The sequence below is a fragment of the Dicentrarchus labrax genome, unplaced genomic scaffold (genome assembly GCF_905237075.1).
Source record: "Dicentrarchus labrax unplaced genomic scaffold, dlabrax2021, whole genome shotgun sequence".
NCBI classification, from domain to species: domain Eukaryota; kingdom Metazoa; phylum Chordata; class Actinopteri; family Moronidae; genus Dicentrarchus; species Dicentrarchus labrax.
The window spans coordinates 7,192,763-7,264,851 of NW_026136720.1; the positions used below are offsets into that span (position 1 = coordinate 7,192,763).

General features: G+C 41.0%; 2 protein-coding genes and 1 long non-coding RNA gene across 15 annotated transcripts; 2 read left to right on the plus strand and 1 right to left on the minus strand.

Annotated features, from left to right (window-relative positions):
- The first annotated feature begins 274 nt into the window (after positions 1-274).
- osbpl5 (oxysterol binding protein-like 5) lies at positions 275-47,811 on the plus strand. Of its 13 annotated transcripts, none has more exons than XM_051381768.1 (24): positions 275-501; positions 910-1,063; positions 13,809-13,875; positions 31,805-31,960; positions 32,213-32,286; positions 33,779-33,859; positions 34,216-34,317; positions 34,522-34,725; positions 35,212-35,296; positions 35,386-35,548; positions 39,349-39,562; positions 39,794-39,978; positions 40,071-40,152; positions 41,360-41,458; positions 41,662-41,758; positions 41,928-42,026; positions 43,223-43,320; positions 43,460-43,549; positions 43,891-44,027; positions 44,374-44,553; positions 44,909-45,038; positions 45,339-45,453; positions 45,545-45,647; positions 45,998-47,811. In XM_051381768.1, exons 4-24 carry the CDS (start codon positions 31,825-31,827, stop codon positions 46,131-46,133), a joined length of 2,610 nt encoding a protein of 869 aa, XP_051237728.1. In that variant the 5' UTR covers positions 275-501; positions 910-1,063; positions 13,809-13,875; positions 31,805-31,824; the 3' UTR covers positions 46,134-47,811. The 13 variants fall into 13 exon arrangements, with proteins under 13 accessions (XP_051237728.1, XP_051237725.1, XP_051237734.1 ...); XM_051381765.1 differs by having other exon boundaries at positions 13,809-13,870; XM_051381774.1 differs by lacking the exon at positions 32,213-32,286 and having other exon boundaries at positions 13,809-13,870.
- Positions 47,812-65,068: 17,257 nt separating this feature from the next.
- phlda2 (pleckstrin homology-like domain, family A, member 2) lies at positions 65,069-66,352 on the minus strand. Its single transcript, XM_051382533.1, has 2 exons — positions 65,554-66,352; positions 65,069-65,420 (listed from the first exon to the last, which is right to left on the minus strand). Exon 1 carries the CDS (start codon positions 66,008-66,010, stop codon positions 65,594-65,596), a length of 417 nt encoding a protein of 138 aa, XP_051238493.1. The 5' UTR covers positions 66,011-66,352; the 3' UTR covers positions 65,069-65,420; positions 65,554-65,593.
- A 1,839-nt stretch (positions 66,353-68,191) lies between these two features.
- On the plus strand, positions 68,192-69,338 carry LOC127353359 (uncharacterized). Its single transcript, XR_007881276.1, has 2 exons — positions 68,192-68,280; positions 68,691-69,338. It is a non-coding gene; the product is annotated as an uncharacterized LOC127353359 (long non-coding RNA).
- Positions 69,339-72,089: the final 2,751 nt, after the last annotated feature.

Here is a 72,089-nt window from a genome sequence, read left to right on the forward strand (position 1 = left end):
AGTTGAGGTGATAACATTTTCGCTTTTAATACTGATAAAACTTCTGCACTTTTTACTTGATTTCAAATAACAAACTTCATCTCCACGGTGTGTTTTATCTGCATTGGAGCCATGCAGCAGGTGTTGTACGCCGCTGCGGCCACAGGGGTCGCCAGGCCTCCCTCGTGTGTGTGTGTGTGTGTGTGTGTGTGTGTGTGTAAGCAGCAGCCAGATGAACCGCAGCAGCAGCGGGAGGAGGAGGAGGAGGAGGAGGAGGAGGATGTGGATGTGGTCCACTCCTGACTCTCCATGTTGAAAACGGAGCAACTTCTCCTCCAGCCGACTCCAAGCGTCCGCCACAGCCCGCCCGCCCGCCTGCTCTCTCGTCTCTCTCCCTCCCTCCCCCCCTCTCTCTCCCCCTCACCTCCCTTACAACCCCAGCTGTCTCTCTCAGCCCCCCCGTGCTATGACGCTGGACGGCTCGGTAACAACTGTATGAGCGCCACGCTTGGTCGACACAGAGTAAGTTTACGTTTAACTGCTTTCTTTATGTGGCTTATCCGACGCGACGGGAACACGGCGGCGAAAGATAACTGGATTTATTATTATTATTATTATTATTATTATTATTTATTTATTTTTTTTTAACAGCGTGTTGCTCCAACTCACAAGCGGCAACGTCTCCTAACGGGCTAACTTGCGCTAGCTAGCGGAGCTCAGATAGCATTAACTAACTGGCAACTAGAAATTCCAAACGGCTGTTTTAAAGCTAACGGTTACAAACCGTCGCAATATTTTGGAGGAATGTGGTCAGTGTAACGTTATCTCTCTCTCTCTCTCTCTTTCTCCCCCTCTCTCCCCCCCTCTCTCTCCCTCTCTCTCTCTGTCTGTGTGTGTGTGTGTGTTTGGTGGTGTCGTCCGACTGGGTAGTGGCTAACGGTACAAGCTACCAACAGAAAGTAAAGCCCTCATCACCACGTTAGCAGACCCGTGTCACGTAACGGCTGCTGTGGCTGTCACCTGTTTGCATGGCAACCGTGAACCGAGCCGATGTCTTAAGGTGGCGGTGACAAGCCAAGGGCAAGTACGTACGTGTGATTTCCCCACTCAATAACTGCTCGTATTCGTTTGCTGGAGTGGTGAATTGCCCTCCACCCTCCTCTCCCCGAGTCTAAAATGGATAAGCTACCCTCAAGTCATGGGAGGAAAATAACCATAGCGATTTAATGGCATTTTCACACACAGACACACAACCTCCATTGCACAGAGGAGTCACAGGCATGGATACATGACGTGTTGCATGCAGCATGTACCGTGGAGACATAATGCAGTGTGGCATTGTGGAGGATTCAAAGGAGAGCTGGTGAGAGGCTGGTACACATTTTAAATGTCAGATATATGTGCATTGCAGCCAGGCCGAGACATCTTCAGGATGCTTCAGCTCCAGTGTTTCTGGGTGTAATAATGCTATAGCTGTAACCTGTGCTATTGTGTAAACAGCACATTATGATTGTCAACAACATTTTCTGCAGAGACCTCTCTCGATTAATTCCTTATAGATTACTTGGTAATGTTGATTGATGCTTTGTAAAACAGGATAACGCGGACTTAATGATCCCAAACTTATATTTGCTTGTTACAGCAACTCAAGATACAACACAATGAATAAAAATAACATTTAAAAATATATATTAGAAATAGAAAATTATGTTATGTACACTTTATACACCTTTTTATGTACATATATGATTTATGGCACACTGCACAGAGATAATTGCAAAGATTATTGAATACACACATGGTAAAATATTATCTTAAAAGATGTAATTTAAAGGATATATAGGCTATATAGAGCCAGATAATTGCACAGTACAGGTATAATATAATCTTAACATGTATTTTAAGAAAATTATATATGTATAGTATAATAAAAACACATGTATATAGTATGTATATTTAATATTATGTAATGTATAAAGCATACGTAAATAGGGATAAAATGTGCATATATAATATGTATAAGTATGAATAAGTAGGATGTAAAACATGAGGTTGATATAAGATAAATAATATATGTAAGTAAGAAAGTAATTGATAAACATTTTTATTTTTATGACACAGCCTTTGTAACACTACTTTTTTGACTAGAAATTCAGTGTTCTCATGAAAAGAACTAGACCAATAAATCTGCCAAACATAGTCTTATTGCAGACACAAATGCCAAATAAAACGAGCGTATTCCATAAAATAGTCGGGATGTAATGATGAACTTGACTCGATACTAGGTTTACGATCCGATTTGCTCATAATTTATTTAACAAAATGACTCAAGTTATGACTGAAAAAAGATTCTTTTTTGTCTCAGACAAAAAGCTACAAGCTGTATTTTCTTTATCAGATTATACAATCCTTTTTTATTTACCTCAGTGAAACTGATGTCTTTTCGCCACGAAACCACGATTCATTTTTCATCTCACTGATTTGAATCTTCACATATTAGTATCACAATTTAACCATCTCAGGATATATGTTTGCACTGAGGAGTTATTTTTCAAAGGCAAAATGTCTTGCTCGGTGTATATCTAGGTCACATCTGAAAAAAACTAATTTAAGATGTTTCTCTAATGATCAATATATCATCATCAGATCAATTCTCCCATTGGCATCACCTCAGAAACCCACTGTACGTCGTGCTATACCTGTGATGTTTGATTGCGATGAGATAATGAGTAAAATGTGGAGCTTGTACGGTGCCACCTCGCCTCATCCATCTCTGTCTATTCCTAGTGTAGACAAAGATAGAAGAGCTCATCATCTTTAATCGTGTGGTATTATGTGGAGTTAGGCTTTTGCTAGAGAAGTGAATAGCACAGAAGTGCACTTTAGTTAATAGTTAAAAGGGTTACTGAATGTGTCGCTCAAAATACTGGAAAAAAAATAATAATAATCTTATGAGGGCAATCTAAGCACAAGAGGGAGTGATTACCAGACTGCTAGAAGTGAAATGTTGGGTGGTGTTTTGGGAAATTGCAGCTAAGTGAGAAAAGACAGTTATTTGCTCAGTCTTTCTTTGACTTTCTGTTTGCTCTTTCTGTTGACTCCATCTTTTCACAGTGGGTTAAACAGAATAATAAAGGCCTGATGTCCAGTATTAGGATTCTCTGTCAGACTGGCAAAGAACAAAACATTGATCTCTTATTGAATGACCGCAAAATGTCAGACTGCAAGTGGTGTCAGTAGCAGGGATGGTAACATTTAGGCATTTGAAGGTCATTAATACTGTGTGCCAATTGGAAATAGGTCATGTGATCAATAACGCTATTTTTTATACCTAGTTTTGATCAAGTCTGTGTTCCTTATAATGGCTACGTTCACACTCTGGGGCAAAAGGGGCCCAGATCAGATTTTTTTGTGCTCATACATGACTTAAATCTGGGTTTTTTATGATAGTTTGAACAGCACAAATCACTCCAATTCTGATTCGGGACACTCTCATATGCGGTCCAAATCAGATACAGGTCTGATTTTTTTTTTCCAGTGCGACCTCAGTGTGAGAGTGACATTGCGACTGTCAGAATTCATGTGACCTTTATGTTATTCTAGATCAACATTCATCAAAATTCTGCGCTGGCGGGAGTCGCTCGGTGAATACAAACATGGACGACAGCTGCGATGGAGGTAGTCTGTGGAGGGACAGTGAGGTGCTGGACCTAATAAATATTTACGGTCACACTCGAGGGGTCAAATTGTAACCGGCCTGTGTTTGTACGTCCGTACAGAAGTAGCAGACATTGCTCTACAAAAAAGCCGTACTAAGAAAAAACTCCTCATCCTCGTCCCTGTTATCATCTGCTCACTGAATTTTCTGTTGTCTTCATTGGCCTGAGTGTTTACGTCCGTACAACAATGAGTTGTTTTACGTCACTCTAGATCAAGGTTGGGCATGCGGGTCAGTTCCTGTTCACACTGAAATCTGATGTGGGCCACATTAAAAAAAAAAAAAAAAAAAAAACATGTGATCAAAGCAATGAATCAGAGCTGAGCGCTGAGGCTTTCAGTGTGAACACAGCCAAGCCTGTCCTTCATTAGACTGAGATTTAATCCTCTATAACCAAACAAATCAACTAACTTAGCTTTTATAATGATGGGGAGGTTTTCTGTGCTGATCTGTTAACACCAGAAGTCTAGTCATGCCATGTGACAGTCTACCTTGCACTAATCAGGTGGGGACATTTAATGGTGTTTGTCCCTAAGTCTGTCAACTAGAACTGTGGCTTTGCTCTGCCATGAATGACAAATGGGGAGAGAGTAGTCGTGAAACAAGGAAAGAGAAAAGGGTGGTGAGAATGTGAAGAGCTGTTTCTGTGGGTGGTTAGTGCTGCTTTTTTTTTTTTTTTTTATCACTGCTTTATCTAGCAGGAAGACACAGCAACAGATGTCCCAACTTCCATGCTGTGCTGTGAGGAATACTCATGTCCAACCACATACTGTAGATCTGAGTCTATAGGAGAATGTACCCAAGGGCGTCCTGGTGGCCTAGGGGATTAAGACGCTGACTGTGTAATTGCAGCGTCCCTGGTTTAAGTCCATCTGGGGACCTTTTGTTACACGTCATCTGTCCTCTCTCTCCCTTAATTTCCAGTCTAATCTCTAATATCCACTGTAGGAATACAGGCACCCTGTGTCTGGGTGTCGGAATTGTGGAATTTCTAATCTTTATTTGGAATTTAAGTCGAGCACTGCCAGGATTGTTCATTGTTTTAAACAGCCAATTGGGTTCTTACTGTTTTTCCTTGTGTTTATTTGGAAGTATTACAAAATAGAGAGACAGGGAGCGCACAGGGAGAGAGAGAGGGGATGATGATTTGTGACAAAGGAGACCTTCCTGGACAGAATCAATAGGGAACGTTAAGGTAGACTCCTTAAACCACTTTACCACCTGTACACCCAACCAATCGGATCTTCGGGTTTATCTGCAGCGACTGTGAAAGCTACTGTTTCCTTTATATTACTATTATTTTACTGGGCTTCCTATTCATTCAACAGGTGGGGGATCACTGCTGTTAAGCTCTGATGTTTGCTCCAATATATTTGTATATACATTAAAAATATATAAAAGTATAATGAAGAGAGGTGTCTCAGGAAGACACAGATGAGCAGCCGTGTGTCTTGGTGAACAGAAGCTAGAACCAGAGTGAGACCTGTCAGCGCTGTCAACGTCAGCTGTGTGGAGTTATCTTTATCTCAAGTGAGAAAAAAAACAAAACAGCCAAGTGATTTTGATGTTGAATGTTTGAATGGCGCTGACCAATCAAATATCCTCTGAACGTTTAAAGAAAAAGTACTGCAGTAAAGCATTATTGAGTCATGTTGTGGGTATTTCTCCCTTTTAATATGTGTTTAACAGTTTGAGCATGATCTTTTTTAGATGGCTGGGTGAAGCAAAGTGCATTAATACAAAAGTATTCTTAACAGCGTAGTTGTTTAAGAGAGGGGAAAAAGAGTGTATCGGATTGGTATCGGCAGATACTAAGGTTGCAGTATCCATTTCGGTCATGAAAAGGTGTTATCGAGCCATGCCTTGTACAAGGTGGAAAGAATGTACTGAATTAGTCTTTCTTGGTAGGCTATATTGTCAAAAAGATAGTGTGACTTCACACTATTAAAAAAAAAAATGTGGTTACACTTGATTGTCAGTATGTGACAAGTGTGAAAATTCAACCTAGTAATTTTCCAAAATATGTGGCGCCCTATCAGTTATTAGTTTCTGTTTGACTGCTCTTAACAATGGAAGTTTCCTACTCCCAGCATTTGATAAGTGGTTCAGCGCCGTTCCAGTTCCCCTGAGATGTATATGCTTTTTCCCCGACATCCAGTGGGGGTATCTAGGCTAATACTGCTCCATATTGAATCCGTCTCTCTGCCCCTAGAGAGCAAATGCACTTTTAGCAGCTTCTATTGTGCCAAGATTCCCTTCTCCTCCCATGGTCTTGTCCCAAGTTATTTTACAGCTGTAAATTGGCCTTTCTGTCTAAAAACAGGTCCCGTTCTAAAAGACTGTCACTTGTTTCCCTGGGAAAACTCATCTGTGCGAATACAATACGGCATTTTCATGATTGTGATATAGCTGCATCATTAAATTGGCCCAAAAAAGAGCACACAAGCCGAAATATACTGCATGCTTTATGAATAGAAAGATGTTGTATCAAACTATAAAAGCCATATTTATATTGTGACGTTTGTTACGTTCCTCTGTGAGACGCATATCCTTTCTGGCCCAATTTGAACTGATATAACATTAGCTGTTCTTTATGATGACACCAGCACTGTAACACCCTGTAATGTCTGTAGACAGCAGTCTTTTGTGTCAGTACCACATTAATCTGGGGAAGCAACGTTTCCTTTTCTCCTTACAAAAGTGAGACAAAGAAAAACACTTCTGACGTCTAAAACCATATTTATGACTCAGACGCAACATTTGACTGGATTTTTCCATTATGAGATTTTCAAACAGATTACAGAGTGCTGCTATTCTTATTTGCATAGTGTGTCATGTACCGTTATACTTGAGAACTAATAATCTGTGGGTTTATTATTACAGTTTCTTTTTTACTTAAACCCCCAAATTGCAGTCTATTTTTAACAGCATACTTTGAGCTTGACAGTATATCCCCTGTGTTGATTTGGGCCAATATTATCTCCTACTTGTACACTCTTGAACACTTGTTCAAGTGGGTCACCTGTGATAACCCGTGCTAGTTTCTTTATTGCAATATTGCAAGAAATATTCAGGAGACTGCAGTTGAAAATGCAAACATTATTTTTTCCCCATCTGCATGATGCATATCTTCACAGAACAACCTGTCATCCTTTTTTGTGTCTCAATTGCTTTTCTGTTTAAAGAATAACGTACCTCATGGTTCATCATTCTTTGACTTTTGCTTACTATTTCCATCGCGCACGCACACACACACAAATTTAGGGTTTGGGACTAACCTAACTGACCCCTTGATGTTTGTTCCAAGGCTGCTGGGTAGCTGGTGTGTGTATTTATAGAGCAGGTTTAACATCATAGATCCACTGCTCTTCTTTTTACAGAGGCAGTGCCGACTGTAGTGTTCTCACGGTAGCTAGCGCCTCTGCAATCGATATCCACCTTTAACTCATCTCTAGATTAATGTATGGAACTGCTGCTTGTGGAAATGCTGTCGGCTTTACTCGGGACCCAGTGGTTTTACTTTGTGGAAATTGTAGGTTGCGGTTGAAAAACTTTGCACGAAAATCACACAAATACAAATACAACAAAACTATACAATGGGAAGAAAATGTTATTTAAGTCTTGTGTGTGTATAATACATGCTCACATGCTTTGTGTGGATGCAACACATACATTATTGTGTTATTAGATAATAAGAGTGTATTCAGACTGACTGGCTTTGCTTACTTATAATGTATTTATTTAGTTTTCCCATGTACTCCTGTGCAGTAATCAACAATTCTACCCACAATACAAGTACCAAATAAGGCAGTGACACATACAGTCTGTCTTTAACATGATCTACTTTTGTTTCAAAGCTGTTTTTGAGTGGCAGGCTCTGCACAGAGACTTCGTCCAGTCCCTGAAAATGATTGGCACTGTGTATACTCCATGTCAAATGCTGATAATCTGCAGTTTCAAGGGATAAGCTGCAGCGTCTGTGTTGAGTTTACGGCAGGGTTGTTGTAGGTTTTTTTTTTTTTTGTATATCCTTTTATTACATTGAGCTTTTATTATGAAAGATGTGTTGCTGAGAGGCTTGATTACGTCATGGTTTTAACGTCCGCCTGTTAAAGCCCTCTTTGGACGGTCATCATGGCGCTCTGTGCAGACTAATGTTTGGCATTTGCCTGCTGATGTTTACATGTCATGGCATTTCATTGGCTACAGACAAGGCTGTTAATAATTATTAATATAATGCCATTGTCAAAATGTGTTGTTTGCTTTAAAAAAATGAATACCCAAACATCAGCATTGTATTTATGAGGCTGTCTAGCACATGTAGTATCTGTTTTCCTGATGGAGTAGTCAGGTGAGGGGAGAAAGTGACACTGTGTTAGATTACACCAAAAGGAAACTCTTTGCCAAGCAGCTCCAAGAAAGCAGGCATCACTTTAACCTTTAAGAAAGACCTCAGGTTTCAGAACATGGACAGTTTCCATGACATGGGATGTCAGCCTTAAAGTGATAGTCTACCCCAATTCTATCTTTTAGGTATTTATACTCATCCCCTGTATATGAAAGGTGGCTGTAAAATGGTTCTAGCTTTGACTTTAACCAATAATAGCAACCATGGACAGAATTATGGTTTGTAACAGTGACCAGGTGTGTAGGAAACAAATCAAAAAGAATCTGATCTGAATTCACAGAGATGAAATTGACATTGATGTTTTTATTTAACTCCCAGTATGGGAGCAAACAAATAACAAGCAAACAATTCCTTTAATGCTAGATTCTGATTTTCTCTGTTGATGCAGCACTGCTTACACGTTGCTGATGGATTTTACTAGGGCTGAAACAATTTCGATTACTTGAAAACTTAAAGTCATTGATGCCATACAACCGTGTCTTGCACAGGTGATTTATACTGTCGCACAACGAGCCAATGAGGAATTGTTATTTGTTGTTTTGTCAAATTTCTTAAAGGGAACTTGGCGTAAAGAGTTTCTCTTTAATTCAAACTGCCAATATGTATAGTTTGTAACATTTTGTTACCACTATAGGTAACTACTGATAAGGTTACGGCACAATAAAACACAACAAAATCACAGATAAAAGAAAAGGAGCAAATTGTGCAGGTGAGATTTAAAAACCCCTAGAGGATTGTGAAAGATAATCTCACCTCGGTAAGCATTACCAGCAGATACAAAAAAAACATGTTATCCACAAAAGCAAACAAAATGTACAAAAACTTAAACTGCTGCAAGTCATTAGTTTGATTAATCCTTAAATGATGCATGCTTGTTTTAAAGTACTTTCCAGTACTTTTATGGTCCTTTTCTGTCCTGGTTTTGACATTAATATCAATTTAGGTATTGATCACTCTCTCACAATCTTCCAATCATGCTTATAATTTCTACACACAGCCAATGTAGCCAACACAGCTGGCTATGGTCAAATGGCTGCTCCACTAACCTTTGTGTAAACTGCAGACATAAGTGATTGTGTTTCTCGTTTGACATTCAAATATAAAGAACTTCCACTAATGTGAAGAAAAATACCCACATGCTTTGCATTTGTTTGTTTGTGGCCACCATATATATATTCCTGTGGTGACCACATGTAAATTGTTAAGCAGTGGGGTTTTGCAACATTGCAGCGGAAAACAGAAACCTTATCTACCCCATCCAGATTGACCCAGTGAGGCAGATTGGAAGTTGATCTGATTGGGTCCACAGCTTTTCTCTCCGGGTTGAATGCAGGTCAGACACTGCCAGGCTTTGGCAAAAAGGCTTCTCTGTTAGAGTTGGAAACTTTAGTAATATTGATGTTAAAATGTTATTTAACCAACTCCCGGGAAAGAGAGAGAGAGAAGCAATGAGTGGGTGAGCATGATAGAGCAAGTGAATGGAACTGATACTAAAATGTTTTTGGTACTTTCCTGGTACTTTTCCTATGTTTCCTGTATTAGGGTAGTAAGACAATGTGTCCTTTCTTTGCACCATAACTCTTAGCAGGCTGCTTTGGAACTGTGCTTCAAGTCTAACATTTAATGAACAACCTGGTAATCACAGCCTAATTTAAAAAGATGGCCGCCCACAGCCACAGTTCACTTATGAAGATGAATTGCCATCCATGGTTAATATTTAGGTAATTATTATTATGCAGAATGGTGGACTCAAGACTAATGTTAGTGGACTTTATGTTTACAGCAAAATCCTTTCAGTAATTGGGCGAGAGCAAAAATAGGCTCACATAGTACGTTAAGTGTTAACAGTAGTGCATAAGCTATAATAATAAACATACACCTTCAGAAGTTTATTTCCAAAGCAAACAGCTTTACCAGTGTGACACAATACAGACATTGTACATTTACTAGAAGTGAGTGAAGTATCTTAAGCTGCAGTTAAGATCCAGTTAAATGTAAAAGTCACTCTTCTATAGATGTGTGCTTTACAACAGTTTTTCTGTCTACAGCTTTGCAACGTGAGCTACAGAAATATCAAGTTAATATTATATAATGTTTTGTATTGGGATATAGGGTCCCGTTTAGATAGTTGCTGTTGACTGTTGGTCTGATTGTTGCTGGATCCCATAGCATCCCATCAGTTGGTTACCAGTTTTATTGTGTCAACCCAGAGTTAAACCGATTGGCACAGACAACTGGCCCCAGGGTAGGAGGCCATGTGATGAGCAATAATTATTCTGTAAGGCATTTGAGTGCACTTAATGATAAGTGCCCTTAGACCCAGTGCCATTCCTGTAAAGTCTAATCTGCTGTCATTATGAGCAGTGAGTGCTCACTTTGTGTCCCTGTGTCTCATGCTCCTGATTTTTCTGCCTTCATGTCGGGAGAATGATTAAGTTTATGGTCTGTTTGTGTGTGTGCCCTGGCTTAGCTGGACAAACAATCCCTGTGTACCTAGGGACACTTGTAAATATCAGCCTCCATTATCCACTTGGATTAGGATCTCAGTTAATAGGAGCAGATGAAGGACTTTGTATAATAATCAGTTAATTGAAAATACTTACTCCCTGAACAGACACTGACTTCATTTTTGGCTCTTGACAACTGTCTACCTTCACAGGAGAGCCATCTTGACTTTAATGGGGTGTTTGATGTAAAAAAAAACCCAAACATTTCTATTGCACAAACTCTATTTATTGTTCAAACCTTCATTTTATGAGACCTATTGTGTTTGAGCATCAGAGATTATCAGTGCAAATGTAAAGGTACAAGTGAGGAGGAGTGATAACTATTTATTCCTATCTATTCCTTTAGGATGTGCAGGCACAATCTGTGAATTTCAAACTCTGTAGATGGACAGATGTGGATGTGCAAGGATTTTGTAAGTCTTTGGTATATCTTGATGTAGTTCAATGAAATCTCATGTCAGTTAGAATATCAGCCACACATCACTTACCAGTTCTGCCTCAGTTTCTATCCTCTACATTTTTAATTTTTAATCTTTATTTGCCAAGGCAAGCATGTAATCATTGTAATGTTAATGCTTTGTCATACGGTCTACATCGTGGCTTGAGATGTGGCAGATGTAGGTCGTGCAGGCCTCCGGAGACCTTGTGGCTGACAACCACTTGCTTGTTCCAAAGGGTGGAAGTCGCTATGGTGATTTGCACATAGCATGCTCCATTATTAAGGGATATCTGGGTGTATTCTTTATGTACCTTCATGATGGTTTGCATTTCATGCATTTAAGTGAAACTATTGAGTTTAACCTCTACTATATTCTTAGTTGGAGCACCTACTCCTAGCCTCAAGTTATTATTCACACCCTTCCTATTGTTTCCCTTAATTGAGCCAGAGACACAACTATAAATCAGTGGGCAGGAACTGGCCTGAACCCCTCCTATGAGTCAGTGTTGGCTCTCTGCTGGGAAATCTGGCAAGCTCACAGTGTTCTTATGTAAATGTTTCTTAGTTGTATGCTTGCAAAGAAGCATGCAGAGCGCTGGTTATGCAATATTCATGTGGCATTGTCTCACCCATCCATAACCATATAGTTTTAAGTTGCAGAGCTAGTGTGGCTAATTGTTCCCTTCCTGTATTTTGGCCCATTTACTTTGGCAGACCCACAAGCCACTACAGTAAGCACTGTCCATCGGCTGTCACAGTGACAAGTAGTTTCTGCATGTCTGGCTCTAGGTGTTATCAAAACCATTTGAGAGTGATATATCAAGGTAAATCTAACACTAAAGGGTTTTAAATACTATTTTGTGGGTGCTTGATGTGTTGTTGGACAGCATACTTGAAGTAGAAAAGCCATGTGGTGAATGCAACCTCATAATCGTGCAGCAACACTTCTTCGTGGCATATATTTTATTTTATTGCACTGTGAATTTGTCTTGTTAACAGATACTTAAACGTATGGTCTGAATGATAAAATGTAGGACAGCTAGGAGTTTGTATTAGAAGGTAGCGTAGTTCTGGAGACCTTCCATCCAAACCATGCCACTTTCTGGGTCACAGTGTCTTCCTTCGCTTCTCACTCTGTGTACATGCACACTTAGTACATTTTATCATTCTTGTGCCATTTGTTTTGCTTGTCATACAAATCCTTATTTTGTGTAGGACAAAATGAAGACGTACATGAATGGAAATTAGTTCTGTTTGGCTATTTTGAGTGTACCATGGCCCTGTTGTCTACATGTTTCTGTTTTTCTCTTGTAGCTCTCTGCATTTGGCTCCAATCTCCTCTGCAATGCCTCCTCTTCTTTGTCTTTGTCCCTTAAGCGCTGTCAGCCCAGGGATTCTCTCTCAGTTCACTTCTTATTTAGGTTAGACGTACTCGAGTGTTATGGCTTCCTCCTTTGCTCAGTGATAGCATTTAAAGGCATATATTCTATCTTTGCTGCCCAACCCATTTTACACTTGTTGGTTTGATCATTAGCTGAAGTGTTATCTTTAGAGATCAATGCCAAGGTTGTTGTTTTTTTTTGAACAGCTGACTTTGTTTTTAATTTCTTTCATGTTTTATACAGTTACTGAAAACCTTAATAATGCCAGGGGATTTATCTTCCTCTACCTGTGAAATGGTAATTATCCAAAAAATAAAATCCATGTTATATGATCCTGGTGAAAATATAGTTAACATTTTAGAGAGACAAAACTCTGTGGTGCAAATGTTTATTTAGGCATGTATTAAGGCACATATTTACTAGTCCTACCATTTAATAACTTTGTTTAAAAAAACTTGTGTTTCTATGCTGCAAGATTTGTGTGTTATTGAATAATTTGGGGTTGAGTTACTACAATATTGCATTTGTGGATGTGACTCTGTATCTGTTAGGAATCATATTAATTTGTTGTATATTAGGGGTATGTGTGTGTGCATGCTTGCTGCTATGTGGATTGATGTGTGTGTATGTGTTGTTTTGGTTTTTGGATTTGTGGCTTATCACACATCCCAGCTGTTCGAGAATGCATTGTTCTTTGCACAGGCGGGATTAAGAGGCATTTCAATGAAAAACAAAAGTCAGATCAAAATGGGGTGTTGAAAACAGCATTTTTAGCTGTAAACAATACAATATAGGTCAAGTGCAACCAATAAGAATGAGAGTAAAATTTTAAATTTAATGACACTATACTGCACTGTCTGCAGGAGTGAGACTCCTCCAGGCCTCTGTGATTCATATCCTACTAAGGTGTGTATTTGTCTAGTCTAAGTGTGGTAATCCTCCGTGAATATGATAGTGTGTTAGTGTCTATGTGTGTTTGACTATGGTCAGCTGAGTTTCTGTTGACTTAGTAAACGCACACACTGAACAGAATCCTGTTTCTTTCCATGAGAAATATTTTAGAGTGCTATCAGTTATACTGTTACCTTCAATTGCCTTTTTTTATTGGATTGGATCCCTGATAGACTGCTTAAGTACTTCCCAAATATCATTACAGCAGAGTAGCTGTAACTGCCTGACAGCGGCAGTGGCAAACAGACGTTAGCAGCTCCCTCAGGAGTAGGACTGGGTGGGGTGGGACTCCGCCTTCCTTAGCACAGTGGCGTGAACAGGAGGAGCATGGGAAGACTACTGAGACACTGGGGGGGAGCCAGTTTGTCTGTTTGTACAATGTGAGTTAAAGTGAAACCTTACTCGAACCTTTGTATGTCTGCAGGTGAGACAGGCTGCTCCAACAGAGGCTTCTGGATGCAGTGTCTCCTGTGGCTCAGGTGAAAGGTAAGGTGAGCTCTCACCTGCTGACCCACTCTTCAATGTCTTAATAATGCATAAAGCTAGGTTAAATTGGCTAGCTGTTTGTTTTCAGCTTCAGTAAATCAAATGGTTTCTGTGTGTGAAATTCACATGATACAGTCCAAGGTTGAGGTTTAATTTGTGGACCTGTTTTTCAGTCAGTCTACTTTCAAAATTTGACACAAATGCAAGTACATTTTTACTCAGTGTTGCCAGGAGGGATAACTTACTTTTTGAGCAGAACACAGAATTAGGGCATGTCTCTTAAGGTGCTAAGTACATGTACTTTCTGTTTATGTCAGTTTTTATTTATTTATTACATTTTAAGTCTAATTGCTTTCTGCAGTTATTGATCACGATGTCAGCTAGTGCTGTAAAGCATTTGTGCTGTTTTGGTGACTTCTGCATTTCCATGTCAGCAATTATGTGTCAGTGTTGCAAAGCTGGAGCACTGAAGGAGAAACAGTTTGACGGAACTGAGATCAGCGGCTTACAGGGTGTGTCGGATCCATTTGGGTTAGAAGGGAGTAAATGTTTGGGTTTGCTCAAGGACAGTTGGCTACAGAATGATACTTCAGAGAGATAAGCAAAGCCCTAAAACCGGCAGTTTGCCTGGAGTACATGTTTATCTTTCAGACAGTGGCAGAAGAGGTATAATGACTAGTTTCTATTTCTTTTTTCAGCCTGCCAGCCTTAGTATAGTGTGTATTTTGGTCACTCTTGGAAGGATAAGTGTACCAGTGTCGTTATGCATGTTGGTTAGTTGTATAAACAGCTCTGGGGACAGTAGACAGATGGAAACCAGGTGTTCTTATTACACCTAATTTAGCCCTAAAAAAGTTCCTTTAGGTTTGGTGGAAACATTGTATCTAACTGTCCTCTGCTTTTGGTGTCCTGAAACTGTGTTGGTCTCACTTAGTATCACTTAGCAATTTTGCTTTACTATTTCAGTGTTTCCCCTATGTTGATTTTGGAGCGGCGGCCCGCTGCTGTTAAATTTCTGCTGCCACGGTATAAGAAATGGGGCAGAAGCACAATGTAGTCACGGTTGCCTTTTAAATGATCCTGCTGACATAATGCACCCCCGTTGGCTGCCGCTCACATTGCAATTTAACAACAAGTAGAACTATTAAGAGGTTATTGGGGCTGTCCAGTTTAACTCTACATACTGTTGTGTTGATGTAGCTTATTGTCAAAACGTTGCTTTCTTCCAAGTCGACTATTAAACTAACAGCTCCACCAAAAACGTCACTGCGGTGGGTCCGTTTTAATTGGACAACGCTCAACTTGTCAGTTCTCAGCTCAACGTCCCGTTGTGTCGCAGCGAAGTGTCAGTTCTGGTTCATACGTAAAACGTTTGCCGACGGGGGGGTGTGTTCGGACGGGCCTGCCCCCATGGCTAAAAAAAATCCTAGAGGAAACACTGTATTTCATACAGCCCTAAGATGGTAGCAGACTGTGCTGTCAACACCACTTCCCTGCTCATATCAGTCAGGAGGCGTTTGGATTCAGCCTTTCCCAAGCTGTTTATCTTGGCATGTGTTTGCAGCGGGAAGACGTCTGAGATTAAACGACAAATTACACATTAACCAGGAAGCCCATACCCAGGACACTCTGGGCTCATTCTTTCATTTGCATAAAGGTCTACCTGATTTACTACGATGTTAAGATAATGGTTATAAATATTTTATAGTTTATGCTACTGTCAACTGACTGACGTGGTGGTTACATAGTTCCCTTATCTGCTCTGCATTCCATTAATAAGGTTTAGTGTTGTACACCCTGTGTAGTCTCCATCACCCTGGCTTTGTTAGTTTTATTCACCCTATACCAACAGTTTGAAGTTAGTGCTGTGATCACAATTCTGTTTACACAGGTGTAGTCTCGTGATATCAGATGGTTGGAGATATCTCCGCCTACCAATCGTCTGGAGGTGGTTGCACGAACAGCAGAGTGAGAACAGCCAATGACAAACGTCCCTTACGTCTTAAGGACACACCTTCCCTGAAACAATTCTCTCCCCCGTTCTCTTCCATACAGAAACAAAAGCTGAATTACTTTGTAACACGAAGAGATCTTTTAAAACAATGGAAACAAAAATGGATGTCCTGAGGAATGTTAGATTATTTTATTTTGTATTATTGTCCATAACATCTCAAAACCATGCAACGACTCCCACACACACTTTGAGTACTTCGTCTACCAGCATAAACTCACCCCGTAATGTCCTCAGAAGCAGATGTGTTGGCCGGCCGGACAGATGAATCATGTCCTATTAAAAATAAAAATATTCTTCTTGTTTTTAACCAATGAATATGTTTTGCCACAAACATTAACAAACATTGAAGGAGTTGTTACTGCAGCTGAGCCATCCACAATGCACTTGTTGCTGGTTGTGAGGGTTTACAAGCACAAGACTTCTGCATACCACCGCCATGTCACCGTCCTAAGGGCCGCCATAAAGACTGATTGGATCTAATGCAAGTTGAAAGTGCCAAAGTGGAAAATTGTCACAATTCATCTCTACCAACTCAACTTTTAATTTCACTTCTGTGTTTAATTGAATGAAAGTGGTACTGATACCAAAATGTCACCTTTATGTCTCTCTCTTCTCTCTTTTATCTGTTCGACTTGCGTTTTGCTTGTACACTAAAGTCATATTTAGTCTTTTCCTAAAGGTCTGGTAGTTATCATTTAAACAACAAATTAATTGATGAAGCATAGTATAACATCTATGATTTAGGAGCCAGTGACAGTAATAGGATGGGCCAATTAGATGTATGGCTCGAAACCTATATTTTAGCTAATGTTAGTCTAAAGCCAGTTCATGAAAGACAAGACCATGCATTCAGGGCTTGACCTTGTAATAATGAAAAAGTAAGCCCAAATTGGTTGGTTGTCCGGCAGAATAAATTAAGAGGAGTGGTAGTAATGCTAAATAACATCTGCACTAGGTATTGTAGAACTCCATTCACAGAAAATTGAGTACCCAGCAGTCTCTTTTGATCAGCAAAGCAACTGAGGGAGCCAGTGTGAGATTTATGTTTTTTTTGGGGGTTGGGGGGGTACTACCGTTTGTCTGAAACAGCATAATGACTCCAAAAAAGACCCAAAAAATAAAATTTCTTTTTTAAGGGGGAAGGAAAAAAAGTATATGTTGTAGACAACAAAAAAAAAAAAAAAAAAAATGCATGGAAAAACGCCACAAGGGAAAAAGGAAAAAAACATTTAGGTTATAAAAAATAATGGTATATAAAAAATGGGAAAAAATAACCTTCCCGAGAAGGGAAAAAAAGGAAAAAGTTATAAAAAAACAATAAAAAAAAAAAAAAAAAAGGAAAAAAATTAAAAAGAAAAAAAATAAAAAAAAAAAAATTAAATCAGTAAACTGTTTTCTAATTAGTTTATGGTCTCAATTGCTAGTTTCAAGTCTTCTTCCATACAGGATGACGTTCATTTAGTAAATTATGGTCACATTTAGAGTAAAATACATGATAAAGCAGGATATGCTTTAGGGAAGTGTGTCCCAAACTTCTGGAAATAAATGCTTTAAGGTATGGCTACCTTGTGATTGACAACTCATTCTCAGTGAGTTCGTCCAACACACTGCACAGAACTGAGATCAACCTGTCCATGAATCAAGATATAATTGCATTGCTTGTGTCTTGCTTAAAATGTTTTCAGAAATATATTTTAGTGTACTGTTTATTTGTAATACAAGGACTTGTGTGACCAGGCAAGCCGCCATTGTTTCCTGCTATGGACGAGTCGAAACTGCGAATGACTCAACTCGCAGTACGCAGTCCGCTGCTGGCTCCAAAAAAACAATATGCCATTGGTGACAGCCATAATGTCAAACTCGAGGCTTCAAAACCGTACTCCACAAACCACTGGATGACCTCACGATAGGTACACACTTGGTTCAAACCTGCTGACCAACTGGGGCCTTTCTGTGAGGAGTTTGCATGTCCTCCTCCTGCGTGGGTTTCACCAGGTTTTCTCGGGGTTCTCAGAGCCGTCTCGATGACTCCAAATTGCTCGTAGGTGTGAATGTGACTGTGAATGGTTTTCTGTGTCAGCGCTATGATCGACTGGTGACCTGTCTAGAGTGTACCCTGCCTCTCACCCAATGTCAGCTGGGATCAGCTCCAACCACCTACCCTCCGCAATCCTTAAAAGGATAAGCAGGTATAGCTAATGATCCTTGGCTATAAGTGGCATCATTTCTATGTACTCCACTGACTTGAGTATATGATTAGCACTCTGGCTAGAATAAGCCTGTGTATCTGCCAGTGAAAAGCCTGGGAGCTGCTGCCAGCTTCTATTAAAGTGTCTGTCAGTGTGGGATTGATGAAGGGACAGAAAGAGGGCAGGTGGAAGACAAATAAGGGGGGGGGAGAACAGGCTGTGGGAAGTGTTGATCTGTTGACCAAAACATTAATTATCATTGCCTGATCAGTACAGGTGCACAGGAAGCGAATTAAGTGAGTGTGGAACAGTTAGATGTTCACAAAGTTCACAGTACCAAACAGACACAGACGCAGAGTCACCGTGGAATCGACTTTAACTTACACTCATAACACATAAAATAAATCCTGTGCTAGTCCTTGCTAGTGTTTTGTTATATCCTTAATTATGATATGTGGTAATAATATATAAATAGCTTGAGGAAAAAACATATAAAGCATGGAAACAAAAAGGAGCATTAACTTTGTTTCACAGCAGCCACACTGACAAGGCTCCCTGCAGATGTACCTCATGAGGGCAGGCATCGACCAATGCTGGTTATCTCTAAATGCCAGATAATCAGTCGGATTATTCAGTCATGTGGTACTATAGAGGCTCTATGAAACGGAATAGTTTATTTAAAAAAAAAAAAAAAACTATTATAATAATCAGCTTGGCAGACTACTGAAGTCAGTCTGTACATTCGATCATTTGTATATAATACAACTTCTTGTCTACTCTTTTGCATTTCTTGATATGTCACATGTTTACTCCCACAAGAGAAAGAACTGATGCGCATAGCTTTGACAACCTGCCCCTCTTTGGAGTGTTTAACAAATACTAAGCAGAGCATGAGCTGATTTCACCTACAGTCAACACAAGTTTAAGGAGAGGTCAGTGGCTGTTCTGCCATTAGATCTATCATAAAAAGTCTAGCCTCATAACATTACATTAATTTAGCTCCTGAACTGGCTTGTGACACGACTATCAAGTGACTGCTTGAACAAAGGGTAGGATTTGCACTCAGGTTCAACCAATTACTTCCCATTCAATGTTTTACAAATCATGAGCAAGTCTTGTTGTGGCAGTATCCATTCATCTCTGGTGTGAGAGCACCCAGCCATCCAATACAGAGTGGTCAGCCAATTTTTTGTAAGAGTTTCTTTTTTTTTCCCAGATATGAGAGGCTTAAGGGTTTGGGGAGAAGTGGTGTGAAGTTGGCTTGTTCCCTCTCCCACCGTCCCTTGCTGGGAAGGAGACTTGGACGAGTCCTGTGCTGAGCTCAGAGGTGGGAGAGGAGGGAAGCTGGCAGCTCATGGATCTCATCTAGTATCTCAGTTTTTGAGGATGGTGGCTGCTAATTTAATTACAAGTGTGGTTTAATTTGAAATGTTTAAAATATATGCTGTGTGGCATACTGCTAGGGGCTCTGATGTCTGAAAGCTGGATTCTCAAAAGCATTATGCTGCCTTTTTGTTGGAAGATGACAGGATTATGCACAAAAATGAACATTGTGAGGAGGAGAATTAATAGATAAGTGTTTTGTTGTTTTTATTTGTAAGAATACCAGCTGGTAACGTTAATGAATCAGACAGAGGTTAGGTAGGTTCAAAGTGGGTTGGGCGATTGTACGAATATATTGACTATCGGCGATCACTGTCATCATTTTATTTTGCTAATTTATTGGTCTCACCCCAAAGAATGAAATAGAGGAACAGCCAGTGTATTTTCACATCTAACTGGGGTGAATTAAGGGTTTATTTCAACTAGTTTGACAACAGGGAATACAGTTACAAGGGGATCTGCAGAGGCTCCAAACAAGACTCTAACTCAGGGGCAGATGGGGACACAGGAGGCACAGTCCGTGACTTGAGAGTGACAGGCCAGTAGAGTAGAGGCATGAAGTGGATAGAGGAGTGAAGGAGGTCAGAGAGGCAGCAACAGCGTGTAGAGCCAGAATATTTTAAGGTCTAACTCTGTTAGATGGTTAAACACCAGAGTTGGTGATTGTTGGAATAGTGTCAAGACTAACAAGGTTTTAGGTTTTATTTTTTTTCTGTTGGGTTTGAATAAAGTCAAGTTCAGTTCTATAAACTGACAGTGCACTTAAAATACAGACATTAGCTGTATCTAACTAGAAACAGTCACCAACCTTGTGTGTGCTAAATGTGCCTGTGTAGGTGTGTGATGGCTCAGACTCTGACTCATTTCAAAGCTTACCAGGAACTCTAGTCTTTTGCTTATTTTTCCCTCGATCTGCTGCTTTTTTCTCCAGTTTGTTCATTCATGAAGTTCTGTAGCTTCAGTATAGGCCAAAGTTTTTGCTTAAGTTTAATACTTCTTGTAGATTTTTCACCCGTTTAGCTGGCACAGCAGTTTTATGTTTATAGCCACAGTATTTTTATTCAGTTTTTAAATTATGCTGTTGCAGAACTCATGCTAAACAGACAAATTTGACGGTTAAAATTCCCAAATAAAATGTTATTTCAGAAAATATAGTAGCTATAATTTATTCATCTTTGGCGTTTAGTCGTTGTTTAAATGGTATATTACAGTCTAAGCAGTCTTGCTTAATGACCCTCCTTCTCTCCAGTCAAGATAGACAGCCTCAAGGTCTCTGCTGGCAGACATCTTCTTCCCAGCCCCTCACACCTCTTGTCTCTCCAGCAGACAGACAGAAGAGCACCTGCCCTTAGCACACTCACTCCTCTAGGGACGACGCTTCGCCCAGGCTGTAGCCTCCACTGGCTTAATCCGACACAGGCTCATTTACTGCTCCTTTTCTCTTTCTGTGCAACCTCCACAGCTCATTATTTCCTTTTCTGCCACAGAGGTTTTTAGCTCTATAAAAAGGCATGATGTAACAGGGCATTTAAATCGCTGCTGCGACTTCAAGTAGAGCGAGAAAGGATCTAATTTGCATAGCCCTAATGTATAATTCAAGGTGCGATGTGATAAGTAAAGTTCGCTGATACATTGCCTTGACTTTTTCAGCTTTGGAAGTGGAAATGTAGGAGTGACATTTAGAGCTGAAGGGAAAGTAGATATGGCACTGTCTTAGCATGAAATTTGTTGATACTGTCAGACTCTCAGATGGGCATTTTTATAAATAAACTACTCTTTTAGCAAGTGAGCACAGTCTTGTGATACCAAGGCATATATTCTACTTTCATGTTAATGTAACCATGGAAAGTTTTCTCATAGCACCTCTTATCTTACAGCAACATCCTGATATGCTCTCAAACAGGTACACATTGGAAACTGAGGGTGGGCTTGTGAATACAAAGTAAATTGCCGTTAAGCCCTGCTTCTTCCCTCATGCAAATTGGGTTGAAGTGCCTTGCTGAAGGGCACTTTGTCAGAAAATTAATTGGATGGAGAGAAGGTTACCTTTGTACCTCTCCCTCTCACTTTTATCATATATTCCCTGCCAGGCAAGGGATTCTGATCATCAGCTTTGATGTTACCAGCCCACTTTCTTTAGTTAATAATGTTACTTTAAGCTATAATTTTCAGTGTCCCTTCCCTTCTCCACTATTGTCACGGTTCACTACTTTTTTGTTCTAACTCAATAGTGATAGGAAGAGGAATTTCAGATGGTTGAGCCAGTCCTACAGACTGTGTGTAATAGAGATTGATACAGCAATATCTGTAAGCATATGCCACAGAAAGAACACTAAAATATGTATAAATAAGCCAATTCAGACATGATGTTTACAGAAATAAATCTAAAACTATCTATGTATTTAAGGAGTGAAAACTTGCAAAAAAAACACTGGTACTGTCTTTTAAGAAGGCTTAAAGTAAATATTTGTAATATAGGTTCTTTTATAATGCTGTTTTTATTACTTTTTCTTCACTGTTTACTGTTATTCTAAATAAAACATAATTAAATAATATTGTGGCATATGTTTTTGTATAACCATCATTTTCATTTTCTAAGGATCAGACCTACTGATTTCCTTTCATATTTACTTTTACTCCGTATGATTACTTAATTAATATGGATGTGCAATTTACGTGATGTCTATATTCGAGTAGTGGCCTTGAATTATTATGGAGTACTTGCAAAAAGAACATAAGAATAGTGTCCAAAATGAACACTTTGCGCTGCACAGACTGTAGAGGTTACCTGACATGAAGAAAAACAATATCCACAAACATCAAAAATAAAATAGCTAAACCAGGGCTCCAGACTAACATTTTGCATTGGTTGCATTGCGTCGCCTTTGACGCCATAAGGTCACCTTATTATCGCTTTCCATAACTTTCATATAATGTGCATGATTTTTAAACAAGAATAAGGTGTAGAGAAATGCTTGTCTTTATTTGAAGCACAATTATATATAAAAAGAAAAACAAAGTGTTTAAAGTGCTTCACTGAGCTGAAGTTGAACATTTCAAACTAAAACACTAGGCAAAATAAAACATTTCCACTACTACCTGCCGCTGAAGTGCAGCTGGAAGAGGGGCCACTTTCTCTACACACTTGTCACGGCATATCGTGTGTTTTTTAGACATGTTATGTTTTTTCGTAACGAAATGTTGTTGACCCGCTCACAAATGCACTATTTCCGGCCATATTCTGACTGCACTCCTGACAGTACACGCAGTGCATTGTGTTACGTCCTTTGTTGTACCTCAGCCAGGGAAATTGTTTCAGCCAGTCCTGTCTGAAGAAATATATTTTGGCCTTTTTAATTTGGGTCTCGGAGCCGGGCTCTATCCCAGACTCGGTTGTCTCCTCCTCTGGTTCCGAGTCTGATGCTGTCGCCGAAGGACCGGGGCTTTGTATCTCACCAGGGACCAAGGGCTCCGTGTCTTGACGGGATGGACTCTCAGTAGTGGGGATGGATGGGATTATAGTAGTAGGTCTGGTTGTAGGCTTGGTTTTCTTAATGAAAAAACTTTAAATATTTCTGCCTCTCTTCATTTTCCCTCGTTTTGTCGCGTTTATTTTATTTTTCTGTTTCAGTTAGTCAGCTATTCTGGCGCTCAGGTCGCACGCAATTTTTAAACACACACAACTTAGCGCGGTGAACAGGACCACAGCCAATCAGAGGCAAAGACCCGCCTGAGCTCTGTCTCTTCTTGGTTTAGAACACGATATAATCCTACCATGAGTGTGTGAGTTCGGTCACAGGAGAACACAGAGAGATGATGCGCTTGCGAAATAAATGTATCTTTATTCCTCTGTCATGGCTTTGTTGCCTCATCTGGCTCCCGGCTGTAGTTACTGGAAGTCTGTGTCAGTTCGTGTTTGTGTACATGTGGGTGCATGTACTGCATGTGGGAATCAGTGTGCAGATGCTGATTTTCATGCAGCCAATACTGTCAGATGTTCTTCTGTGCCAGGTGCATTGCACTGACACTATGATGATCTTTCATTAAAGTGTCATTGTGCAATTAGCGTCCTTGATGTTCCAAGAGAAGGAACACAATGAAAATGAAAGCAAGAGGAGGATGTGTCAGTGCAAGTCAGAGTCGTGGATTCAGCCTCTCAGTACCTTATTGAAGTCTTCTGATCCTTTAAATATTGTCAGGTACTGTCTGTGTGTGTGTATACTGTACATGTTCATGTGTGTTTGTGTCTGCATGGTGATGCAGTTGTATGTAAATAAAGGTGCCATGCTTGGCACCACTGCATTCGCCAGCTCAGCTCAGCTAGGCCTGCCTAAGGCACAGCCATCCCTGGCCTGGATCCAACCGTATAGACGGCCAGCTGGCTTGGTCTGTCTGCCAGGTCAAACATGGTTCCAGTGTGTGGAACCATAAATTGTTGAATCTTAGAGTTTTCGGATTTATTAAGTAATGGGAAAATGACAGCATCATAATACACCTTGAAAGTGGTTGTTGGTCAGATAACTCGGCTTGACTTTTCACCAGGGGTGTTTGCTTCCAGATACATGATATGGACACATTTGTACATAAAAGGATTCTAAAGTCAGTAGTGAGGTTGTTGGTACCTCTGGCTCTGATTTCACCTACATTGGCTAATCTTTGCACCCCTACTCCTCAGCCTGAACCAGAAACTAATTTCCCACCCCCTTGTAGGGAATCTTAGATCTCAATTTCAGGCTGTGTTTACCTTGCTCTATCCCTTCTCCCTGACAGAAGCCTCTGTTCTCAGAAACTGCTTGTGTGTACAAAGGGAGGTTGTGTCTCCTGCAAGTCTAACCTGAAGCACAGGGAACAGTGGAGGTACTCTGCCCAAACTGACAAACCCTTAGCCCCTCTTCTACCCCCTAAATGCTCAGCTCATACAACTACATGCAAGCTGAAATGCTCCATCAGATGATTAATATGTGGCCAATTGTTTGTATTACTGCAGCATCAGGGAGGGGGTTGCCGGGTAGAACAGGGCGGAGATTGTGGTTGCAGTGATGTAGTGAAGGTTTACCATGGGCATGGACCACCGCAGTTCCCAGACTCCCCACACAACAAAGGGGGTTTCCTATTTTAAGTAAGATCAAATGGGAAGTCTGACTGGAAGGCATGTTCTCCATGTAAGTTCCTTAAATATACCTGCAACCCCCACAAGACTCAGAATAGCACAACTAAACCACACATCCTCCCACCGAGTGTCATAAAATTAGCCTCCTGTGAGCCTCTTGTCTAACAGTAGACCTAGTTCTGTCTTCTTCGTGTCCTCTTAGACACAGTAGTTACAGTTTTTGATTTTAGGCAAGGTAGATATTTTTAGATGTCTTAAATGTTAAAAATTTCAGTGACAGTCAGTGTGTTACAAGGATACTTCTCCCGTTTCCTTGTCCTAGACAACAGTTGTAACAGCTTGGTGGAGCTGTGACCATCACATTTTCCCTCCTATTTGTTGTTGATGATAATGACCGTGGTTGGAAAGAACATAATTATCATCTGCTGCTTTTTCATTTTTTAAGGGTGTTTCTTAGAAATAGTTCTAGTAGCGTTTTACAAGATGTTGTGACAGTAGATGAGAAACTACATGGTGTTTCTTTTACAGGAATAATAAAGGCATTTGAAAAGATGGATGTTGTTCTGCAGTAGAGGAGGCAGTGGTTGAAATGCACTGCACATAAGCAAATCGAACAAATGTCTGCACATCTTGCTTGTGTGTGCGTATCCCCACTCTCCCCATTGTACCATTTACAGTACATTGCAGTATGCATTGGTTACACACATAGTGTACTTGGCGACATCCAATTGGTGTGTATATAGGTCATATGGCCATCCATTAGTCCTGTCGTCACTGGAGACGGTGGGGTTAACAGGGTTGGGGGTGCTGAAAGGAGGACAGATGGAGTGATGGAAGGATGGAGGGAGTGTCTGGACTTAATCTGTGCCATCATATTAGCAACAGCTGGCTTGATTCTGGCTGTCAGTATTACAATGCTCTGACACTCTCACACTCACACACAAGCTGAGCACATACTTCACTGTACATATGTAGACACACCCAATGTCTCCTTTTGAGACGTAATTGAGATTCTGATTGTGGGTATTGTTCTGTGATCAAGAATGGGATACTTCTATACATTATATCCCTACTTTATTTGTCCCATGTCCTACGTCAGAGACTAAATGTGTGTCGGTGTGTTCTCAAATGCCGTTGCATTTTTAAAAAATCCAGCAAAGTGCATCAGTCAGGGCAGAAGTTTTTGAATTATTAATATGCATAAAATCATCTCATAGCTCCTGGCAGTGCCATAGCAAATGGCAGTGTGTTAGCTGAAGATGTGTAACCAAAATGTCCTAAATTTTTGTGGATTACAGACCCTTTCTATATTGCCACCATTATTGCCACTACTGCCAGCATGAGGAGGGCCACGACTAAAATAAAGGGTGGGTTTTAACCTTAAGTAGGCCAACCAAACATTGTGCCTTTTATCTCTCCCACTCATCCTCTGAAGAAACTGTCAGGCTTTTTTTTATGTTTGCTCATCCTCATGGGAACACAGCACACACCGATGTGGCAGGCAGGTAGGTGATGATAGAATGATGAACTCTTGTACTGACAGTGTACTTAAGCTCACAGTCAGTATCCTGTTGTCGTGGGCGTGACATGGAGTCGTGAGGAAAGATGTAGCACAGACGGACGGTGCCAAGTTGATGGTAATTGCCCCAATGTAGACTAATAAGTTATATACTCATTATTCACATTTTCTGCAGATTCGTATCATATTCTTGTTACCCGGAAGACAATCTACCACGGTTGGTACCAGTCTGTGGCCCCGGGGGTTGAAAATGAGAGCTGTAGATAATTGGCAACCACAAGCAGTTACCAAGGTTTATTGCAGATGGCCATAGCTAAGTTGTTGATAAGAGATGAAGAGCTTTACTGTTCTCTTGCTCTGATTCTATCTATATAATGTGTGGTGTGTATTTTCTTCTTCTTCTTTTAAGACAATCATTTCAAACTTCACTTGGAATACCTTTTTAAAGTCCTATGAGGCTGTGTGTTTTTACTGAGATGCCAAGAGATGTGGGATACTGATAAAGCAACAGAAAATTCCAGTGTGTGAAGCCAAACGGTGCCATCAAATAAACATCTTGTTTTGTCTCAGAGACTCAAAGACTGGTTATACTTAAAATTATTTTTTTGAGGGGGATTTTCAGCTAAATTTGATATTGAAATATGTTCTGACTCTTAGTGTGTGTATGTGTGTTTGGCTCCAGAGAGACATAGGGGGAATGACATCAGGGACAGAGGGTGAAGGGCCACCATTAGCGCTAAATCAGGGAACATCTCCATATGACATTTCCCGCCTTAAATAGCAGCAGGGTTGACAGATTGGGTTTCTGTGTATAATTTAGAATAACTGGACATTTTGTAAAACAAAAGAGCAACTTTCTTTTTAGTGTGAACAGTGTGGAAAAAAAACAACTTTTAATTAAAATGTATTTTTATTAAAAACTGTTTCAAGTTTACAATCACAAACTATATACACGGCATACTTTTCTGTTTCCGCTGTCAGCAGACAATACAAGTATAAAACTGTGATTTGATTGCAGCTAAAAATACTGTTAACCCACGGAAGCTGTGCTGCATTCAGGCTGCTGATCTAATGACTATTTTATGTTCGTGAAATCAACATTAGTTCAAGATGATGACGTGTGTATTTTGTCATTGGCTATATGCTATTGATTTGTATTGAAAATGAGCAATTAGCGACAGTGTTGAAAGTGAGTCACTGGTGCTTCCAGATTTATCCACTGGTTGTTTTTGAAAGCACAGTTTTAGGCTGCGAAACATTGTGACAGTGTGAGGATGAAAGACCGAAAATGGACAGGAAAAGATGCGTTTTTAAATTTAGCTGTGTTAGTGTAGAAATATTCTGCTGCCAAGAGCCCAGCATGATACCATGCTCCCACTGCTCCACCGTGCTGTGTATGTGTAGTCAATCAATTGAGTAAACAGTCTCTCTGCAGAATACAGTGTAGTATTTAGCTTGTGGATTTGAATAATGTGGAACTGCTAGAACTTGCCTCTCCACTAAACCTGGATCTGTGGAGCATAATTTAAACTGTAACTTCTTTCCTGATACAACCAACGTTACTATTAACCACTAAATCGCAGCCCAGCCTTGTGTGTCCCAGAGAGAGAGAGAGAGAGACTGAGGTTTATGCTCGTTAGATCAGTCAAGCATAATAATAATATACACGTTAGAACATGTCAACATGTTCCTTAACAGACACCTCTCTGTTTTCCCTCCCTCCTCCTCCCACTTGGTGTAATGATTACTAAAAGCGAGCATACCCCATGTGACAGCAAGGCAAGAGCTTTCACCTCGACAAGGTAACTGGGGGTCAGATGCTTTTGTTGTTGTCGTTTTATCTGTTCTTCTTCTCCTAGTTCAAGGTTAATGTTTGACACAGGAATGTCAGTTATTGAATGGCCTGGTGCTGCGACCTCACTGCTTACTATCGCTGTGCAAATATTAGCCTAGCACCTGTGTAGTATGGCAGTGGCAGTTGACGTTAATGTTAGCCTAGCCTGGTATACTTTAGGCACTGTGTACAGTGAGTTGTGAGGGTTGAGGTTTAGCACGATTGCATGTTGTGTTTAGTATTAATAGAAGGTCAGTCAAAGGGTAGAATGACTGCTTAGAGCAAGCAGAATAGTGCTTGAATTTCTCCGTGGTCTCTGTTTGGATAAGATAATCTCATATTTTCTCCTTTGTCAATATATAATCCAGTGTGAAAAACTGAGCCAATTCACTGAGAAAGTCCTCCTATTTTATGGTTTCTCCTAGCCAGGTCACACCAGTGTCACTAAAGACCTTCATTTCCAACTTGTTATTTATATTCATAATATTGGTCCCACTGATATATCTGAATGTCCTTTTGCTGTTGATGTCCAGTTATGTTTCCACTCACAGTAGTACCTTCTCTGTTACACACACTGTCTGTTCTTACCTCTGTACAGGCCAGCGCTGAACCTCTTAACCTTAGAGGAAACAGTAGCCACATGTTTTGATTTATATTTAGACATGAAAACACATCAGTGTGTTAGTTTTCAATTAGGCTCTTTTGTCTTAAAGGGTCCAGTGTGTAACATTTAGGAGGATCTATTGGCAGAAATTAAATACAATATTAATAGGCATGTGTTCATTAGTGTATAATCCACTGGAAATAAGAATGGTTGTGTTATCGTTACCTTAGACTGCAGCTGTTTTCATCTACAGAGGGAGCAAGTCCTTTTCTCTGGAGTCCACCATGTTGAACCGTCATGTTTCTACAGTAGCCCAGAATGGACAAACCAAACACATTTGTTGTGCCTACCAAATTTTCTCCTACACTTTTGAAACGCAATGGTGTGGTGAGGGGTTGTAATATGTTAATGCATATCATTATTCCAACAAAGCAATTAAAGCTGCTGTGAGTACCTTTTTAGAGAATATGACCTTTTTTCATATTTGTTTTCTTTCACTATATGCTGATATTAGCACATGAGAGAGACAATCTCAGATTCCACTGGCTCCTCCAAGTGCTCCTAATGGCATTTGTCCACCAGAGCTGAACGAAAACAACCAATCAGAGCCAAGAAACATAGTTGATTGTCATAAAATACAGATGCTGTGGGACCTGGGAATAAGATTTCAAGCCACTAACACAAAGCGTTACCTACTGCAGCTTTAATACTGGTTATAGTTTGAATTTACAAGACAGACCACCTTTGATTTAGTAAGACTGTAACTCACACCACAACTGTTGGTGTGTGTGTGTGGTCTGCGTGCTCATGTATGTGTGTTCGTGAGTTATGTGCACTAAATGCGACCTGCTCTGCCACTGCTGCTGCTTGGATTGGCTAGTTGGAGAGGAGCATTTCTCTCTCCTTTGGCACTCCATCATGTGCATGTGTAATCCTCCCTCCAGTCTGTATCAACAAGGAAGGCACACACACACACACACACACACACACACGGTCACGTATGCACAGCCACACACTTACGTCATTTACCACACAAGCACTATTGGAATGGCCTCGGTATATGCTCAACTGACAGGCCCACACACAACACAAACACATTAAGCACGCGTGGATTCCACGCCCATGCCCAGTCTAGACTGCCTACTGTGCTCATACACACAGTCTTTCGCACAACAAACCCCACCCTGCAGCTGTGATTGGTTCGTCCAGTCGGCCTGCATGTCTGCCCACATCTTGACCCTCCTTAGGGCTTGTACTGTAAGTGGTATTAATTCTCTGTGTGTGACTGTCCTGGCACAGTTTGGCAGCCTATTGTTGTTTACTGTTGTGTAAGGCTTAAGCTTCATGCTCTTTTCCATGCAGCCGGCACCGCACTCAGGGTTCAGCACTGTACTACAGATGCACACATGCACCACAGCAACGAAATGCTATTTATAGACTTGTCCCACAAGGACAAATAAGGCTCCTTTTTTTGGGAAGAATGAATTTACATCTTCACACTCATATCTTGATCGTTCATTGCTGCCTCTTTGAAAGGACAAAGGAACAGAGTGCAGGAGGAAGAAATGCACTGACGAGATTTCAAGATCAGAATGAGAAGGGAGTTAGGAGGTTGAGAGAATGAGTCACAGAGGCAGGGTAGAAAACGGAGGGAAGCAGGGAGTGGTGTGATGAGTATACGGATGTGAGTGTTCTCGTGTATTTTTAATATGTATGTGTGTACTTGTAGAAGGAGGATACAGTTAAACCGCCAAGGGCTCCTCCAGCACTACATGTGGTTTCCAATTTCTAATTTAAGCCATTATCAACCCATAGGTTTTCCTTCTGCCACTTACCAGTATGGATGCTTTGACATACTGTATTTGCCTCATGCACCAGTGTAATTACAGTTGAATAATGTGGTAGAGTTAAAAGATGAATCAGTCTGTGAAAACGTTCTATGAATGAATTTTATGTAACACGCTGCTCTTGGATGTCGTAATTGAGGGCTTGTAGGCGAGACTGCTCTGTAGGCTGGAAGTCAGAGGGTCTTGTCTACTGTATGTTTGTGCACTGAAAGTAAACAAATGGGATTATATTGATCTGAGCAGTGCACAGTGTGGCTGCCCAGACAGACCCAGGTGGTAACAGCTACGCTCCATTTACCTCTGTGTTTTACCGTCAGCTCCGATTTGCTATGATCAGCTCGCCACCCATTTGAACAAGCGTAACGATCTGTCTGAAACAGCTGTGACCCTCAGCGGTTGTTAATGACGCTATGAATAGTTTGCAACTTGTCAATAGATACAGAGCTCAGTAGAGGAGAAAACAAGGCATAAGAGAGTGGGGAAAACAGGTATAGACAGGTTAAGTGCTACGTCATTGTGTCTCTGGGTATCAAAGAGAGAAAAACATGTCTGTCATTAGCCGCACACGGATTCACAAGAGACTTAAAGCCTTGACACAGTTCCGTCTCTGCACACGCAGACTTGTGTACAGTATGTAAATGCCCGGTTTCTTGTATGTGTGTGCTTGTTTTTGTCTCCTTTATGTGGGCATGGTGGCCTAACAGTATGACTAATATACTCACCACTGTGAGTTAACAACAGCTCAATGACAGAATGAAGCTGCATAGCCATAGACTGATCCTGCGCCACATTTGCAGTAACTACATTTGTCCCCTTTTATGTGCAGAGATGTGCGTCTCATTAGTAGATGGGATCCTTGTGTATATTATGGAAGAAGCAGCATTTTGTGGGGTGAAGCAATTTGTGGACTGAAGTTTTTTGATGCAGGCTGACAGGGAGGAGTAGTAGTGGTAATGGGGGTGTGGGTCGTCTTGGACAGTGGGTCTCTGTGACCAGAGCAACTGAGCTTAGTTGGAGATGCTATCTGTCACATACACTGACAATGTGCAGTCGGAACCGCTTGTCACTGCCATGCACAGTGCTATTATGTGGCCAGGCTGACATGTCCTGGTACAGTAGGTCTTTGTTAGTGTTAGAGAGGAGAGAAAGGGTGGTAGTCCAGACAGACAGTGAGGATGGAGTTTAAGAGCTCAGAGTCAGTGACACAGGGAGGGACAACAAGTAAGATCATATTCAAAAGAAGACGTGCTACAAAGACAAGATGGGTCACTTGATTTGTTTCAAAATTCTAATATTAAAATAATAAATGCTTGCATGCAATGATCTTTAAAGTTTTGTTCTAATCAGAATTTTATTATATCTTCTTGTGTTTCCTCCTTCCTTTCCAATTCTTCCCCTCCCTCTTTTCTTCCTTCTGCACTTCTCCCCCCGCAGAGAACGAGCAGGTTGTCAGGATGAAGGAGGAGAATTTGTTCCATCGGAGGTTTTCTCTGTGCCCCAATGCCACCTCCCCACCCAAAATTGACCCCCGTGCCCTCACCCGGAACCTGTCTTACGGAGGAGACGATGACCTCTACAACCTCAGCCCAGGTAAAAGGCCAAGAGATCAAAGCTGACAAATGAAAAGTGAATATGACAAAGTACAATATTTAAGTGACATGTGTTCTGTGAAATGATGCCATACTGTGCTGTACTGTACTTATTCTATACAAATCAACAAACCTCAGCTACTGCTTATGAGCTGCTTTTGGGGCTGCCATGCTTTAATTGTCTGTCAGCTATTTTTTTTTCTTCTTCACCGAGTTCATTTGTATGTGACTGTGTGTTGTGGGTTCCCACCAGGCAGTGAGACAGACAGGAACGGTCTCTCCATGCTGAGTAATGAACTTAGTCCTGCCCAATCACCAGGCAGCAAGGTAAGAACACAGTTCCTGATTGGGCAGCTCCTCAACAGTTCACTCTAACTGACACATTCAGTGAGCAGCTTGCCTTTTGTATTCTGTTACAATTTATTTTCTTCTGATTGCTTGCAATATTAGCAACCTCAAACATCCCGATTTTAAAGTAGACAAATCTACAATTGTTGAGCCCTTGTTTTTAGAGGAAGTCAAGTAATATCAGGGCATTTTATGTGTCATGAAAAATGCAAGATTGTGATTTACACCTTGTTTCAAACATTCAGTTCATCTGAAAATGGAAACCAGATATATTAGTTTTTAGGTAAATCAGCACAAAAAACATTTTTAAGTCACCAATGTAGTAAAGTCATATAAAAGCTCTGGGATTTTTATATGTCAGTGCCATGGTGGGAACTGTGTCTTAGCACTACAAGCCATTTATTTGGCAACCCAGACCTTTTGTGGTCCTGGTGCTGCCTCTCTTTCTTAAGTTGTATTAGTCTAAACAATCTGTCTCCATTCTTCACTAATACTAATTAGGATTGATAAGTAAACGTCTCCAATGGCAACCGGGTAATCTCATCTTGTCTCGTCTTCTCTTGTTGCTCTGCCTCGCCTCGCAATATTGCCTATTTATATGTGGAATAATTCACAGGCGCAGCTGCATCCCTGGCCTTTTGCCCTTTCTTCTATCCCGAAAGCCCTTATGAGACAAAAGGAGTCTGAGCACAGCCTTCTCCTTGCATGCACAGGGCTGTAATAGTGTACTACGCTTTAAGAAGGGCTTCTTTTAACACAAATAGATAAGACTAAAAACTTGCGTGGGCTAACCAAATAATATTGTGAGTCATATTGGTTTAGTGCATACAGAAGAAGTGGTTATGTAATTACATACCGCAGTGAAATCACAGCATAAATTACCACTGAGACTCTAATCTCTACCTACTGATCAGAGGAGACCATCAAACAGTCCGTGCCCTTCGCTGTCTAACCAAGGAAGCCAGTGGGTTTTAGGTCACAAAGCTAGAACTGACTGCCTGCAAAGTTGCCTTCCTGATTGAAAGGGCCACCAACCTGCTTCATACACATTTGTGGCATATGTGCTACGTGGCAAAGGGAGCAAATAAACAATGTGGTGTTCATAATGCAAGCAAGTCAAGTTGGTTAACTCCTGTGGCAGTGCATCACAAGAGTTTACTGTGTGTTGTTTGTTTAATATGGCTGCACTATTATTTTCTAACATATGAATTTAACAGTTAATTTAAAATGCTGTTATGATTGTTAATAAATTATAAATCTAGATTTGATAAGAAATGGAACAATTTTTTAGTACTTTCAAAATGTTGGACTAATTTAAACTTTTACAAGCTAATATTTTACAGTCGGTTCATTTTTATAAACTAAACCCTCTACAGAAGTTGTAACAGTAGTTATAACAGTGTTTTTTTTTTTCTTGAGTTTAAATCTCCCTCCTCTTCATCCTCACTGACTGCCTCCCTTCCTCTTCCAGTCTGAGTCCAGGATGTTCAATGGTGTTGAAAAGGAGTGTCCCTCCCCCACAGAGAAGCTGGCTCGGAAGGAGTCTCTCAAGGTACACATCACCTGCATGAGACAGTATTCAGCATTATTATGCAATTAGATATATCATAAATAATTCATATAAATAATACATAATTTTAGCATCCTAGTATCTCTGTCAGTCCAAACATAGACGAGCCGTTTTGGAACCTTTTGAAATGTCTTTTAATTATGTGTTAGATGTGCAGCCTTTTGTATGTTTTAAATTATAAACAATAAATCATGTGAATGATAACCAAAGACAACAGGTAACGGCATGATTGCGAACATACGTTTGACTCTGCTTCCACCTAGTGTTTGTGCTCTCAGATCAGTCCTCTGACCAGTAAAAGTGATGACTCATTCGTGTTTCCTGTGTTTTTTTCACAGGTCCAAAAGCAGAATTACAGGCAAGAAAAGAAACGGGCAGCTAAAGAACTGTTTAGCGCACTAAAGGATCCCAGTGTTGTCATCATGTCCAACTGGCTGAAGGTGTGGGAATTTTTCTATATTAGACTGTGCTGCTACAGTGACACCCAGAATAATGATATCACTGCAGTCACACTGACAACAAGATATTCATCTGAGCATTTGTCATTTGCACCATTGTAGTTTATTCTAATGTGTAATTCTAAAAGAAAAACATAAAAAATACCCAAATTCCCTCCCATCTCATCATCCTTTGTCCTTCTTTAGATCCGTGGCTCTTTAAAGAGTTGGACCAAGCTGTGGTGTGCCCTAAAGCCTGGAGTTCTTTTGATCTATAAGACCCCCAAAACGGACCACTGGGTGGGCACCATCCTGCTCAGTGCATGCAAGCTGATCGAAAGACCTTCCAAGAAGGACGGCTTCTGCTTCAAGCTCTACCACCCACTGGATAAATCCATCTGGGCCGTCAAGGTCAGACATGTTTGTTAGCTCACTGGCATTTTTATAAACCCAGTAATAACAGATGAATAATAGATGCTAAGGAAGACTTCAGTGATCATAGTGAAACTAAGATCTAAATAAAACGATTTACTCAATAACGGCGTGATTTTATACTTTTATTAATAATAAATATTGACCACTTATTAAGTCTGATTCAATTTTATGCTTATACAAACAATGATAAAAGTCAAGACTGGAGTTTTTAATAAAAATGTTTAGTTGTACTGCAAGATTAAAACAAATTTTAGTTCAATCTTTAATTTGATTTAATTTCAGCTAATGTTTAAACGTGTATTGACGCTTAGTTTTGTCAGTGCTGTTTTCTTTAGTTTTTATTTTTAAGTGATAATTATCCTTTTCAGTGCTCCATTCTGCTCACAGCCCTTAAGAGAGCAATTTGTTTCTGTTGGTACAACATGAATACAGTGTGACTCACTGTTTCATCCATATGCTCAGGGTCCCAAAGGAGAGAACGTTGGCTCCATCACACAGCCTCTACCTAGCAACTACCTGATCTTCAGAGCAGCATCTGAGTCTGACGGTGAGGTTTATGTGTGGTTGTTGATTATTTTTACGAGCAAAATTCACTGAAGGCACTGCCTGCCATCTCTAAAATGTGTCCGTCTCTAGGTCGGTGCTGGATGGATGCCTTGGAGCTGGCTCTCAGCTGCTCCAGTCTCTATAAGCTGACAGCCAAAGCAGGGAGAGAAGCAGATATCAGCACGTCTTCAGAGTCCTCCCATATACTCCACCTGCTGCAGTCTACCGCCCTCAGTGATACAGAGCTGCTACAGTAAGCAATACAGCTGCATACACTGAGAGCCTTTCAGATTTGATTTATCACCATCTTACATTTATTAGTTGTTGTTATTGGATGATGTATGCTTCCTGTAATCACACTCCAAGTTGTCTTGCGCTTGCCAGTTCACGCACAAGACTGTTGGCATTTCTACCAAACACATTTATGCTGTCTTATGTATGCAGTAGTCAGAAGATCCCAGATGGTAGGGTACTAAAATACAGTCTCTGTGATTTCTAGCAATCAATTTAGAAGAACAGCTAAAGAAACATGGACTCTCTAAGATTTTCATTCCTAAATGCAAAAGACAAGGTTAGCTGTGTTAGTGTGGTAGGGTGCACCATTCTATTCATGCAGTGTCAGAAAATGTAACGTTAAATGTAATGCTATGAACAGTGTACATTGTATGCTACCACTTTTACATTTGATCTGAAAACTGCATACTGGAATAGATATCAATAGAAAGATGGCATGAAGGAAAAAAAGATAATAATAATAAAGATATATACAGTTAGTATATGCCTACTATATGTCTCAATTGAATAGAATTGAATAGAAGGTTAGTTAGAAACCTTTCAAACCTTGACATGCAAAACAGTCCTGATAAATGGACTGGAAAAAAGAAGTACATTAGACCCAGACGAACTAAACTGTATCAAATTACGTTTTAACAGCACTTAGCTACATTCTCTAAAGCAAAAAGCCATTTTCAGCCTTATAACCTCAAAGGCACAACTGTGACTGTATCTGAGCTTGTGCTCCACTGTGGCCACTCTGCCTGTTGTAGATCATATACCCTTGAAAATCAATTACCCTGCAAATGGAATCTAAATTGAGTGTGCTTATGCAAAAATATGTCTGTCACAATTTCATTTTGTTTTATTAGTGAAGCTTAGTGATATGTATCATTCATGCTATGCCATGCTATACCTGTATGTATATACATTATGTCTGTGACGCATAGAGACAGGAGCAAGGACCTGAAGGGAAAGTAGCTGTGTTTTTTGTGGTGTGTCATTTTTCATTGATGAATTGTGGTGTATAATTACATGACATGAGCAGTATGACGTGTTTCTCCTGTGCTGGAACAGTGTGAGCATAGTGTGATGTTTTGCTTGATGTTTTTCTGCATTTGAATATTGGACACAGTAAACCTCTGGCAGTCACCTTTGTTTTGTTGAGTATATAAAATAGCACCTTGTCAAACTGGTAACAAATCTGCTTCGCAGGGGACCCTTGACAGAGTATTTATTATAGTGAGATTATTAGAGTGTGTCCTGTTTTCTAAACAGTAATTTGTTGTCAAAGAAACTGCTGAGGGTTTTAGAGCCTTATTAAATCAAATCTTACATTGTGTCGACATTTTACATTGAATACAGCTTCATGAGTTTTAAATTAAAATACAGATTGTGAAACAGTAGACTAAAGAGGAAAATGAAGTAAGTAGTTGTTTCTCAGCAGCTGCAGACTGTGACTGTTCTGAACTCTGAACATGTAACCAAATTAATGTGATGGGAATTATAGGGGGAAACAATTTGTGTGTGTTGTGTGTGCACGCGCTCCAGTTTGGCAGTCCATTAACTGTTGTGTAACAAGAGAAACCTCTAAAACTACCAGCCACACTCTCAGCTCTTTTTATGGGAAATCACACCCTGTTTTGCATCTGCAGTGATTGCATTATTATTTCATAAATATTTAACAGCCTCTGTCTGCATTTCAGTTTGTCTTTTTACATTCTTTATACATGTTGTTATTTATCCATTATCGTTGTTTTCCTCTTGAAAGCATTGCAGTTTACTGTTTACGTCCTACATTAGACATCCCTTTCCTCCCCACCCCCCTCCTCCCTTTCCCTTCCCTGATGGCTGAACCCTCCCTCTGGCCATCCATACCAGCTCCCCCTCCTCTCCTGCTCCTCTCCCCAACCAATCACAGCAGCCCGTACGATCACATGACTGACAGAGGAGCAGGAAGATAGACTAGAGTGTGAACCATACACCGCCCATAAAGAGACGGCAGCAACACAGCCGTTGCCAGCCCGCAAACAAACACACACACACACACACACACACACACTGGCACACAGACAGAAATATGGAAGTCCACATTCAGGAAGCAGGCGTGCTGGAGCCAGGGAAACAAAACTGCACCTTTTAGTCACTTGATTGAAAACATATTTACGCACACACAGGGGAGGAGATAAGGACAGACTGTGCCTGTGTTTGGATTTACTGGTAACATCACCGATGCTGTTTTGATTCCTGAGGAAGAGTTTGTCTGTATGCTGTATGTCTGTGAGGTAAGGAAATCTGCCTGTGTTCCAGGGCGTGTTTGGGTTAATAAGTAACATTGCTGTTTGGTTAGTGAATCTCAGGTTGTGCAGGAATGTGACTCTTCTGGTCTGTCAAGCCCTCGGGCATTTTGAAAATTGAACTCCCTTCCATTGTTGTTGGGCAAATAAGCAGTTTGCTTGTTTTCTGTGACCATAATCCCTTAACTGAATGTGGTTTTGAAAGCATATGACACACTGCTTCTTCCACCGTTGTAATGTTTGTCTGTGTGGAGGATTTGTGAAATATCTGACTTAAAACCTCAGCATGCATATGATTAAGACCTGCTTTCATTTTTGTGTGTGTTTGTTTGTGTGTCCTTCTGAGTGTGACTGAATATGCTTTTGGACGTGTGCACCCACAAGAGCACTCAAACGTCCACTATCTGATTTGTAAAATGGCTGTGGGATTGGAGCCACGGTGTTCCTTTTTTAATTATCAATTTCACCCTCCCTTCTCTCTTCCCCTCTCGCACTCTCGCCTCTCCTTTCTTTGGCCATTTAGAAGCTGATGCGTGACTTTCTTCTCTCTGTTCCCTTTTTTCAACTTTGTTTTGGTTGTTAGAGGGCTGACAGAGCTTAAGTCTTGGTTTGATGTGTCCAATACTGGAAAATTCCACACTGGGAAAATGATAAATCAGACAGATACAGACTGCCTGTGTCTATGTCTATGTCTGTGTCTGTGTCTGTGTGTGCGCTTACATGTATAGGCATACAATACAAACATGTTTGTGTCCCCTGATTGTAGCCAGTCACATTCAGACCACGTGAATGAGAGGTGGAAAATGAAGGAGGATAAGGATGATGAGGTGCTGAAGTCTGGTTGTCCTGGCAACCAGACGTGTCAGATTTACTAAACCCATCCAGACCCTTCAGGTCAGCCAGGATTGTATGGTGGATGGTCTCTAACGCAGTGGGCTTACTCATCATAGCCATGAGCCAGGAGGAGGATACCATAGAACATCACATGTTCAATACGTCTATAAAGTCCACTCAGAGCCTTGAGGGTTCATCGCAGTACATGTCTGTTTTTCTCAGTCGTCTGCACCGTGTTGGATTGCCTGAATTGAAGAGGCAATCATCAAAGCTTTGGCAGTACTGAAGTAAAATTAAGATGTTTGCAATGTCATGTGACATTACTCATCTTGAAAGCCTAATTGTGGTCATTAAAACTTCCTCAAGCTTCCATACTCAATTAGATTATCCCTGTGTAATGACTTGCTGACATTATGTGAGCCACATATGATACCACTTCAGATCTATTAAGATACAGCCATAAATCAAAAGATCAGCACACACATTTTAAGAGAGGAAGCACCTAATTAAATCCTGTGATTATTTTTCATCTGTAATTTATGACATCATTTTCAGAATATGTTTGACTGGACATGCGGTAGCAAATAAAAGGCTTAAAAATCAGGGTTGCTTAAAATAGTTCTAACCTTGGGTTTCACTTCTCTGTTAGGTTAAATGACACTGTGCTGCTGGGCAATCACCACATGGAGCATGACGGGTTTTCAGACAAATCTGAGCGCGAGGCTCATGATGACTGGGACACTACTGCCAATGAGATTGGTGGAAGGCTGACAGAGGAAAGCGACATGGACCAATCAGACGAGCTGTCCTCTGGGCCACAGGCCACAGCCTATGTAGAGCAGAGCACAGAGGAAATGGCTGAGGTGAGGTGCTGAGTTGTCACAGCATTAATGTGGGGAGATCTACCTTGTTTTGTTGGAATTACAGTTTCTTCACAGCAGTTTTATGTTCAAAACGGAAGCAAGAAAATGTAAATACATCTTCACTGTTTTAAAGTATTCTATTGTGTTCTTAAATCCCAGTTTCTTATATTCTCTCTCATACGCTCTCCTAACCTCGCTCATGTGCTCTCGTGTCTGTGTGTGTTACTTAAGGTTGGGGAGGCGTCCCAGGTGGAGACTGTATCAGAGGAGAACAAGGGTCTGATTTGGGGCCTGCTGAAACAGTTACGGCCAGGCATGGACCTGTCCAAGGTGGTGCTACCCACCTTCATCCTGGAGCCACGCTCTTTCCTGGACAAGCTTTCTGACTATTACTACCACGCGGATCTGCTATCACAGTCAGTAACTTAAAGTCACTATACTCTGTATTATATCTGTATGCTCTTCTGGTCATAATTATGTCTTAATTTCACCATATTTCCCGCCACAGAGCTGCACTGGAGGAGAGTGCATATGGTCGGATCAAGCAGGTGTTGAGATGGTACTTGTCTGGCTTCTACAAGAAGCCTAAGGTGAGATTTGTTTACCACTATACCATATGGCTCATTGTTATCATCGTATACAAATAAAGGACAACACCTGTTTTGGATAAAGATAAATGATATGTAGACAGCTATACTGTATTTAGATCTCTTCAAAGGGCAAGTTAAAGCATACAGATACTCAGCAAAAACAAAATAACAAGAGACTTCTGTTTCAAATAAATGACTATTTTTACATTAAATACAGTAAACATAACCAGTAACCAGAGAATTCAGCCGTTTTATGATTGCCAAAGCTTGCAGCTGAGTAAAAGCTCTGTTAGTGAGCATTCCTCTGTGTTTTTCAGTCTCTCACACACACTCCTTTCAGGCTCTTAGAAGTAGTTGTTTTGCAAGAACTGGAAGATTTTCTCCGAGTGTTAGCATTTTTCAGACTTTTCTTTTTTGGGTTCACCATCCTCTGACATGACGTTCTGTGACACTGTATTTCTGGCTGCTTGACAAATGACTCCATGTCCTGGATCTGTTTGTGCAGTAGAAAATGTCAGGAGACACTTCCCACTTGTTTCCTCTCGTTAGGAATTTATTTCAACAGTGGCTGCAAAACAGCCACCATGAGCCAGCAGATAATGCCTGTAGATTAAACTGGGCTTATTCAGCATTTTTTTTAGCTGACCTAGGAGGAGACGCACTGGAGATGGATGGGAAGAAACATTTTAACCTATCATTATTAGAACATCTCCAGGACTGCCTGTCTGCAGTGTTGTGAATTAGTGGTAATGTGCTCCATGCTGATGCTTATTATCGGTGACTTTTTAAATCTCATTGGTGAGGCCAGTTTGGCTTAGTGATCATCTGCAATGTCTTTGGTCCTCAGCACCAGTTATTGGTTAAGTGTTAAGAAACTGTAATCTTACCCAAGTGTGACTAAAGAGCATCAAACTATTTCCACATTCGACTTCTTCAATGTGTAACATTTATTAGGAAATGCTGGCAGAAATTGAATATAACATTCATAGGTTTGTTTTCATTAGTGTATAATGACCTGAAAATAAAAATAATTGTTTTTGTTACTTTATAATGAGCCGTTTTATCTTTTATCGTCATGTTAAACCACTACGTTTTTTACACACTCGTCCTTTAAGAGATAAAATGTGTTTGTGTTAGAAGATGATGCTAGTTGACGATACTAGATGAAGATCATACTAACACTGTTGTATGTGTTTGCACATTCCAGGGTCTGAAGAAGCCTTACAACCCAATCCTGGGGGAAACATTTCGCTGCTGCTGGCTTCATCCTCAAACCAACAGCTGCACTTTCTACATAGCTGAACAGGTTAAAGCAGACTGATAAAATGTGTGAATGCATGATTGGACACGATTCATCCCTTGTGTGAGATATTTTGCACAATTTGGCAAACAAGCAGGGCACACACCTGTGAAATTCAGCAAGTGTAAAATGAATATGTGCCAGAGGGTATCTGACACCTCTTTTTCTCTCTCACCTGCTCAAATGTCTCTCTCTCTTTCCTCTGCCAGGTGTCCCACCATCCGCCCATCTCTGCCTTTTATGTCTGCAATAGGAAGGATGGTTTTTCTATCAGTGGGAGCATCCTGGCCAAGTCCAAGTTCTATGGTACACAGCATACAATGTGTAATCAGCATACACCAATACACACACACACACACACACACACACATATATAAAGTCAGTCCCCATTTTGATCCCTTTGTCCATGCATGTGGAGATTCTCACTCTTGCTTTCAGTACAAGGAAAATTGAACCCTGTCCCTTTCTGTTGTAGGTAACTCTCTGTCAGCTATTCTGGATGGCAAAGCCAGGCTGCTGTTTATGAGCAGGGGTGAGGAGTATGTCATCACCATGCCCTACGCTCACTGCAAAGGTAACATAGATCTACAGTAAATGCTAATGACCATCACCACTAATTAATCTGTCCATGTCCTTGTTGCCATGTTAACATTGGCAGTGGGTTTCCATAATCTGCTTAATACTGCATCATCTCTTTGGTAAAAAAAACTATTGTGTAGACTATTGTTTACTACCATATGTTGTTTAAACACTCTATGAGGAGATAAAAGGTAATTTTAGCTTAATGCTGTTATGATAATAGCAGTTAAATTTTGTTAATTAAAGGTTGAAAAGTCACCATCACTGTCCCCTTAAATACTGTTGGATCCATTTGCTAGTTAAATACATGGTTAGAATAGTATTGTAGATTATACCAATCCATTGTATGGATGATGTTGTAAATAAAAACAAGAACACACACTGTGACAGACGTGAACTACACTATATATTACAGAAAGGACTGGATTGGATGATCTTCAGTTGTCCAAGCCACCCGACGGTGTCTAGGGTGCAGATAGGATATTGTGAGTGAGTGAATGAATGAATGCATGACGTTCATTGTGGACTCCTGTGAAATTCTCAACAATTTAGGATTTTAAAAGCGGAGCTCAGTTTAATAGGTGGAATTCACAAGAATACTCCGCTAATGGAACAATTCAAGTTCTTACACATCAACTGAACATGCATATTTCGTTGTTCCTGCCTCACCCAACTGACCTTGGCTATTTGTTGCCAAGCTCCTCAGTTTAACAACCACTGCTCTAGGTTAACACACAAACCCATCTACCATGGATACAATGAATCTGTCTACTGTGACAAATCATTTGTTGGCTGTAACTTTAGCAGCCGTCTGTAGTAGCCAATATGTCTAAGCTACTGTAAATCAAATAGCACTCTGCTCTGAACATGAAATCTCACGTGGCAGTCGGCCAAAAATTAGAGATGGATGATGGGTGGACCTTAAGTCAGGTCGAATTTCTTTTTATTCTCCGAGTGTACAAGGGCATGTTGTAAATTATCGTCTTTATCTTGTCTCACAGTCCAGTCAAGGAATGCGCTCACTAAGAGTGCCTAGATCATAAATTATATTCCTGGCCGTACATGAACACGGGGAATGGTCTGATTTATCACTGGATTTTCTGCAGGATTTTATTGTTCTTCTCGTCTACATTCTGGTCATTGATTTGCTGTTGATCTGATGCTGTAATACTGTGCCTGTGCCTCCTGTAGGTATCCTGTACGGCACTATGACACTAGAGCTGGGTGGGAAGGTTACCATTGAGTGTGAGAAAACCAAATGTTTCACAGAGCTGGAGTTCAAACTCAAGGTATATTTTTACACATTAGTAATGTTTGTAAATGTACGTTGACTAGTTATTTTACATTGCTTGACTAGTCAGCAATTAATACTTTTCATTCTGAGGTGTCAGCAGTTTTAGTAAAAGTGTTACACTTTGTTCACTGCAGCCTTTCCTTGGAGGCGCATGCTCTGTAAATCAGATCAGCGGGAAGATCTCTGTGGGAGACGAGCTGCTGGCCACCGTTGATGGACACTGGGTGAGAGCTTTTATCCCTCTGTCTCTGCCTGTTGCCTCAATCTTCCTCTTAAGTTCATCCCTTGGCATCCCTCTCTGCCACTTCAACTCAGTATTCAGTCATTTTCTTTAGTAATTAGAGGCAGAATTTGGTCATTAGAGGTTCAGGACCAGCAAGAAGAGGAACCTATTTAGAGGGGTCCCATAGTGGGCTGAAGTGTCTCTGGAAATAGTTGGTAAAAAGTATAAATACTTACCAGAGTTACCTCACCAGGAAGGAGATAAGGTAATTGAGAGGTCTGTATGATGAATTGGCTTTGATCGATGGGACTGAACATTTTGTTGCCTTTCTGTTGTGTTCAGGACAGTGAGGTGTTCATTCACGAGAAACATTCGGGACAGCAGGAGACGTTGTGGAACCCGAGCCCAGACATTCGCAGCAGCCGCCTCAAGAGACAAGTGGTCCAAATAGACCAGCAGGGAGAGTTTGAGTCTGAAAGGTAAAACAGATGTGCTTAACTTAATTCATATGTCAATCACTGTGTTCATTCAAAGTAAACAGGATTAAAGATCTTTCTTACAGCATACATTTTGCAGGTAAAATACAGTTGTAAGTAAAAACATTAATGTCATCCATTTAGGTTTGTCAGTATGTGAGCAAACATACCAGGGCTCTGGGACTGACACCTAAATGAAATGCACCCATTATTGATGTCGTTAGCTACAACTGTGCTTGATGAAATGTCTGCTGTGAGAGAGCTCTCTAATCCTAACCCTGCTGACTTCAATAACACACGTACAATATGTCTGCCTCATGCTCATTTAATTATAATGTTCTCCGGACAGACTGTGGCAGCATGTGACCAGTGCCATCATGGATCGGGACCAGCTGCGGGCCACCCAGGAGAAGTTTGTGCTGGAGGAAGCTCAGCGGAGAGAGTCCAGGGAGAGAGGAGACAAAGCCTGGACCTCACGACTTTTCCATCAGGACCCCGTCACCTCGGAGTGGACCTACAGGCACATGGAGTATGAACACACTCTCACACCGAACACATAAAACACAGGAAATGGTACACGTTGTTGTCAGTGTAACAAGGATTGAGCTGTAGAGGAAGGAGAGGGAAAACATGGAAATAATGACCTGTTCAGATTTATTCTATATACTCTTTGGTTGTTTTTTTGCCTTTCGGTTTTAACCTCTTCTTGTCATAAAAGCCCTTCTAGGGACGTGTTGCAAATTAACACACGCTATAAACACTATGCATCAGATAACTGTTCTCAGCCTGTCTATGTTTACTGTATCCATCCCTACCAAATAAGCCATAAACAAACAAACAAACAACATGGCATCCCTAGCTGAATATATTGTCCTGTTTTGCAGCACACAGCCGTGGGACCCCGAGCGCTGTCTGGTTCAGTTTGAGAAGGACGGAGTGATTCAGACGCACGAGAAAAGCCAGAGGCAACACAACGGACTCTCCTACAGCCACAGCTGGGCCAGCCAACAAAAGGTTAGCCAGATCAATCACAGTAGAGCTATATTGGTATATTATTGATGGATGTGTCATTGACATTTGACCACAAGCTGCACTGCTTCTCGTCAAGCCTGACTGCACCTGATGTTTTAGTGCTCCGAAATCACTGACAGGCATGATCAGCACCTTTCTTTCTTACTTGTTATCCGCTGCAGTGATGCCCAGACAGCTAAAACCTTTCTTTATTCGACTGTTGCATCAGCCAGCAGCTCACAGGCAATTTGTCTGCAGTGAAGTTTGAATAACTTATAGTGAGACTCCTCTGCCTCCTCTCAGGCTGAGTTGAATGGGAAACGCAGGAAGGCCAGCAGCCAGCCTTCCAGCTGCAGCCAGAACACTGAGAGCAGCAGCACCACACCAGAACCCACACACGAGTCCTCGGACAATGAAGGTGAGGCACGCACACACACACACACACACACACACACACACAAATAATAACAAAATCCTAATTTTAATGCTCTCATCTGCCATGTGCCTAGGGTTCTCCAACCAGTGTGCACGGTGCAATAAAGAGGTGAAGGACATTGCCATGATGGAGGCCTCCATCACATCAATACAGAAGACACAGCAGGACATCCAGAGGTGAAAATAACACACATTTGCACACACACATATTTGTAGAGGGAATTGGGTTTGTATAATGTCTTCACATGGACCTTGAATATGTTGTCACTTAAACATGTAAACATGTATAAGTTTAGGATAGCGGAAGACTTTTTTACATTTTATTCAAAAACAGCATTAGAATCATTCCTATCCACAAAAGGATGAATACTAAATGAGGTTCGGTACATTTGTAAAAATGTTGTTAAGTAGTTCATATCAGTTTCTTTTGTAAGAGGGTTGTTTTGCATTGGTTTATATGTTTTATTGTGATTAATGCACAGCATTGTTAAACACTTGTTCACCCTGACCCTTCTCTCTCCCTGTAGGAACCTGGTGGCTCTCAGTCGTCAGCTGACTCGTCAGAGGGCGACAGACGAAGGCGTGTCGTTAACAGGCCGTCACTGTCTCATCCTCTGCGTTCTGCTCCTCTCACAGCTCCTCCTCAACTACGTCTTCACCTGAGCACGCTCCACGGGGGAGGAGTTTCCCTCCTCTGGCACTGATCTGGCATCAGAGCCCTCCAAAAAAAGCACAGACACTAATCAGCAGATCAGGGCAGAGACCTCAGATCAGTGTTAGGAGGGCAACTTTGTCCCTTTTTGTTTCCTCTAGGAAGGGAGGAGCACAGACATTATAGCAATAAACACAGCCACAGCCACCGCCTGTCAGTCATCTGCAGAGAGGAACGGCACCCCCTAGTGTAGCCAGACTGAAACAGCACCGGCACCCACGCACTTTGGACAGGAAAGGAGGGATGAAAGACAAGCACGGCTACAAAAGAATTTTGAATAAAAAAGATAAAAATGTATGATGAATGATTTTACAAAAAGAAATGACAGAGAGGATGTTTCACCATTCCTTAGTGTCTTTTTATATTGCCCTGCAATACCGTCTATCTGTTAGTGTGCCTGTATGTGTGTTGTTCGTACCTACAGTACAGTAGGCCCTATGGGCGCAGGCAGATCACCGCTTGGACTTCTCCTACTTCCCTTCCACTCCAGATTTTTGGGCCTTAACGCTAAAGCCAAAAAGAAGAAGAGAAACACAACATATAAAAACGAAGGAATATCTTCCAACAGTGCAATTCTGTGTGTTTTGTATTGATGTACGCTCAAATACACTCTGTCTCATCTTTTAATGATGATGATTTTACCAAAACAGTATTTATAATCCGAAAGGACAAAGAGTACTTGTTTACAGGGAGCACTGTGTGTGTTTGTAGTGACACGTAGGAAGGAATGATAATGGGGACGAGGCAGGGCAGAGAGCCAAACAGAGTGTCTTTGTATTTGTGTGCCTGTAGTGCTGTAACAGAAGGGATAATAGCATAGCACTGCTTTGGTCTAGACCATGACACTAGTGTGTACAATCAGTTACATAGAGAGGCAGCGTGTAGAGGAAGGGACAGAGGGAACAAGTGGGGGGAAGAAAAACAAGAAAGATTCTTTGGCCTAATAGAAGTGGTTTGTGTGTGCATCTTGGTCCACACCACGTTCAAGTGACTGTTTTAAGATGTAAACACTTAATCAATTGTTTTGTTGTTTTTTTCTTTTAATCAATTTGTATATATTTGTCTGGATGTGTCTTTGTTTCAAAAAGAGATTTCAGAATGTATTTATTGGGTGATTAACCTTGACTTTCCTAATCTAATTCAGCTTGGAGGACGGAGACCAGGGGTGACAATCGCTCTCCCAGGGTTGTGTGGGTTTGTCACATTTTCTGTATATATGTGTGTGTGTGTGTGTGTGTGTATGTGTGTTTGTGTGTGTGCGTGAGGGAGCACGTGTGTGCGAGTAAGCCATTATGGTTGTGCTATAAAAAGCCAGATCTGTGATCTTGGCTTTTACTGGTTTTTAACCCTTGCATTTCAGTCTCCATTGCCAGTACTGATCTACCCAATGGGAGAGACTCAGCGAGCACAAAGAAGGAAGTCGACTCTTTGAATGCTTTTATTTACACCTTGATTTGTTTATTTGTTTCCTTATTTTTCTGTTTTCTACTCTACTGCCATGTTGTGGAGATTCTACATGCCAGATGTTTTTATCATATGGAACGAAACTACACAGAACATGATGTTGCCCAATGTTTTCATTCATACCTGTTGCATACTGTAGCACTACAGTAAAACCTTTTAACCCTGTCACTGCCTTTAACTCTCATTAATGTCTGTTATAATAGAAGGTTGTATCCACTGGGGTTCAAAACAACAAGAAATACTTCACTTACTACTAATCACAGAAGAAAATCATTCCCACTGTTGTCAAGTATTCTCCACTAGAGGGTGGTGTTGATGTGGGTAAAGTAAAGTCTCTAAACTGGTGCTGTTAACCAAAGAATATATCATATTTATTAAGTGATTTCCCTTTTACTTTAACTAGCCATAAGCAGAAGTCAAGTTGAGAAATCTTCCAGGTGTTGGGCACAAAGGAAAGAAAATGTCAGAGTAGACTAAACAAGAGGGCAACCACAGGTGTCAGTCTTTCCATAAGTACAATACAGATTCCTTTCAGTAGCCGACACATACGACTTAACATCGTGGGTGGCAACATTTCTGTGCAAACTGCATGAGAATTGAGATGAGTGGTTGACACAGTAACTACAGAGCCCTCTCCCAGCACGGAGAGTTGAACCTGAGCAGGTGAAAATCTCTTGGTAGACGCCACACGGATCAACATCTTTGCCACACACACGGATTTAAGCCCCAGTGAGGGTAACTGGATTGTGTTTAGGAGCCTCTCCCACAACGCAGGAGGCCTCTAGAGTGACTGATGTTCAAGCACTGTAAACATACAATGTCTGTGTTTGGTAACTCTGTTTCAAGTAGAAGTACTGCATTGGTGAATTTAGAGTTGAGCCTATTTCTTTAAAATGTATTCAAAGTTTTTTTTTTATTATTTAGAAAAGAGCAGCATAATAATTACACAATTCAAAATGGACTAAGTTAAAAATGACCAAATAATGCTCAGAAATCTTAATATATTGTCCAATAACACAAATTTCCCTCTAAGGGCTTTATAATCTGTAAAGCATGACACCCTCTATCCTTTGAGCCTTTATTTGAACAAGAAGAAACCAAGAAGCAACCCTTAACAGAGAAAAAAGTTTATTGGTTTAATTTCTGCTTCCTGGCTTAACCACACTGTATATATGTTTGGATGCTTAATGGGAAGCTGACAGCATTTATAATTGTCTCAACTATGGAAGTGAGCCACATTTATTCTTCTTTCTTTCACTTTGAAGTACAAGCTGACAAAAAAAGTCTCATAGATTACATTAGAAGTTGCCAAGTACAGTAACTGGTTATTTCCAGCCACTTACTGAGACAGTTTATACTGCTGGCACAGAAGATAAATATAATCAAAAGTGAATTGTCACAATTTGACAACCTGTCACTTCCTCTTGCTGCTACGTGATGCGATGTGAACGATGGCTGCGGGGAATCTCGTTCCAATCCAGTTTACAGAGAAAGCCTTTGAAGTGTGATGAGGTGAATTCCCGGCATATTGAAGTGGCAGGTTATCCAAACAGAGATTAATCTGCGGAAGTGGAATGTGTCTGTGGTTGAGCGCTCACTGTAGCTACCTGGAGCCTCAACCTGAGCTGAACTCTTCTGTCACTGAAGTAGTATTATACCAGTGGTTATAACGATAATCTTGTCATTTAACGCGCCCTGCAGCGATGCCACACTGTACTGTATGTTTTGTCGCCATGGAAGCAAATGCATAATGCAAATGCAAATGGCTTCCATGTATGCCCTGACTCTGCTCTGACCTTTTCTCCACCTCCACAGGGTCAGAGTGCAGGTTTAGCATTATACGAAGATCTGGAGTCCATGCTCAAAGACACTAAAGCGGGGCAGATATTTGCTTATGTCATGGGAGACCTACCTATGCATCTAAACCGGTAAATCCACATTTTTTACCATCTCAGAAGAGGAGGAGCCTGTGAGGTGAACAGGGTGAGGAATGGGACTCAAGCAGCAGAGTGGGCAGATTGGTAGCAGAGTAAAGATCAAGGGGTAAATCTCCTCCCCCATGGCTTGTTTCTATTCTCCAGTTAGCGGGATGTTTGAGTGGGTGCACACTGGACCATTGTGTTGTCTGACTGTATGTGTGGGGCTGACGGAAGGAGCAACAGTCCAAATTAGGCCCGAGGAGTGTTTATTTTCCAGGGAGTAAGTGTTCCATCAAAGGAGGTCCCTCTCAAAGTGTGTGACTCGGTTTGTAACAGTTTCCCCCGCTCTGGATCCCTCTTTGTCTGTCTCAGTGTGTGTTGGTGTGTGTTTACTTCTCCTGGCACTGGATAAGCGAGGGGTGTAAACTGCTCTCTGGTCACATACCCACACGCTGCCAGCATCAACAAACACACACACAGAGGGGAACATTCGAACAACACTGATTCAGAAGGAAGTGCAGGAATATGACCTCAGACACCTGATTCATTATTCAGTCTTTGTTTCTTTTCTCTAACGTCACTCAAAATGTCTCTCGTATATCCTGGAAAAAAGTTGTTAAAAATTTAAAGATCCCCTCCAGATATAAACAAATAGTCTGTTTGGAACAATAATGTGTGTCAGATATTTTTTTCCCACAATTTCCACATTAAAATCCCTAAAAAGTCCATTCTCAGTGTTTGTCCACTGTTGGCTTTCTACATCACACTTGTATAAGTTGAATATTGGACCAGAACAGACTTCCAAACTACTTGCGATGTCACAAATCATGCTCGTAGGCCCCGCCCCTTAAAATCAGATTTTCAATGAGCACAGAGAAAGTTTCTACTTTCATCAGATCAATGTGAAAACTTCCTTCTAGTGTCAAACTCTGCACAAACATCATCCTGCACAGTGAAGCTCAAACATCACACTGAAGGAACAAGAAGAAAACAACAAACAAAACAAATTCTTCCTGCCAGCACCTTTAAAAGCTCCGTAATTAACATGTTATATTGTATTTATGTAATCTGCACAAAACTACACATTATAGTTTTACAGGAGGTTACTGTGTGTGTGTGTGTGTGTGTGTGTGTGTGTGTGTGTGGAGGCTTCTATAGTGTTTCTCAGTCTCCCCAGTTATTGTGCCTGGCCTAGTGCCAGGCTAGCTGTTTACATGCAGACCTGGTGGAGACACAAGAGTGGTATTAATATTTCCATCACAAAAAAGTGAATGTACGTATTTCCCAAAACGCTGCACTATTCCCCTAAAGCTATGCTAACAGGAAATTGATGATATTATGTAATATAAAAGATTATTTTTTCAAAAATGGCATACTTGTCATGTTTCTTCCTCTCAGAAATCAGTTTGAGTTGCTGTTTTATTTTAGCTTTTATTCCTCCACCTTTCATTGAGCCATACTTGTTATATAATACATATAATACATTATAATACAACACAAATATATAGTCTTTTTCTTCTCTCTCTTATGATCCATAGCCTCCACACCCTCTCCTCTGTGTTTTCTCCCCAGGTAAGTGAGTGAGAGGCCAGCTGCACCGAGGCGTGTCGTGTCCTGCTTGTTTTGGCTGAAGGGCAGCAGGAGTCAGGTCGGATGTTTGCTCTGTGGGTTGCCGCTCTCTTGCAGTTCAGGCCCGTCCCGAATAGGCAAGAGGGAGGCAGAGACAGAGGACTTGTCTGGACTTGCCTTTCAGAGAGCAGAGGATAAGACAGAGAACAGAGAGAGGGAGTCTGGCAGTCTGGTGCAGCCTGAGGCTAATGTGTGTCATGTGTCTATTTCTTTATCTCTGCTGCAAGAGATCGGATGCTGTCAATTTAACTCCGCTTACTAAAGTAAGCAACTGCACTTAAAGTACTGCTGCTGTACTTCAGTATTTCTCTTTTATGCTACTTTTGACAGAACAGTCTCCACTTAAGGCCCACTTACGTGCTTGTTCCTGAGGTTTTGCCCCTAACACATGCTCTCCGTTAGCAGCAGGTACATTTTTTTCCCAGTTGCCATTTTTCTGAGCACTTTCTGGACTTTTAATAAATATTGGTGTTAAACTTAAACTTAAAGTTAAACTTGACAGCTCAATCTCCACTCAAGGTCCACTTTCTTTCTCGCTGGAGCTTTCAACCCTATCAGAAGACGATGGTGGTGGTGATGGTCTTTATACTGTACTTTATATTTGTACTCCACTATTTCAAAGGCAATTATTGTACTGTTGACTCTCGACAGTTTCATGTACTAGATACCTTGCAGATATTTAATATTTTTACATGTACAAAACAATATTATGCATTATTTATTTACTTATTTATTATGTTTTTGGGGGGCTTTCATTGCCTTTAATCGATGGTGACAGCTGAAGAGTGACAGGAAAGGGGGGAGAAAGAGATGGGATGACGTCTAGCAAAAGGCTGCTGCAGCAAGGACCCAGCTCCAGTACATGGGGTGACAGCTCTGGGGCAGTTTTCTGGGGCAAGTTTCTGGGGCAAGTTTCAGGTCTCCATAACTTGACAACAATGTTAACAAACTCGTTCTACAACCCTTGAAGGGCACTGAATGCTTACTGAGACCAAAGCCGAGATATTTAAATATTTAAGCCAGGCGTGTGGCAATAAAAATGCCTGCTGGTAGACAGATTTGTACATTGCATGATAGCTCCGCTGCCACTGAATGTGTGTACACTGGTGAATGAGAGGGACTTACTGTAAACGCAGTCCATTTACCATATTATTTTCCTGGTTCAAAATGTGAATCATGGATGAATTTGTCCAAGTCAGGTCTCAAACTTGTTGGACTTCTACTTGTAATAAATGTATTTATTTTTACTGTGTGGTACTTTTACTCATAATTCTGACTACTTCTTCCACCACTGTACTTAGAGCTTTAAGAAACAAGATACCTTTGCTTTTAAACTTTTTATTCCTCTAATAAGGGTTTTTTTTAAGTCCTTACAGTTGCTTTATTTTCTTCTTCTCTTGTCTCGACTGTTTGGCTTGCCCTCAAAACTTCATCTAAATCGACTCATTAAATATGGCCTTAGATGATTTAAGAGCTGAATCATTACGTTTCACCTGAAAAGGACACTTCTGTAAAGCGAGTACCGATTTGTATGGGCTGCTGTGGTAATGCCCTTCCTGTCTGTTGCCGTGCCAACCACCCACAGCATTGTGATGTAACTGCGAGGATGCGGGGTGGTCTTCTTGTGCAGACAGGTAGACATAACCTGTTAAAACACAGACGGGAGGATTTCGGGGGGGATGTTCTCCTCTTACCTCCCAGGCAGGTTAACATTTCCATCTGCGGTTGAGGTTAAAAATGTCAAAGCAGTGAGGTGTGATAATGAACCGTCTCTCACTAAGTTCTAATGTAAGAAAAAACGCTACTAACCAGCAATTACGTAAACTCTCAAATACAGTTATTACCAGTAAGTGTAACGCTTTGATTAGTTGCCATGGCAGCAGCACTGCCCGCCTGTTGGGTTTCCATGTAGAGCCGCAGCTCATGTCGAGTCTTGTCCCCGGAGCACTCAGCCCGTCCCACGGTTTAATGAGACAAACGCACACACACTCTCTCAGAGGAGATTTATCGCTACACACCCATCTACACCTCTCCACAACTTGAAATCTCCTTGGAAAAAAAAATAGGCCATCATGCCCTGCCTGTACAAACACAAAAAGAGAGTGCATATTACTCTGAGAAGAGAGGGGAATCTATCATTGTTATCACTTCTCTTAAACATTTATGAACTGCGGTGTCACCAGAGGACTGACCTTTGACTTATACAGCATGTGTGCAATCCTGCAGCCGCATGAGGATGTATGGTATCTAAATATAGTTGTGTATCTTGTGTAGTGCCAAGATTATGTTTGTGTATGATCCTGTGCCTCGATATGTCTTGCTTACATACGTTAAAAGCTTCTGTTGACTGATGTCAGCTTCCTGTATGCGTCTCACTGTTTTATCCTCTCAGCACTGGTTGGTTACTGTAGGTCAGAGAAGTCAGATTGTTTTGATCAGTGCTCTGATTAGCTTGCTTTCATTCTCTTCTCTTCTCTTCTCTTCTCTTCTCTCATTTCCATCCTTGAGTCAAACAGTTGCTCATGATCTAATAAACGAGAGAGTGAAAGCTGTGACATGAGGTCACAGCTGGTGTGTGTGTGTTTGAAATCCTATACAGACGTCATACTTGCTACCAGGATCATTGTCGGCATTAACACAGTATGTGACACCAGGGAGTTTGTTGCCAGCAGGTTGTTGTTGTTTTTTTCGAACAAACACACTCCTGTCAGCGCCAAATAAAGCATATGGCACATGATACATTTTCAAAAGGACTAATAAACATGTCTATCTACCGATCTATTAAAATAAACACTCCCTCCGGGAAGTTGCGATGTTGCAACAATTAACACAAATTCAACCAATCTCCATGAATTCTTGCAATTTTGTCCAATCACTGCAACTTTCCTGCAGATTTGACCAATTACTGTAGTTTCCTGCACAAAATGTTGATCCATATGTCACCACATGTACTTTCTTTTTTTCTAGTTGTGAAGACGCAGACCATGCAGACATGTGTGATGCAAACATCATACATTTCATCTGTCCTAATAAAGCGATTTTAAGTTGCCTTCAGTTTTTTTAAGGAAAAAAAAATCAGTTATTTTTCCAATTTTCTTCTGTGAAATCAAAAACATTTAAGGCTGCAAGAATCTTAAAAAAAAAAAAAAAGCCTTAAATCCTGGAGGGACTTGCTTGACTAACCAGAATTTCTGTGTTCAGGCATACAAGCCACAGTTTCACAGTGTGTATACCAGCTCACTATGGAAAGATAATAAATTGCATTTGCACTTACACAAAGTACAGACAAGTACACACTGTACATGCACCCTTCAGATTCTCTACAGTAGAAGCCTTTGTTGCAGGGGCCGCATCCTCTGCGTCGAGATCCTGACCCTAGTTAAAGAGGCAAGAAGTGTGCGTGTTAAAATGCGTGTGTTGTCTATGTGTACGCGCACTGTATGTGGCCTGCCCACTCAGCTCCTCCATCCATAGGCCCAGATTCCAGTGGACCTCCCTGCTCGGGGTCTGGAGGGGGTGTTGAGGTTGGAGAGCCGGCTTTGAAGGAGGCTCCAGTGACTCATTACCCAACAATCCACACACCCTTCGTGTCCTCTACGCCCTCCAAACATCTCCATCCTTGCCCCAGCCCCTGCCCCTTGTCCTCTGGCACAGATACCCGACACACAGCCTGCCGCACACACACACACACACACACACTCGCCGATCGTTGACTGAAGAAAAGAGATTCTGTTTCAGTAGAACAGGGATTTGTGTGGACCGAACCACTGTGAAAGACTCCTCTGTGTGTGTGTGTGTGTGTGTGTGTGTGTGTGTGTGTGTGTGTGTGTGTGTGTGTGTGTTTGTGTGTGTGTAGATGACTGTTGTGTGTGTGTTTTGACATGCATACATGTGCAGCCACTAGCTAATCTAATATTCCTCATTTAAACAGCATGTGGAATGAATTTTTTATCTGACGAAATCTCAGTTTTTCCTATTTAATGTTCTAACCTTTCACATATAAACCTGACATCCCGGCCTCCATCTCTCCTGCTGGAATCATTTCTTCATGTTTCCTTGGGGGTTGTGTAAACCTACACCACAAACCCCTGTTCCCACAGCTCACACTGGTCATACCCCCACCTTTAACTGGTGTGAACACACATCTGTGTACCTCGTGGGGACCAAACCAGACATTTGCGCCGGTGTTTTAGCAATTGTTCCAAGAGATCTGTATGTTTTTACCATACTGCTGGGTGCCTGTATACAGTGTGTTCATTATAGATGACATCCATAGGAGATGACATCATTTGTTCTTCCTGTCTGGGGCACAAAGAGCAAAATTACATTTTCAAATACATACTGATTCACAAAAGATTAGAATAAATTAACTCTGCTTTCACAGGAAAAGGGTTTCCAATAAACTTAAATACATTGTGGTTTGAAATGAGTATGTATTGTAAATTGAAACTCCTGGGTCACAGTCCATGTGCAGTTTTCAGATGTATTCAATGTGAATTGTAAAACAGGGTGGAGAACAAAAGGAGTCGCTGTGCATTGCATGGGAGCAGAATGTCACATTTTGTAACTTACAGTCCTTTCAAACCTCTTTTGCAAATGGTCCTTGCACAGATTTCTACTCCCAAGTCAAAACTAAAACCAGTTTTTAAGTTGTGAAAGAAGAAAAAAGTTGTAGGTTTTCTTAACTTAATGCTAAGTTAAAAGCTTCGATAAACACCACTGCTCAGGATCTCAATGCTGTTACTTTTTGCATTTAAATTCTACAACAATGTGTTGTAAGGATAAAAAAGGTTAAGGAACCTTTTTACGGATGAGGTCCCAGATTTGTATAGATACCACAGGTCCATGTAGTCTGTGTAAATTATGTGTTTACATTGTTGAAGTGCACTCGTGCTGCATTTTAAGTGTGCTGTCTAATTTTATTAACGCTGACCTCCAATACAACCGTAGCCTATTTGGCAAAAGGTTGCCACTGTGCTCAGTCTCGGGGCAGTGCGTGGACAGAGAGGGCCATTGTGCGTTCCCCTCCTTCTTGGGAAAGACCCTTGAGCCATGACAAACAGGATTTCCTCTTATTTCAGGCTTCAGTCTTCCCATGTCCTTCTTCTATAGAGGATTTATAAAGCAGCTACGTACAGCTCTGCAATGTCACATAAACTCCAGGCAGCTGTCGCGTGACTGACAAGTTTGAGCTTTTAATTAGAAATTCCATCTATATTTTAGCTTCTTAGATATGTAACAGACGTTTATCGCTGCAGACATTTTGACTTGTCAAGCATAGGCATAATAATGACAAGTGATGGATCTGTTCCAGTTCAAGCTTCCTCATATTTAACATGCTGACTTATCTGAGCCATCATTAAGGTAACCAGTTCCATCTGTGCCTTTCCCGCTGTGACACACCACAGTGTCTGCTGTGAAAAAGGCCGACAAGATGCTCAACTATTAAACTCAACCACAAAGCAAAATAGAAATGTCTTTATTTGGACTGTGCAAGAGAAGCATGGAAATTATACAGTGATTACCAGCTGGATTTTACAATGTATTACAATCAGTGGGATGATGTAGTGTTGATGTACTTAATGTTAATCTGATAATCAAGAAGCCACAGTTGTTGCAGCTGTGGATCCACTTAGCAACCATAGCCACACCCTACATTTCCTACATGCAGATATTGACACTGGACAAGTTAAAAATCAAGCAGAAAATTTAAACCTGCTCAAATCGATATATCCACAGTGGTTGAAATACCTCAGTGTAATGTGAAAGAGGCCGCTCATAGTGATGGACCCACAGAGAATTATCACGCAGTCTCCCTCAGCTCTATCGACTATCTTACCGCCTTTCAGCTAATTGTTTTGGTTTTACAGCCCACAGCTTCACTGTCTCACTGTTATCATCCTTTTTAAACGCATCAGGCAGCTCTGTTCAGCAAAAGATTACTCATAAATCTTACTGTAGCCTACCTGCCAAGCACTGAACAGACACAAACTTAGCAACTAGTGAACATTGTGGTTTAGCTGCTAAAAGCCAAATATTTCTCGAGTTGGTGGAGATCAAAAACAGATCTAAAATGCATTTAGAAGCCAGAAACATGACTCTGAATGAATGATAGTGTTGCTCCATATGTTCTGAAGGTCTAGCTATAGGTTATTGTTGCTAATACACAATTTCAGCATTGTGTTTTCAGCTTGTGCTGCCTCTAAGTCATCAAAAAATCAATATGCAGGTGTAACATTCAGTTATAAAAGACCATAATGCATTTTCTATTGCTGTATATGGTGTGCAACAATTTTTCTATTTTTTCTATTTCTTCTTATATATTATTTCTATTCTATTTTTTATTTAATGTTATTGTAATTAATTTTCTTATCTGGAGCTGATGTAGCAACTGAATTTCCCTAGTGTGGGATCAATAAAGTCTATCTCATCTCATCTCATCTTATCTTATCTTATCTTATCTTATCTTTCCAGCAAAATACTACTGGTAGCACTAGTAGCCATACTGCTACTACTGACAACCATTACTATTTCTACTTATATGAAACTAAAACTACAGTTTTATTACAGATTAGATTTTATTTAACTCTGACCATCAGTTCTATTATTTTATCATCCTACTCAACTCAACCCAACCGAACTTTTGTGTATTTCTCTGTTTCCTTTGTTTCGAGCCTCCTGCCCTTGATCCAGCCATCCATCTGTACATTCATAGATCAACCCACACAGGCGTCCAGTTCCTGAGTGGCTGCTGAGAGGTCACATCACCTCAGCGAAGGTATGCAGACTCGGAAACACAAGCCTACGAACTGATCATCGGTGTTAAAACACCCTCTGCTGTGACTTTGAACAATACACCCCTGCTGCGTCCTGCTATGATTGATAGAAACATGTTGGGTCAATACCACACTGCTGAAGCGATCAGGGAGCTGGAGCCAAGCAGCAAAACAATACATAAGATCTGGGACTGCAGGAATGCATTGTGTGAGAACCTGTACTCTTATAAAGGGACTTTCCAGTTTCCCCAGCCTGCTCCTTGTGGTCCTATAACTCTGAGAAAAAGACATTTTCAGACAAAAGGCCTTAATTTCCCTGTTGTACAGAGCTGCACTGACATCTAGTCAATATTTTAAGATTCTAAATAATTTTTTTTAGTTAATAAATCATTATTTTGAGATGCTAAGTAATTATTTTGAGAATGTTTCTCATTATAATGACTCAACTTTAACTTATAAATATTTCTTACACCATCTCTCTCTCTCTCATCTTCTCTCAGCATATTATGCTAAACATAAAATGTCACACTATATGATCATGGATAAGATACTGATATGCTTCTGATGAATGAGTCACAGTGTTTGGAGCCAAACAGACTGTAGAAACTGCTCTCATGAAGGTTTATCTTTCTTCATAATGGTTTCTTTGCTCACATCTAACCATTTCCTAAAAGTACAGACGGAGTGAAAGATCGATTGAAAATCATCCAGCAGACTGTTTGCGCAGGGTGCAGTATCCCTGTTGAATTACCCGTTGATTGGACCGTAGCTGGTATGTTGGCTTTGGTGTGGCACTGGGGAATTCCTGCATCCATTTTCTTCGTCTTAGCAAACTCTTCTTCTCTGACTTGTAATATTCTCTGTGCTGGAATCTGTCCTCCCTTCCCTTTATATGCTCATTTATCTTTCTTTATCTTTCACTATCTTTTCCTCTTGTGTAATATCTACGGTGAAGTAATTTCCTCTCGCCCTCATAATGGCCCTGGCCCGGGGTCATAATTACAGGTTATTACAGCCATTCATTTCACCTTCAGTTTCATGTCAGGCAAAGTTGATCATGTTGCCGCCTTATTTGCTGTACTGACACTCTGATGTAACTTACTGTAACTCGTGTGAGTGACGATCAGCTGCTGTGGAGTTATCAAGTGGCACCTTGAAGAAATCACATGTCACACAGTGCACTAACCAGCACTTTGCCCTCAGACTTCCTGCTGAGTTTCTGTCTCTTCTTTCTTTTTTAATTTATTCAGCCACTACAACTATCACTGCTTCTGCCAACTACCCATTTTCTTGTTCTGTTCTTTCTCCGTTTATCCCAAAAATACACCAGCATGTGTGAGCAATGTAAAAGCTTCAACAAACGAGGTACTACTGATTGTATCAGGGTTGTACTATATATAATGGACAAATAATCTGGAGGAAATTGGGAAAAATTGTCTTTAATCGAAACTTTTCTTCAGACATTGTACTACCAGACTGGATTGAAACTTCACACACACACACACACACACACACACACACACACACACACACACACACACACACACACACACACACACACACACACACACAGTCTTTAGAGATGGTCAAAACAGACATTTACTAATGTAAAAAATGGACTTAACGTTCTGTGTAATGTCTTACATTAGACTTCCAGGCTGGGAAAATGTAATGTTATTATAATTTGTTCTTGGTCATCTCTTCACACACCCACTCAGGCAGGTGCTGGTAACTCAACACCCCTCAGGAGCCCAGTTACAGTAGACTGTGATCAGTCTCCTGAATCCCAGCTGCTCTGCTCCACTGCTCACAGGCCCATCATCCACTGTGATCCACATCTCTGACAAGGATTGATTCACCTAAATTAAATCACATCCAGCCACACAGATAGTTTTGGTCTTATTTTTCCAGATTTTGAGAATTCTTCCTCCTTCCCAACGAAATATGAAACATATATATACATATATTAGCCAATGTTAGCGTGGTAGATGGTCAGCACAGCCTTACAACAGTTGCACGGTGGTAGACTCTTTTTGGGGGGCTTTTATTGGCTTTTTTTAATGGATAGTTACAGCTGAAGAGTGACAGGAAGTCATAACACGTAGCAAAGGGCCACAGGTCGGGCTCGATGCCTGGGATGCTGCAGCAAGGACTCAGCCTTGGTACATCTAGTGTCAGCTCTACCAGGTGAGCTATCCGTGCGCCACACTCTAGACTCTTACTCAAGATTGTTCAAATGTCTTTTTATGGAAAACCCAAATTAGATGCTACTAGGGGTAGGTGAGAAATATAACAGAACTTACATTAAAGCTACTTTTCTAATTATACACTGTTCATTTTAAGTCTTTAGGGCAGGTACAAGGGGACTCACAAGTAGCATATTAGAATTTTATTTCAAAACTGTGTCACTAGTGTTTTCCATTAATGCGTGTTTTTGCTTTAAAAGCTGAAGTCCTCAAGTCCTTAAAGGTCCAGTGTGTAACATTTCAGAGGATCTATTGGCAGAAATAGAATATAATATCCATAGGTATGTTTTCATCGGTGTCTAATCAAATGAATAAAGGAATCATTATGGTTTTGTTACTTAAAAATTAGGCTTTTATATCTATAGACGCTGCGGGTCCTCTTCCATGGAATCGACCATCTTGAACCGTGGCTCTAGATAGGGGTGTTCACCTTTTCTCAGCCACCGTAGTTTCTTCTTAGCACTTGAAAGGGGAGGGTGAAATGAGGGAGTTATGATCTGCAACTAATCTAAGTCAAGTCGAGGTCTAAAGTTTTAAGTCAGCTCTTTCTGATATTTATCTTTGCGTTGCCTTTCTCAGGCCATAGAGTTCACATGGAGCTCCCTAGTCCTCGGCCATCCGCCCCCTTGCTGCCTTGTAGACATTCCTGACAGCGTCTCCTCTCTCTGTCTGAGGCTTCTCTCCGGACAGCTGGGTCTTAAGCAACATGATCCCTGCTCAGCAGCGCAGCCCCTGCCGACACTTTGTGTGTATATATACAGCAAGTGTGTGTGGTTGTGTATATCCAATACACACGCATGTCTTAGATATGAGAGGTGCCACATTCATAAAATTCTCATTGAAAAACAGGCCCACAAAGAGAGAGACTATATCTATATTTGGGAAAATATTGGCTTACTCTGACATATGTTGAGTTTGTTGGTTGTTGTAGACTTTTTTTCCCTATATTTACAGAGTAGCGGATGTGGTCTGGACATAGAAAGCTATTAGGTTGCATCAAGGGAATGTCCCACAAACAGAAAACGAGGAGTCAACACTCTGTTGATGTTTTTCAAAATCGAGTTAGGTGTAGATATTGTGAGTGGGCAGATAGGCCTGAAGATGTTGGTCTGGGGAGTTCGTTCCTGATGACTCAGCAGATAGAAATGGATGTCTAATAAAAAAACTAAAACACTGGTGTCATGGCTACAGATGATCAGGAGAATGACGCCTTTGTGGATAAGATGGGGTGGGGGGAATTCGTCCAGTTTGTCCGCAGACCAGATCTGGGAATCAGATGACCTTTACTTGCATGATGGGAAACAGCAGTGAACCATTGGAAGCTGGACTCTGGCCAGGCACTTTAATAATTTTTCCTCTTTTGCGAACCACTTTTGATTCTCCAGAACTTCTATTTACCGTAGAAACCTGGTGACCCTACATTACCTAAGCTATGGCCTGAGGGTGTGTGTCTCTCTCTGTATTTACTAAAGTATGTGCTCAGGTATGCACTCACCTGCACCATGCGTCAGAAAGGGAAATGCCAAGAGACGTTATCTCCAGTAAGACAAGCCTGTGAATAGTGCTCCTCTGAGATAATCCCATTCCTATGGTCTAAAAAAACGAAATACCAGGTACAATGCTGCCGGCTTTTTTAGAAGGCATAGCTCATCAAAGAGACTCATGACACAGATCTTGGAGGGTTGTTAGTAATCTCCAGAGGCCTTGCCTAATATCCTGGTAGTCTCTGCTGTTTGGGTTTTAGGAGCTTTTTATTTACACAAAGCACGAGTGTTTTGGCCTGCTGTCGTCAGATTGGACTCTGACGGGAAGAGCGAGCGAGGAAATGACACAGCAGGTTGAAGTGAAACAAAGATGCAAGTTCCCACATAGTAGTGGCTTCCAGGAAACAGGGTGATACTCTCATTCAGCGAGCCATGACGCATACCTGAGCGAACCCGTAAATTGTGCTGCGGGTGTTAATATCTCATCAAGCTGTGCTACCAAACCTTGAAGCGCTATTCCTTTTTGAAATGCCCAGACAAGCTCTGTATGAGTTGTGAGGACACAAGAGGTAAGATTTTATGTAAAAACAGGCTTGTCATCCCGGTCTGAATCACAACTTGCCTATATTTAGGCTCTGAACCTCCCATCTATGAAATTGAGAGCCTTTCATTTTCCAGTCTAGAGAAACCAAAACCAAAAGATATTCATGACTAGCCACCAGAATTTGTAATTTTGGTTATTTTCATTTTGTTCATTTAACTGTTCAGTTATATTTTTGTTAATCTGATTATCTACCTAAAGCCTTCTCCACATTTGAGTATAATATAGAATATAAATCTGGCTGCAGAAATACTGAATCCCATCATTATATTTTAAATGTTTTGTCTAAAAACAATCAAATGTAATGATATTTAGTCTAACAAATATAAGCCTAATTATATTAAAACCAAAAGTGTAGAACTTATGTGTAACTAATGAATGTAAACTACACCCTAAACCCCTCAATTCTCAGACACAATACTGAGGACACAACCTGACACAGGCTGAAGGAAAGGAATCACAAAAAGATTTTAAAAAATGTCTTTATTCTGACTTTTCCAAACACACGATTTGCGCGACAAAAAATAATCTGAAATGTCTCCTAATATTTATTCAGTCTCTCTCCGTACAGTGCTCTGATCGACTTAGTCATTTTTCATGTTGAGGCAAGTGAAGAGGACAATATTTATATTTATATGTGCATAGAGATATTCTAGAGAAATGCAGTCCGTATCTCCAGATGACGAAAGGGGAGTCAGACATGTTCCTTCTGGCCTTCACCTCACAACACCCCACTCAGCTGTTACTCCATACACACTGCATCAGCTTGTCAGCGCCCACATCTCCTGTTTACAATAAATGCCTCTGAATCAGACATTTTGTCCTGCTCGGTTTAAAATCTGAAGATTAATTGAAGATGTGTGAAGGCGTCTTGGCGCTTGTTTCACATCCTCTCTATTTGTTGCATTTAGCTTCATCCTCAAGAATGTAACAATGCAGTCACTATTGCACAGCCATCCACATAATGACGGCCTATGGAGCGAGCGGTGACGCTGAGGCTACAAGTATGCTCTGAGTGTGTGTGAGTGCTGCGTCAGAGGATGTTTACACAGCCTGGAATCAGAGAGGAAGACCCAGTGTGTGTCCTTCTGGTGGTGTTGTGTGTATGTTGTAAAGCGGACAGCCTTATATTTTGTGGGTAGATGTACATGACGTCTTTTGTCAGCCACTGAAAACACTGTGAGAATGATGTAAAAATGCATTTCACAAGTTGCTTAAACAACCCTTTTCTGCATCAGATTGTTTTGAAAAGAGCAGCACGATCTGGGTGACAAAACCCCCCCATGTGGCCCTTGGCTCGGGGCCCAAAAGGTGTGTATGTGTGTGTGAGATTAAAGTGGTGCCAATTTGTGAAGCAGTATTTTTAGAAAGGAGGCCCGTCCGCTCCGGTAATACTCCTCAGATCAGTCTAACCCTTTGATGCGTTCATTGTAGTGCGATCCTACTTCAAAGCTGCACACAGGGATGGGATGGGACGGGGAGGGGGTGTGAATACACTATACACTTCATTACTGCGCCCCCCGAAATTCGGCTTTCTGTCACCTCTGACCTCTGGGCATTTGTGCTCATAACACACTTCCACTCCAGAGGATCCACAACCGGAGGTATTTGTGTGCAGGAGGGCTCAGGGCAGAGAGGATGTGTTTGATTTTTTGTGTCCACAGAGTTTTCTTGTTCCACTGTTTTAGCTCCAACACTGTGGATCAAACTCCCCCACAGATACATAGACTGACATTAAACTTGAATCTAATGGTTTTATGTTGTTGTAAGCTTTACCATTCCCCGGAATACTTGTATTTCATTGTATTGTACTGTATGTGAAGGTGTGAAGCACCTTGTGACTCTTATTTTGAAAAGGTGCTATGGAAATAAAATGTATTTTTTTCTAAACTGAATATTTTACAAGGGGGCATGATCATTCCTTAGAGATTTTATATGAAGTTCTAAACATCCCCAAACCCAGGTTTTAGAATTTGACCTACTTCAAATAGAAGACAACCTTCTAACATCAATCTTATTAGCATTACTAATTGTTTCACATCAACTTTTTAATCTGCATTTGACTCTTTCATAGGCCTTGCAAGGTCTTATGAGTAAGACTGAAGCCATGCTCACTGGGTTTATAACAGTTATTAAATAGGTGTGTACCCAGTGTCACATTATATTCATTCATGATAACAGGGGCAGTAAAGTGGACTTCCTGTTAGTTTTCTGTGCCTTGTAAAGAACAGAGGCGTCTGATAAAGAGGGTGTAAAGGAATTTGTCATCTGAACACCTGATACTGTGGAAAACTGCCCAAATTTAAATTCAAACCAATGTCATCTTTTGTTGAACTCATAGTCAGAGACACCACAACTACAACAGATTAAAATCACACATTTTTAGCATGATATCAGCATGTCTACCTTTTACCTACCACACCTCGGAAGCAGTTAAGGTGTGTTCAAAGGCACCACTGAGTCTTTTAAGTGTCCCGTGCTGCTGACTAAATCTGCTCCGCTTATCAGTTATGACTCAAGCCTGAAACCTCCCAGTGACAATAAAGAGTCACATTCCACCTGACAGCAGAGAGGAAAGGGACTTTCCTGTCCTCCACTCCCTTTTCACTGTTGCATGTCTGGCATTTACTAAGAAATGCTGCTTGTAGAAAGAGTCCCTGAATGTCAAATATACTGTTACTGACTCTATAATGTTGTAACCTTGACACCAAGTAGAAAAGTTTCTAGTTGAGAAATGAAAAATTAAAAAGTAGAGGAGAGCATAAAGTTATGTCAAAAATGCATGAATATTTATTCAAATAAATACACACTCATCACACATTGAAATAGTAAATAATTTAAACAAGACAAGTTGTTTGCCAGTAACACCATATCCTGGAAACAAATAAATTAACATCATGGTTTTAGGAGTCATTCCTCCCAGGGGAGCAAACTTGAAATAGTTGTGACAATTCAAGGGTTCAGTCCTGTGTGTGTGGAGCTTCAGAAAATCTCTGTCGCTTTAGATCGGTTGTCCGCTCTCTCCGAGAGCTCAGTCCCGAACAATCCTTCATCTCTGGACCGGATGACCTCGTCTTCCTTTTGGTCCGCGTATTATTTCTGTATGGTCCATATTGACGCTATAAAAGAGGAGACAAAAATCATGTCATTAGTTTCAAGATTCTCCCACTGCGTTCAGCTACAGTTAATGCTTATTTTTACTCATTTATATTCATATATCATGTCAGCTATAAGACATGGTGTGTCCCTCACCATATTAGGAGTGGTTAACTGCCGGAGTCCCTAAGGCGGCTCAGGGCGCCCTCGCCATGCGCCTCTCCTGCTGTCCGGGCGACGCGCTCTCGTTGTCCTGCCGCGTTTTAAAGTCCTGGATGGCCTTTCTGTTCTGGTAATCAATCAGGGCCATGGTGATCACTGCGTTCCAGCAGTTCTCCTCTCCAGAGCACCGGAAATCGATCTCCTTATTATCTGTGGTTACGATGGTGAAATAGACAAACTTGCCGGTGCGCTCCACGCAGTCCACCTTCTTGATGGACTGCAGCTTGAGCTCCTTGCCCTTGGAGCGCTTCTGTGTGTCTGCGTAAATGTTGAGGCTGTCCGTGGTCAGGACGCACGTCTTCCTCTTCCAGAACTGGAGCAGGCTGTCGCTCCTCTTCTCCAGCTCTCCCTCCTTGAGGACCTGGCTGATCTCCTCCGCTGACATTTTCATTGTTTATGGCGAGCGGGTTTGTGAAGTCCCTGCTTCCTTGCTGTGTCGTCCGAGGAGCCCGAAGAAGGAGCTTCTCTGTAAAGGTTTTGGTAATCCAGAGTGGCGTTGTGAATGAACTAAGGTAGCAGAAGGTTTTATAGCGTACTCTGGCCCGGGCCCTTCCCACTTGACGTCAGATGATTTGGGAATGCATCAACAGTTGCCAGTGGAGTAGGCTAATTCAAGGCTGTGTGGGCGGAAGCTGTGGCGCAGGCAGGGGGAGAGAGGGCAGAGGAAGTCCTAACGTGGACCTAATTACACCACCAACATGTTAATTACTAATCCACATCCTGCTGCGGAGATTAGTCCAAATATTTGCCCACTTCGCAGTAAGTGATTCAGTCTAATATGGTTAATTACAGATGTGCTCTGAGTGAGCTGAGCACATGCGTAAAAATGAGTCTGGCCCCCTAAAACCATTAAGATTATCATTAATTTCTGATGTATTTTTGAATTGACATATAAAGTTTATGATCCAAACTTTTTCCGTGACAGCCTGGTAATTCATTCCCTTTATAATCTTTCAGTGTGCCAAGTAGGTGCTGTGCCACCCTGCTCTCTGGTGCTTCTTTGAAAAGGTACTTCAGACTAAACCTGTTTCATCTGAGTGGTGCTTTACATAAACTTTGCTATTCCTGTCTGTGGATGTCAAGCTGCTGAAATGGCCCACAAGCGCAGTTTCCATTCGGTGAGCAGAGGATTCATCAGACTGTATGTCAGCAGAGAAAAGAGAGTGGGTTTAGAGGTTTATGCAGTTCCTTTAGCAGTTACAAAACCCGACCACAGACAGAAAGCAAGCAGAGAGTGCGTTTTAATGAACATTTAAGATGGTCCCTATTATTGGTCCCTGCTGCCTTAAAAGTTAACAGAAGTAAACTGAATTATTTAGTTAAAAGTCGTCTCATGAGCAGTGAATCTTTCTGTTTTTAGTTCCTCTGATTGAGGAATCAAAAAGTAGAGACCAGAACAATGCTTTTTATGAGACAAATACTAATTTCCAAATATTTTTTTCTTCAAATTACAAAAAGCAGAATTCTCAAACAATAAAAAAAACTTTTAATGAGTTCAGTGAACACTCAGTAGTTCATTAGTTCAATGGTCTGAAAATAAAAACGAAGTAGAACTAACTTTAAATTAATTATACATATATTAACATTAACTGAGTGACACAAGATTAGTTGATGCCACTCAATTCCTGTATGTCTTACAGTGTGTTTAAAGAATGAAATGAGAAAAGGAAAAAGAAAGTTAAGTTGTAATTATGTCCTATTTTTTAGTCATATGATTGTGATGCAAGCTGAAGTAACTGTGAACAGTAATGAAAGTTATGTTGAGCGAGTCAGATCTGCCACTCCCACTATAACTGCCACTTGACTAAACAACTGACCACGGTGTCACTGACCTCACTGGCTCAGTCTTGGTTGTTCATGTCTGACAGTAGCAGACTTAAGATGTGTGTCACTGAGCTTCTGGAGCCTGAATGCAGATGTCATCGACTTCTTACCCTGCAGCCTGCCCTGTCCTGCTGGGGGAATCATCACCCACACAAACACCTAACCCCCAGTATCCAGTACAGATACACTCACCGGGTTGCATCACTTGTGTGCAGTTGCGAACACGTATCAAGCACCCACTTCAGGCTCTCCTGTTTGCTTTGCTATCGCTCTCCTGTTTGCCTTGCTATCAGTCTCCTCTCTCACGTAAACCCCCACCCCATCCCCACAGGAAGTGAAAAGTCTCACCATCAATGTCTCATCAGCTCATACACCAGTTCTCCAGAGTTCTCCAGAGTTCTCCAGTAATTGAATAACTGGGTGACCCTTTGTGCCCCCCACGAGTTAGAGAGAACCACCCTTGACTTCACACATCAACGCTACTGTGATCATACAGACATTGGAAAGCAGAAAAGGCGTAACCATGGTGAATCACTTTAGGAATCACTGTGCAAGCCCTGCATTAGTACTGACACTGGAGCGGGATGTGGCGGCCAGTTTAATCCTCTGATCTCTGGAAGAAAAAGAAACCACATGTGTGTATTGAGTCAAACAGCATGCCGGCATCCGTTTACCAGCTTCTTTGTTGCCTGTCTGTGTGTGTGTGTGTGTACATGTGTGCGTATATAGGTTTTTGTCTGAAGGAGTACTGCGGTGGAGACACACAGACATGCCCAGGCAGTGACTCAGCATGCAGTGCCTTACTTTGGAGGAGTTTGCTTGCAGAAGGAGGGCCAGGTGTGTGTGAGACAGAGTGTGGGGCTGAATATGTTGTGTCTAACCCTGTGTGTGTGTAAGGATCATCATCCCTGTGAAGAGGGTTGGAGAATAATGAAATAGATACGGCAGTGGTGTTAATGTTAGTTGGTGTTTCTGAGAAAAGTAAAGCATGGTTAACATTCACATAGCAGCCCTCACCAGTTATCTATTAATATGATCCATATTTAGTCAGTACACCTTCAGTTTTCTTTAAATTATGTGTTTTTTGGTCGACATTTTATTCCTTTCATAAGCTCTCCACACATCACACATTGTAAACAGCGACAGCCGAACTGAAGCACTCAAACCTTTACAAAGCACTTACTGTAGTGTGACTGCTGAGTTACAACAGCAGTAGCCAATGTGTCCTTGTTTTCTTTGTTTTTCAGGCTTGTGGGAAGGTGTTACTACTATTTCTGGAGGGAGTCAGGCTGTGTGATGGATCTCAAGAGTTGTGCTTTGACAACCTCGGGTTCAAATCAGGGCCCCTCCGGTTCTCACTGTCTCCACACAGACAAAACAAAACCCCCAGAGACACACACTGAGATAGTGTGAAAGGAAGTAAGATTATGCGTCACCTGTGACAACTAAGGAGGGTTTTAATTTACAAAATAAGCAGATAAAATGTGAACTACTGAGCACAACGGTATAAAAAAAAAAAAACAACTACATGTCTGTTGATGTTTTCGTCTTGTTTGCTTGAGGGTGATGGAGTTTTGCAGCCATGGGCACATGGGTGTGACAAGACAGCAGGTGGAAGGACCAGAAAGACCCAGAGTTTGGTAGTCGTGTCGGGACCTGAAGCTTCTGAGTGTTTACTGTGAGTCACAGCACACAAAGCACATTAATACAGAGGAAGTCAACTCATTGAACTCTGCTGGAGGTCATTTGTTTAGGTTGAAAGTAAGTCATTATGTGTGAGAGATTAATGTTCTATTTATATTATACCATTTTTTTTGTGGGGGGGCGGGTAGAAAATATATGTACTTTGTTGAAGCCATTGAGAACACGTAACCATAGAATGGGATTCAAAAGGATTTGATGACTCATTATTGGACAATTGGATTTGTTATTATAATTAATTTTATTTAAACCATAATATCAGATTTTCTGGCCACTTGGCAATGGAAACAAACCGTAAACAACAGTTGTATTTCCACATTTCCAGATAAGCAGCACTGTCGTGTTTCTGGCCACCTGATGATAAGTCCAACATTCACACACATTTTAGCTCTGTTTTACTCTCCTGAGAGACATCTGGCTGCTAAATGTTCCACTGTGTTGTGTTTTGTCTCTGTCTGTTGTTTGGTGCTGAGCAGGTAGTGTACAGTCAGTTTATCAGAACCTTTTGCAGGAAACAGCTGCAATGTGCAAAAACGACGTTATCAGAACAGTAGAAGTGAACCAAAACAGTAAATGGCCAAAAAACTAAAACAATGAGCTAAAAGAAGCTAACACGGAGGGGAACTGCAGAGTCAGGTGATAATTATCTGTGGATCCATCAGTATGAGAGATTCCTTTCACATAAAAAGAATCTAAAAATATCAATTATAGCTGCTTTAAATTCTAAATCTGATGCAGATTTAAAACCTCTGATGAAAGAGAGCCCTGGCTAGAACAACAGGAATAAAGGTGTGGACTATTAACTGTCACACCCAGCAGTTACACTAAGAACACAGAGAAAGGATGAACGGTAATATCATGGGTACAAGCGTTGCATAACCTCACATTAACTGTAATTGATAATTATTATTAAAAGAAGTGTTCAAATTAAAATGTGCTATCCTACAGGATAATTAACCTAATTATGCTTTCATACAGGATAAGTAAGACCTCTAAAAAATATTTTGGAAAAGATATTCTTCACCTGCACCCACACTTTTGCTTATTTCTGCACAATGAATGAAAGTTGTGTTCATGCAAATGATGTTTATGTACACGGTGTTAGCCATTGAAGCCTCTCTCAGACAGTGAACTATACATAGTCAACCTAACAATGGGGAGCAGTATGGATGAGCTGGCTGTGATGGGCCGCTGACAAGTACAGCAGAGCCCACAGGTAACAGCTGCATACTGTGACACGTTTATGACTTTAGCCTGTCTCTCACATACACACATCACACACACACACACACACACACACACACACTCACACACACATCCTCTTCTGCTCTTCTGCCCTTTGGTGACATGCCCTTGTGATGAGACTCCGGAGCTATTTGAGGCATTGTTCTGATAAGCCCTGTGTGTGTGTGTCTGTGGCCACACTGGCATGCAGCAGCGTGGGAAAAAGAACAAATGGCTGATGAGGGCAGCGCACAGTCCAACACAAAGCTGCAGGAGGAACTGTTGGAGAACAATGAAAACAGACTTGGCTGCTGTTATACACTTCTGTCTCATACTTACTGTATGATTGCAGAGCTGAAGATGGGGTCTACACCACATTCTTTCAAATCTACACCACATTTTTTAGAATTAATCAGCCAGAACTATTAAAGGCCCAGTGTGTAGGATTTAGTAGCATCGCTTCACCCTCCCTTTCCAAGCATGAAGGAGAAACTACGCTGGCTGTGAAATGCGGGAGAAATGCAAAAAGCCCTGTCTAAAGCTAGTGTTTAGTTTGTTCTAAGCTTCTGTAGAAACATGATGGTTCAAAATTGTGACCTCCATGGAAGGCGACCTGCAGCATCTGCACATGTAACAAAAATATATTGATTCCGATTTTCATGTGATTATACACTAATGAAAACATACCTGTGAATATTAATTTTATTTTATTTTCTGCCAGTAGATCCTCCTAAATTATACACACTGGACCTCTAAGATCCTTTAACTTAAATCAAAGTGGGAATACAAGAATGTAAAATACTCAATTACAACTAGAAGTACTGCATTGAACATTTTAGTATAAATCTAAAGTGCAGAAGTATTATCTATTCAATTTCAATTCAATTCAATTTTATTTGTATTCTGCCAATTCATAACAGAAGTTATCTCAGGACACTTTTCAAATAGAGCAGGTCTAGACCGAACTCTTTAACATTAATTACAGAGACCCAACAGTACCACCATGAGCAAGCACTTGGCGACGGGGGCAAGGAAAAACTGCCTGTTAAGAGGCAGAAACGTAGGACAGATCCTTCAGCTCTAGGTGGGTGGTCGTCTGCCTCGACCAGTTGGGGTGAGAAAGAGAGAGAGAGAGAGAGAGAGAGAGAGAGAGACAGACAGAGACAGAGAGACAGACAGAGACACAGAGAGAGACAGACAGACAGACAGGTGCACAGCAACAACAGTATTGGCAATGGCAATCTAGCAGGACCATGGCAGGAGGCGGCTCCACCAGGTTCGATAAGAACCTGCGAGACGAGAAAGCACAAGAACTCCGGGGAAGTAGTGAAGTTAGTAACATGCATTAATGGAACATGAATGAGTGCATAAAGAGAGAGAGGAAGAGAGGAGCTCATTGCATCATGGGAAATCCCCCGATAGTCTAGGCCTATAGCAGCATAACTAAGGGATGGTTCAGGACTCACCTGATCCAGCCCTAACTATACGCTTTATCAAAGAGGAATGTCTTAAGCCTATCTGTGTTTTGTATTTGAGTATCAAAAGCTAATTATGCTAAAAATGTAGAATGTCCCCTGTCAGGAGTGTAATTTATTTCAATGGATCAATATTGTTGCATTGGCATATAGGTAGCATTTTAATATTGTAGCTAGTAGAGAACTCCTTTATTCTTTAATCTACTGCTAAGTGCATCATATTTTATAAGATGATTGTATTTTTTT

Bases quoted from the DNA above. Each gene is read 5' to 3' on its own strand.
- osbpl5 (XM_051381768.1), top strand. From the start codon at position 31,825: ATGAAGGAGGAGAATTTGTTCCATCGGAGGTTTTCTCTGTGCCCCAAT. The intron at 40,153-41,359 runs GTGAGATTTGTT...TGCACATTCCAG, and splicing joins GCTTCTACAAGAAGCCTAAG to GGTCTGAAGAAGCCTTACAA. The intron at 45,454-45,544 runs GTGAGGCACGCA...CCATGTGCCTAG, and splicing joins CGAGTCCTCGGACAATGAAG to GGTTCTCCAACCAGTGTGCA.
- phlda2 (XM_051382533.1), bottom strand. From the start codon at position 66,010: ATGAAAATGTCAGCGGAGGAGATCAGCCAGGTCCTCAAGGAGGGAGAG.